Source organism: Notothenia coriiceps, unplaced genomic scaffold, assembly GCF_000735185.1.
Source record: "Notothenia coriiceps isolate Sejong01 unplaced genomic scaffold, NC01 NC01_scaffold00012411, whole genome shotgun sequence".
Classification (NCBI taxonomy): domain Eukaryota; kingdom Metazoa; phylum Chordata; class Actinopteri; order Perciformes; family Nototheniidae; genus Notothenia; species Notothenia coriiceps.
Window position 1 is genome coordinate 111,857 of NW_011345112.1, and position 63,195 is coordinate 175,051.

General features: G+C 39.1%; 5 protein-coding genes across 10 annotated transcripts in view; 2 read left to right on the forward strand and 3 right to left on the reverse strand.

Annotated features, from left to right (window-relative positions):
• LOC104947338 (potassium channel subfamily K member 2) overlaps window positions 1-11,855 on the forward strand; it is a 35,182-nt gene extending 23,327 nt beyond the window's left edge. The window contains exons 4-8 of one of the 3 annotated variants that reach the window (XM_010773324.1): window positions 12-172; window positions 3,515-3,710; window positions 4,999-5,141; window positions 7,626-8,062; window positions 9,159-11,855. In XM_010773324.1, the coding sequence (XP_010771626.1) occupies window positions 12-172; window positions 3,515-3,710; window positions 4,999-5,141; window positions 7,626-7,970 (845 nt within the window). In that variant the 3' untranslated portion in view covers window positions 7,971-8,062; window positions 9,159-11,855. Of the gene's footprint in view, window positions 1-11; window positions 173-3,514; window positions 3,711-4,995; window positions 5,142-7,625; window positions 8,712-9,158 lie in introns of those variants that run through there. The other 2 variants (XM_010773325.1, XM_010773323.1) reach the window with 2 other exon arrangements.
• A 13,798-nt stretch (window positions 11,856-25,653) lies between these two features.
• prkg3 (protein kinase cGMP-dependent 3) lies at window positions 25,654-34,266 on the forward strand. The gene is made up of 21 exons (XM_010773326.1): window positions 25,654-25,747; window positions 26,220-26,282; window positions 26,448-26,574; window positions 26,702-26,868; window positions 27,114-27,227; window positions 27,354-27,459; window positions 27,968-28,031; window positions 28,360-28,437; window positions 28,556-28,644; window positions 29,459-29,524; window positions 29,657-29,704; window positions 29,818-29,859; window positions 29,982-30,093; window positions 30,747-30,883; window positions 30,973-31,062; window positions 31,434-31,575; window positions 31,815-31,978; window positions 32,220-32,336; window positions 32,603-32,665; window positions 32,963-33,038; window positions 33,511-34,266. The coding sequence occupies exons 1-21, from the start codon at window positions 25,660-25,662 to the stop codon at window positions 33,595-33,597; spliced, it is 2,040 nt and encodes a 679-aa protein (XP_010771628.1). The 5' UTR covers window positions 25,654-25,659; the 3' UTR covers window positions 33,598-34,266.
• Window positions 34,267-39,900: 5,634 nt separating this feature from the next.
• On the reverse strand, window positions 39,901-45,834 carry LOC104947340 (abhydrolase domain-containing protein 3-like). 3 transcript variants are annotated; one of them, XM_010773329.1, is made up of 9 exons: window positions 45,614-45,834; window positions 43,976-44,136; window positions 43,654-43,836; window positions 43,514-43,559; window positions 42,796-42,908; window positions 42,511-42,684; window positions 42,378-42,426; window positions 42,114-42,279; window positions 39,901-41,575 (listed from the first exon to the last, which is right to left on the reverse strand). In XM_010773329.1, the coding sequence occupies exons 1-9, from the start codon at window positions 45,614-45,616 to the stop codon at window positions 41,370-41,372; spliced, it is 1,101 nt and encodes a 366-aa protein (XP_010771631.1). In that variant the 5' UTR covers window positions 45,617-45,834; the 3' UTR covers window positions 39,901-41,369. The 3 variants fall into 3 exon arrangements, with proteins under 3 accessions (XP_010771631.1, XP_010771630.1, XP_010771629.1); XM_010773328.1 differs by having other exon boundaries at window positions 45,605-45,834; XM_010773327.1 differs by having other exon boundaries at window positions 45,344-45,834.
• A 909-nt stretch (window positions 45,835-46,743) lies between these two features.
• On the reverse strand, window positions 46,744-49,548 carry LOC104947341 (cathepsin B-like). Its single transcript, XM_010773330.1, has 9 exons — window positions 49,404-49,548; window positions 49,201-49,286; window positions 48,960-49,074; window positions 48,694-48,809; window positions 48,512-48,597; window positions 47,956-48,099; window positions 47,755-47,871; window positions 47,014-47,142; window positions 46,744-46,890 (listed from the first exon to the last, which is right to left on the reverse strand). Exons 1-9 carry the CDS (start codon window positions 49,524-49,526, stop codon window positions 46,814-46,816), a joined length of 993 nt encoding a protein of 330 aa, XP_010771632.1. The 5' UTR covers window positions 49,527-49,548; the 3' UTR covers window positions 46,744-46,813.
• Window positions 49,549-50,448: 900 nt separating this feature from the next.
• fdft1 (farnesyl-diphosphate farnesyltransferase 1) lies at window positions 50,449-58,134 on the reverse strand. Of its 2 annotated transcripts, XM_010773332.1 has the most exons (8): window positions 57,941-58,134; window positions 55,833-55,930; window positions 54,392-54,575; window positions 54,099-54,227; window positions 53,434-53,625; window positions 52,971-53,147; window positions 52,360-52,512; window positions 50,449-51,653 (listed from the first exon to the last, which is right to left on the reverse strand). In XM_010773332.1, exons 1-8 carry the CDS (start codon window positions 58,037-58,039, stop codon window positions 51,426-51,428), a joined length of 1,260 nt encoding a protein of 419 aa, XP_010771634.1. In that variant the 5' UTR covers window positions 58,040-58,134; the 3' UTR covers window positions 50,449-51,425. The 2 variants fall into 2 exon arrangements, with proteins under 2 accessions (XP_010771634.1, XP_010771633.1); XM_010773331.1 differs by lacking the exon at window positions 57,941-58,134 and having other exon boundaries at window positions 55,833-56,677.
• Window positions 58,135-63,195: the final 5,061 nt, after the last annotated feature.

Genomic DNA, 63,195 nt, shown 5'->3' on the forward strand with positions numbered 1-63,195 from the left:
TTCTCTGTTAGGATTTGGGAACATCTCTCCTCACACAGAAGGTGGGCGGATCTTCTGTATTATTTACGCTCTGCTTGGGATTCCCCTGTTTGGATTCTTATTGGCTGGTGTCGGGGACCAGTTGGGGACCATTTTTGGGAAGGGCATCGCCAAAGTAGAGAAGATGATTGTGGTGAGCTCCTTCGTATATATACGAGCTTGTGTTTGTCTCTGAATCACCTCGCTGTGTGTTTTTCTGGGTACAGTTAGCCATTTAAATACAGACAACACCATCACATGTAATTATCCAGGTGATGCCAATGCAGCTGTAAAGTCATATTGCCTGCGCTGCTATAAACAGCAGCTAAATAATACAGCTGAAGATTCACATTCAATATTGTACACTTTGCTACAGCAGTCAGTGATTAAAGTTGGATGCAGGTTCTGGGTTGCCATGTCAACGAACCTGGAAACCACTCATAAGTGCAGACGGTTTGTTGCAGTACTGAAAGCCTAGAGCAGTAAATAAACGGTTGTTTTCAAGCAATATAAGATCGGTAAAGATAAGTGTTGCTTTGCTTGCACTTTGTGCTGAACTCACTGCCCTTTTCTTACCTTATTTCTTTTTTGTGGCTGTGGAATAAACTAGCTGCACAAAGATGTATCACTTCTGTCCCTATACAACCAAAAACAGTATACATTCACATGATTTTTTTTCAGCCATAGAAGTTAGAAGGGACCATTTGTCATGGTAGACAGAATGGAAATAGACTCTGCCTGACAGTTGGGTTGATGCTTAGTCATTAAGGTTTTCATGGAAAATGTTCCTAGTGAAAAATGAAAGAGGTGGAACAGCTGCCCCATGTGCAAGCCAATTAGGATTGCATCTGGCAACAGTGAGTGTATTTCATCTTCACAAATTAAATACTTTCCTATTTTGCTTGTTCTTGTACCAGAATTACTGTAGAGGTGCTTTTTATACTGTTTTTTTTAAATTGAATGTTCAGTCAACAAAAAGACTGGAAGGGTAATAATAAATCGTAATTACAAAAATCTATATTACATTTAATCCCACAGATGCAATAAAAAGCAGTTAAGATAATAAGAAACACTTTATGCCACATGGGACATTTTGATTTGCCAATAGTGGTACACAAAGTTGCAATGATCTTCAAACAATATGTAGAAAAACAAGGCACTCAAGTGATAAAATGAAGACAAACAGATTTGAAAAAAGTATATGTGTAATACAATGCAGATGCCTTGTGAAGTTAAATAAATAATAACATTCGCAGTATAAAAAGGAGACAATAAAAGCAGGCAAAGAATCATAGATTTTAAACCAATTATAGTAAAATGGCTTGGTTACTATGATAAAATATAAGACCCTAAGTAGAAGTAAGTAAAGGATGCAGTGAAGCTGATTAGTATATTCATGTGAATCGTTAAAATGAAGGCGAGAATGTTGCCGTGTGTGGTGGCGTATGATACATTGGATCATAAAGTGAGGCTTTTGTCCTGAAGTGAGCGACGGTTACATTAATGTAGAAGTCGTCAGAACGCAGAGGAGTGAAAACAATTCCACATGCGTGTGTCATGAAGAAAAAACAGCACAGATGTTTGCAGTTACACATCAATTTGTTTAGAGCGAAGAATATATTAGAGGATGAGATAACATCAGTGCGTCTGGGTGTCACAGCACTGTGAATGGAGACATGTGCAGTGTGTTGGCTGAAGAGTCAAAACCGGCTAATATCAGGGATCAATTGGATCAATTCAGATGGAAATAGTTTTTCCGTTTTTTACCCTGAGGGATTGAACCAGTTCAGACTGCCTTCGGGTGGTGTTATTAACCCAATCAGCCGTCTTTACGTCCGGGATGACGGAGTTCCCCAATGACTGCAATCAGAGCCAGGGATACAGAGAGTTCGATTTATGTAACAGAGCCACTTTGGTTTTGGTAAGGAAAAGATTGAGGTTTTGTATTAATGTTAATAAAGTGCACACACCCTTTCTTGTGCCTCAAGGCAATGCTAGTTTATTTATTTATTTAGCGCCATTTAGACATAAGGGAATTTAAAGTGGTTTATAGGGGCATATAAATACATTGCACATAAGACATTTAAGAAAACATTCAAATGATATCAAACAAGCAATTAAAAAGTTAGTCAGTGTTGATATTTTCAATATTTATCCAAAAACAATCCGTCCCTATCCTTAACCAAGTGCTGTGAGTGCCTAAACAAAACCATAAAAGATTTGAGTAAGGCATTTATTGCTATTAAAGGACAATGTATCTGGAAAAAAAAATCTAAAATGGAAATGCTGTCATGTAACATTTAACTAGTGTAAACACTGTGACTTCCCCGATACTTTAATAAACATTGCCTCATAATTATGTTTAGAAATACATAACCTGAGTGGCATTTTTTATTTACTCTTGCAAATACATCATTACATAATTCAAAGGAAACACTATTTTGCAAATAACCTATGCAGTAGCAGTAGTAGAGAGTCCTTTATAATATCGTTTTTCTACCAGAGCTCATCTAAATAGGATGTCACTTTGTACCTGCGTGCAGTCATCAAACACCTGTAATGCTGTGATAAAAGACAGACCAAAACAGTCTCTAATTTCAAGGTAAGAGCCTCGTTTGTCGATATAAAATCCCTTACACTAGCAATATAAATTCAAGTATCAGGTTAATTAAGATCCTTTTGATTTATCCCTGGCTATGTGGCTTCCCTCCCTGAAGAGGAGGAGGGATGAAGGCAGCTGGCTGGAAACAATGGGAATATATGGACTGTAGCAGCTGCTTTGCAACTGAAGATACTGGCTGGAAAACCAACTCGGCTTCTCCCTTTGGAATACATTAATGCGTGGTCTTCAGCTAATTGGGTTTTATAGGACTCACTGTTGGTCTTCAAACTGTATACTACTGTACTTTTCTGTGTGCAGCGGGTACATTAGACATCACAGACTCAGTGAAGTGAGGCCTGTCTGCTCTGTATGCTTCCCCTCAGAGACTCTGTGCTTTGGTCTTACATAACGGGAAGGGAAAAGGGCACGATGCATGGGGAACCAGCTAAAAGCAGTCACCTCAAGTGAAAAAGAAGCACAGAGAAAGACTGGATTTAGAAACCACTCCTATGTTGAGTACCAAAGAGGGTTTTCATGGACCCTGTCTTTCAAAGAATCTCTGCTGACAGCACAGGCTGTAACTGCAATGCATCCATTTATGATCGCTCGGGTGGGCGTGCCATCTGACCGAGAAAATGATGTCACATGAACTTGGCAGACTGAGGTTTGAGATGTTACAAAATAGCAACTGTATTCCTGGAAAGATGGTGAAGGAAGTGATTCCCAATGTGAGAGGGAGAAAAAAGAAATCACTGTGAAATGATGTAGTGTTAAATATGCCACATGTTGATTTCCTTTAATGTCTTATGCTACAAATCTGCCTTAAACTATATAGTGTTAAATGTTTTTGTATCATCTATTCTTTGTATCAGCTATTCCTCTCTTTCCAACCAGAAGTGGAAGGTCAGCCAGACGAAGATCCGTGTTATCTCCACTCTGATCTTCATCCTGTTCGGGTGCCTCATCTTCGTGGCGCTGCCAGTCATCATCTTCAAGCACATTGAGGGCTGGAGCACTCTGGAGTCCATCTACTTTGTTGTCATCACCCTCACCACGATCGGCTTCGGGGACTTTGTCGCTGGGGAAAAAGGTTTTTAGATTTTCCTTTTGATTTATTGAGTTATTCCCTCAGATAGTGTGACTCGACAGATTTGCGCCACATGTGTTCTGACATTTTTGTAATGCATCTAAATCCCTGCAATATGTTTAACTATCCCATCTGTCAAACAAGGAGTCTACTCTCATTACTACATCAATACAAAATAAAACAGTTTTCACATAACATGACGTAACTTCAAGTAATAGGAATCTCAGGCTATGAAATACGTGATATACAAAAGATTAAACACAATATTTCTCTTTTGGAGCATTTATCAAAGCCATCCCAATACCTGTAACATCTAAAAGAATAGTTTGACAGGCGGTATCAGCTTGATTCCTCCTGCTTGACTACCAAACCGGTACAGGCAGAGGGGAAAAATCCCAACCACTTAGCTGCTAGATTAAATCTCCCTCAATGGGCCTAATGATTATAGATTAGACCAGTGTTACTGGAGCTGGCCCAGGTGGTGTAAAGTGAGCCTGGACCAATGTCACTGAAGCTGGAGCTGTAATGGCTGTTTATTTAACTGCACAGCGAGCGGGCTGTCTGTGCAGCATCATACCAGTTGATTTATGGAAGGCTCTTCCATAAATACAGAAGAGTGACTGATGACTGATTTTATTTTTATTATTGGAGGACAGCGTCAGTTTATGCAACTGGCAAGATGCATCCAGTACTACATAAAGTGTCGTATCAGACATGTTTCATATATAGTATTCCTTTAATACCCAATTTACTCTTTTATTTATTTTTTACAAGTCTTTTTATTTCATCATAGAGTACAGTAATCCATGCCATTTCATTTATATTGTAATATCACAGTACACTCACTACACTCCCCCCTCCCTCCACACGGGCGAAACCAAAAAAAAAATTACTCTTTTTAAAGACCTTTTCTTATGTCACTGAACAAAATATCCCCACTTAAGAAGAAAAGAAAATACTCATATACTTTGACTTGGATTTGAATGAAGTGGCACATGGAGCAAATCCACCATATTGTATTTTTAACAATGCACTTTAACCTATTTTATAAATAACAATGTTAAACATGTGATTGTCAGATTAAATATTTACAATATTGATCTAGGAATAATAGTGGTGGTCATTTTAATTCTAGATCATCTCAATTTGACCCCCCTCTTTATATTATATATTCCTACACAGTGGACTTGCTCAGGACTCAAGCCTGCTTGGTTTTTGTTTTTAATTGGTAAGTAACACATGTAACCCAGGAAAATCTAACTTCTATAACCCACTTGTCGTGTCACAGCAGGTGGGTCAGATAATCCAGAGTTTCTGAACTACTACAAGCCCGTGGTGTGGTTCTGGATCCTGGTGGGCCTGGCCTACTTTGCTGCTGTGCTTAGTATGATTGGAGATTGGTTCCGGGTCATATCCAAGAAAACTAAAGAGGAGGTACGTACCGATGTGCTACACGTTATGTCACACCAGAGGTTAAGCAGTTAATGAATTGCTTAATAAATCAAGATGCAGCTGTCCACACTAAAACAACTCAAAGTCTTGCCCAGTATATTGATCTAATATCTAGTCAGAATATGTCTTTACACTTGAAATTATAACTTCAGAAGTAACAATGCAGTGAGATATCAGGTCTTATTATTAGACAATGCTTCATCTTGTTAAATCAAATAATCTTATTTTGAGTTGTATCTCAGATGAAGCACTGGAAAATCTGAAAACAGAAGACTTTTGAGCATTTGCGGTTTATTTTGTAATTTCTCTGATTCTGGTGAAATATAGTTCAAAATAAGTTCTGCCAGCTAATTACAAGATCTGATTTATCTAAATATCCCTTCTTATTTCAAGGAATCTTTCCAAGCAAATGTTCACTTGTTCTATTGGCAGATGTTTTTACTTATTTCAAGTGAAAACACCTTGTTTTCATTATTGTTTAACTTGTTTTTGGAGCAGCATTTTTGTCCAGTTCAGATAAAGCTTCATTACTGAAGATATTACCTAGATGTGTTTCCTGAGTTCTAAAAATGTACTTGATGTAAAAAAAAATGTAAAAATGTACTTATTAGGGACTCATAACACAATTAAAATACATGTCATGTAAGTTGGCTATTAACCTGCATTACACCACTTTATGTTGCTGCTGTTTTATGTTAAACCCTAACTAACTGGATAAATGATCAATTGTTGGTAGAGAGACATTTGCAGTAAGTTCAGGTGTGATTACATCCATCTTCCCTTACAATGCAGAGTCACACTGTTGTACAGATCACTCTTTCATCTGAAGTGATTCATCTCTTTGGCTGCGCCTTGTGAAGTAAATGCCATCTCGTGCATGTGGAGGATTAAATATCTGATGTGTTTCCAGTTGCTGCTGAGTAATAACAAAACCCCCCCGTTCTGACAGATTAATTATTTACATGAGAAACGGATGGAGAGACACTCACTTCAAGATACTCACCCAATCTCCTGGATAAACAAGACACATTCAAATGCTATTTCTTTAATCTTTAGAACATAAGATCATACTGCGATCTGGAGTGTAAATCCTGCCCAGGCATTATTAGGAGTGTGATTTGTTAGGCTGTGAGCTGAGGATGAGGTTTCAGTGGGAGATTATTAGGGAAGTAGGAGGGGGGAGAAGGATTTGGCAGAGTAAGTGATAACAAGGAGGAGAAAGCACTTACTCAAGTTTTTGTGCTGTAGTGTTATTGTGTGTCTTGTGTGCGCACACGGACAAAACCCATACCTCATAAATGTTAATATTAGTACTCAAAAGTGGCTTTACAAGCAGCACACCTCAGAGCCTCATAGATAATTAAACAGCCTAAAGAAAGAGGCCTAATGCAATATGAAGGCAAGATCAATTATGTGGTTGTTGCTCTCTCCTGCATTGCTACTTCAGGACTAGAAATAAATCAACTCACAGCCTCCACAAACCTGGGCCATTAGATCGTACACACAGGGCGTTCCGTTTATTTATTGATGTCCTGCAGTTCAGAAATAACTAACTGTGGAGAGGTGGGTGGGTAATGTGCGAACATATCTACACTTCTCACCAACTGCCTACAAATGTGTAGAAAAAGAGGAAATTACATCTTGACCACCCTACTTCGTAGACTTATTCACAAAGAAAATAAATCCTCTTCGTCTATATGATTACAATTCTAACTTCTTATGCCAATACCAGACATGTTGCGAAATTTGCCAAGGTGTCAGGGGTTCGATTCCCAGCCCCAGCAGTCAACATGTCAACGTGTTGTTGGGCAAGATAGCTCGCAAACTGCTCCCGTATGTCTATGGTGATTGAGCTGTACTGTATGCAAGTAGCTCTGGATTAAAGCGTCAGATAACTGACATTTAATATAATGCCTAATTGGTTTCCTGCCTAGAGTTAGATTAGAAGATTGATACCACTTCAGTATCTGTTCGGTAAATTCATGGCTACAGCCAGCAGCCATTTAGCTAAGAGGATAATGTGTTTGTAAGCTTCACAGGTGATTATTGGTGGATCTTATATGATCACCATAATAATGTGTTGACAATCTACTTACCTTGCTGTTAGGAAAATACTGAATGTACTCTTCCAATATCAGAGTAGCACATGATAACAAAGGCCCAACTGTAACTGTGTACATGACAGGGTGTATGATTATAGAAGAGCGTCAGGACACACAGTTTGAGGCATAATAGCTATGTGACAACGATTAACATGATGATTCAGCCTCTATGGAGATAAACATATGACAAGCATGATCATTTCTGACGTGGGTCTGATGACTACTTCCATTCTTGCAAGGATTAATAAATACATGTATCCTGTTATTGAAGCTCAAGCCGGCGATGAGTGATATTTTTCTAACACTTGCACTAACCTTGAGGTATATTTATCTACAGACAATAATCCTAAATCTCTTTCTGCAGGTTGGGGAGTTTCGGGCTCATGCAGCCGAGTGGACAGCAAACGTGTCGGCTGAGTTTAAAGAGACACGGCGGCGACTCAGCGTTGACATCCACGACAAGTTCCAACGCGCTGCTTCCATCAAGCGCAGGCTGTCCTCCGAGCTAGGGATCAACCAGGAGATGACCCCTGGCAAGAGGTCGCTGTCCACCACGCTGTGTGAGGACAGGGAGGCCTACCCCAACTTGACTCTCTCCCTCAGTCCCGCCACAGGGTCCTTGGCCAGGAACGGCAGCCTGTACCTGAACGGCCTCAGCCCGGACTACGCTGACAGGCGGGAGTGCACCTTCATCGAAAGTCTCAATTAAGGAGCGGCGTGAATATGAGATTTAGGGACAGCGGACAGGAGTTACAAACACAAAGGCCCTCTTGTGCTAATTGAATGAGCATCTGTGATACGGTAAGAGTGCGCATTCATTGATTGGATCGTGCTCCGATCATTGCTTGAGAACCTTGAAAGTGACTTCAACGCAGATTAATCGCCCGGCTGCGCACTCTTATGTGCGTGTTTTGAAAAATCAAACTAAACCTCATGATGTGCCAGCTACAGCCTCCATTGTTTCAATGCAGGACGCCGACTTGCTTTCATTGTGTCTGTACCAACATGATCGACAGCTGTGCTAGCGATCGAGCCAAATTAGAAGCGAGGTCCAGACTGGAACTAATGATTGTATCAGCGGCTTGAGTTTGCAAACTTATCTCACGAGCAGGAAGGAAATGAAAGCCCATATTGAAGTAGCAACATACTGGACATCTTTTTCTCATATACTCAGAAACAAGCCTGTGAAAATACAGTAATAAATACATCCAACAAACTTAGAAAGCAAGCATGTATCTGTGCTCGTCTCTTGTTACATTTCCTGAGGCCCTGAAATCTGCATCAGATAAAGAGGATCCTCACTGCTAAAAAACACTCCGTAATTAACAATGAACTATGTTCTCCACCAGGCAGCAGTCCTGTGCTTACACTAAGGGCCCCTACACATGGCGGCGTGCGTTGACACTTCAACGCTTCTGCCCATTCACTTTGAATGGGGTGACGTCACGCTTCGCCAAACTGCATTGTGGGAGCAAAGCATAGATTTGGTCGCTTCAAAAGTAGAGCAATGTTCAACTTTTGAAGCTTCGACGGAAGCGTCAGCCAATCAAATCATAGCCAGTACAAGCTCTAGCCAATCCAAGAAGGGCCAGACATGTGTTGTTCATTACATAGGTATGCTGCAGAATGGGAAGAAGTTTGACACGCTGCTTGTGTGTCCGGGGCGGGAGATTCAGGTGATTGGTTGTTGGTCTAGTTTCAGACATGCCCGCCGGCAAGCGTCAACGCACGCCGCCGTGGGTAGGGGCCGTAAGGAACTTGGCTTTTTTTCTTTATAGTTTACACTTCTTCCAGTATGACTTTGTATGCCTTGCATCTGATCAATCTGTCCTCGCTTAAGATATGAATGTTGACATTTGTGTCGCTCCATTACTAACATTCAGCTTCTCACCCTAAGGAATAATCCACTTGTGCCTTACGAAGAACGAAGCTGAACATGTGAAGATGATGCATGACGGACTGAGCTACACTTGTTTGTCCACTCACACTTGTTATTTATGAGCACAGTAGTAAAAAAGGCATATTCATGAGGCTTCTTTGAATAAAGACAAACGCAACATTTTCATTTAGGAATTTAAAGTATGCAGTAAAGGAACTGTTTCTTAACAACTGGGGAAATGTCACCTCACTGTCTGCCAGTGCCATTAGCCATTTCACAGCAGTCCTAATGTGTTAAAGGAGTTACATTTACCACACAGAGCCCGGCTCACTGATCACAACCCATCTCCCTTATACCAAAGTAATGATCCTATTTCTCTGAAAGAGAATCAGAGATGCTGCGTTCAAAGGGTCGGGAGTGCTTCCAGTTATTTCTTGAAATTGAATCCTATGTTATGTTTTTTTTTTCATGAAACTGATACAGAGAGCTTGGTGCATCATCACTGTCTGATTTTTCCCCAGGAGGAAACAAACCATAGCATGTATGTAACTGTGGCTTATTCACGCTTTTCACATATTCTTTATGCTTTGCCAAAACTGAATGTACATCATCAGTGAGCTGTTTGCTGTCTCACTGCGGTCACTAAATATCCAGGCTCTGTTAGGTCTATCAGTCGCATCACGTTTAATTAGAAGTGTTGATTTAAATAAACTCCTCTCTGCGGCTGATTTATAGTGCGTTGATTAGAGATGATGTAAATGGTAGGAATGTCATGGTGCAGTTCATTTAAATTACTTTTGTTGCCCGACATACCACTGTTCGTGTTGCCAAAGCTTATTTACATTTAGAAAATTAATTATAATGCATTACAATTAATAAAATAAAATACAATTAAATTGACAAAGTCATTCAAGGTAAAGTTGGTGGAACACATCTTATTTTTATATTTAATACTGAAAATCAGGCAGAACATCTTATTTTAATATTTTATACAGGCTTTTTTTTTCAATTAGGATGGGAATTAACAGATTTGTATGACATTTAAGGCTCTGGTTTCTCCAAGTTGAAGGGTTTGAATTGTATCTTATGGAATGTTTTTCTTTTTTTAATCCAGTATAATATGTCATATTCTCAATATGTTTGCTAGTGCTATAGACATTTTGTAGCATTACAGTAAACAGTAAATACAATATAGCGTGACTTACAAGACAGTATGCTGTATGTGGCCTATCTGCTATACCAAATGTCTATAATGTATGGGTTATCAGGTGAAAAAGAGAATATGTTTTGCATAAAAGTGTGGCAGGACAGAGGACCAGTTGCACCAGCTCTTCATAGGTTAAAAAATGTAACCTAATTGTAACTTTAAATGGAGATTTATTTTGTTGTAGTCTGTGACCAATTGCCCAAAAGAGACCAAGTCTTACATGGAGATATATGTGTTGGTCAAATCACACAAACGTAGCAATGGATTTAAGAATGGCTGGTGGAACCCAGGTCACAAGTTTGCTCTCTTTCTCTGTTCTAATTGTCCTGGTTTTCTTGAAAAGGTTGTCCTAAGGCTGAGTATTGACTGTAAGATCATGAGCTGTCATATGTAATCAAGTCAAAGAGGATCCACAAATTGTGAACAAAATAAGGAAGATATACTCTATCCAACATGGTTGGCTTTCTAAAAATACCATTATGCTATTTCCTTGTGTTTCTCAGACGCAATCAATAGTATCAAAACACACACAATATGTTACAGTGAGTTGCAACAGACTACTAGTACATTTATGCCTGGGGGAAAGCACTCCCAGCCTTAGTGCAGCTTCAAAGCGGAGCCCTCAGAAGTCGTCCCGTTGCTTTCTCCCAGCCGGCCGTGTGATTGACAGCCACTGAAAGGCGAGCTGTCAGTGCTGCAGAGAGTCAAAGAGTGCTGTCGATGGAGCGTTATGTAATATGTCAGGCTATTCTAGGCCATATATAAGGATACCCATGCATGATAGGGTTTATAGTAGAGTGTGTGTGCAAAAATGAACGTGTGAGTGCGCAAGCCCATGGGGTTTATCAAAACTCATTTAATTTCCTCCCACAGTATTTTCACGGGCATCGTCTCCTTCTCCCAGGGTGACAGTTTTTAATCAAGTCTTTGGCTGCATCAAAATCCCAGTTCAAGCATGCTGAATGTACCTATCCATTCATGACGGCACAAATGAGCTTTCTTATTAATGTAAACACATTCATGATTTAACGCTGTGATTTATGCTGTGATATCAGCGGAAGGCTTTTTTAAGCCACTGCCCTCATTTTAATAAAAAGACCTGAGGCCATAACAATTATGATAACGGTGTTATTTCAGACAGTTGTAATTAAAATGTGCATCAGTGAGATCCATTAAATCTTTGGTTTGAATTTGGTTAACTTTCTAAAATGTATGCTTAAAAATATTTTCTAAATGTGACGCAATATGTATAGGTAAACAAAATTAACAGTTTACTCAGTTTTTAATTGCCAATAACCCATTTGTAGAAATGCGCAAATATACATGTAATGGGTTATGAACGCACATGCACATTTTATAAATCAACATGATTTCAGTGTTGCATGCCACTCTAAATGTTAGTTCCAGTTATAGCTCAGGTGCGTCAATAATTGCTGGCTTTGCTTTTGGCAACCATATGTTTCAAGTATGTCCATATGTAAATGTCGGTGTGTCGACTCAAATCATGACAAACTTTTCAGAAGGTTTAGAATAAAATATTTTATATGCAAAAAAGCTCTGAAGTCCACTGTTTTATTTAAACTCTTTGACATGTATGGCATCATTTTATATTGTCATTATTGTCAGCAAATGTATGTAGCACATGCTATTCAAACATTTGTTGGGGACTACGGTCAGTGACAGATTAATACACATTTAGTAATAACTACAGTGCTCATGATGATGGTAGTGTTTAGTTTTTGTACTGTCATATTGCATTCCCAGGTTAGACATTTGTCATAGTGAATTTCCACTCTCCATTTTTTCAAAACAATTATACTGCACTTGTCCCAGAACAACCTGCAGCAGGCTGTTCTGTGCCGCTCAATTATACAAAACACAAAGTTGTTGTAATCACATAAACACAACGGCAGGCACTGGCTGATAATGGATCAGGGTGACAAAATGTTCTGAGTCATAAGCTACAAAATGTTCTTCATGGCTCACAAGCGCGGTGTGTGGACTCAGGAAACTGCCACGCAGTACCTCTGCATCGACACCTTCACTTAAATTGTCTTTACTTTATATGCTTTGTTTGAAATGTTGCCTTTGTACTCTCTGTACGGAGGGAAGAATTCACTCAGGCTGTCTTCCACCTTCCTTTACGAAATACATTTATTCTCCCACACAACGACAGAACCCCCTTTGATTATTGTCTTTGACGATTTATCTTCATGCAAACTGACAGGTAGAAGATATGGTGTGACATTGTGCCCCACTTCACAGCATCTGTCTTGTCCACAAATAAGACCCCAAGCACATTCACAGATGCTGCATTTCACCGAGAGGACACGACCCTATACTCTGTGTCCTTCAAGCAGAAGCAGTATGATTCATTGCTTATAGACCTGCTTTATAGAGAACCAAACACAAAACATGCAAGCTCTTTCTTAGCTCAGGAGAGGTCTTTTGTAAGGGTTTAAACATGCAGAATCAATAGATGTATTTCATTTGGTAAATTGGAAATGCACAGAGTATATTTTGAATTTTGAGATACCCTTTAAAAGTTTTGTTGTAAGCAGTTTGAATAGCAGGGAGTAGACTGTGTTTAAGTGTATTAGTGAACCCATGCAGTCCCATTAAAGCACTGAAATGGCTGCTGATAAACCTGAATGCAATGAGGGATTTTGTTTTCATCCTCAGACAGGCAGACAGCCCGGTCGGAGGTGAGTTGGGTCATTAGCCATTCTGTCTGCAGTGACATCAGAGAAAAACGGTGACTCAGCCATCAACGAATACCGACTCTAGCTGAAGAGGAACATGGAGAGAGCAGCAGTTACCTCACAACAAGAGTCAAGAGGTGTGTGTGTGTGTGTGTGTGTGTGTGTGTGTGTGTGTGTGTGTGTGTGTGTGTGTGTGTGTGTACGTGCGTGTGACAGGTCTTTCACAGACTGTCAAATTCAACAGATTTATTCATCTTATAATTGGCCTCATTATGTTTTTTCTCTTCTTTTTTTTTAATGCACCTGTTATGGTGTCCATCTATTAGACTCTAGCTAGCTCATGTGTGACCACAAAACTAACTGTTGAATGAATGAGAGAGATTTTCTTTTTTTTCCGACCCACACATTTACTTTATTAGCATGTGCTCTGATTCTGAACTGAAACACACCTGAATGGGATCATCAGTGCAGGCACATAACAAAGTGTGCCAGGATCTTTGTATCCCATCAAATAGGAAATATCTTTCTTGTGTCGAAAATAAAGCTTTTAGGGAACAGTGCGACATTTTGAAAAATGTTGGACTGAAAGAACTATTTCAGTGATGTCAATTAGCATAGCATAAACATTGGAAAAGGGGGCAACATATTGCATGTCTACTGGTACGGGTCTTATTTGTTACTTTGGACAGTGTCTGGTTAACTGTTTTGCCTTTCTTCCTTAGATATTGCTATGCTAAGACAAGCTAATTGCGTCCAGGCTTCAGCTCCACTCTCAATACATGGACGTTTTTATATGTATTATTGTAAAACAAAATCTACAAACCAAATGTAATCCTAATCAGTTAATGTCACAAATCTGTATTCTTCTTTGATTTCTCTTAAAGATGTAAAACCTGTAAGCCCCTAGTTATGTTGGATCTTAACAATCAAATAATCACAAAAACCAAACAAATCAACCCGACACGAAACACCAACTTTCAGCTCCAGATGGGTAATGATTTAAACTTTGACCTCCCTGAATATAACAGTATTTTCCTGCCGGGTCCAGGGTGTTCAGAGGATATCCTCTCTTGCTGAGAGGATGAATGACATGCTGACCTTTACTGCATCTTTACTCCCTGAGCAGCATATAGTTAGAGAAGTTGTCCATGATAAAGAGAAATAACAGCAACCCCACATAACTTTTGGCATACATTATTATAATTTGTTTTCCATGCAGGTATGCTTTACGAGACAAAAAAGGTCCCAAAATAACTCCTGACATAAAGAACAAGATAAAGTATTGCCACAATCCATCACTACAGACTCATTTCAAGGCTAACTGTGCATTTTCAGTCATAAAGCATGTGTGTATGTTGGATTATCATATCCATTTCACCTCAATATATTCATATTTGATGAGAAGTTGAAGCATTTCTAGGAGGCTGTGCAGAAGGAACAATTTTTTCAAGACATTAAAGTTAACAAGCTCAGGTCTGAACGGATTTTCAATCCATTAGACTCATTTTTGAATTGATAGCACAGATGTCGGTTTCCTCGAAATGGGAATTTGCTAATCTCACTCTCTTTGAAATCAGTTGAAGGAAAAGATTGTCCATCTTTGAACAATTCACAAAAGTGCCCTCGAGGTGGATTTTTCAGATATTAAGACTATTTTTACAAAGATCTTAAATTGATTGCATCTTAAGGTAAGTTTGGGTCCAAATGATAAGTGAAATGAGCTCTAATATTGAAATTGAAAGTGCCCTAAACACCATTATAAAATGTGATAGTGTCAGTGGCCCTAAAGCAACCAAGACAAATCTAAAAATATACTAGGGCAGAGTTAACTAATATAATCTATAAACAGCAATATTCCATGTTGTGTAATGTTTAGTAGGTACATATTGGGTAGTTTAAATTCCCAAATCTGCATTGTTCCCTGAGCAGAGAGATGTCATGGTTGTTCGGTATAGGTCAGTGTGTCACTGGGGTCATGACAGTTTTTTTGTTTTTAATCCATTTTGCACCTGCAAATTCTTTCTGAGAAAATACCTGATTGCTCTCTGTACCTCTTAAGTCGGACACTTCCCTTTAAACGTTGTCTCAAAGCGCACACGACTGCTGTGCCCTCGCTGTTAGCAACTTGTAGCTAACTAGCTATCAATTATCGTGTGCCGTACCAAATGGTTATAGGTTGCTCAATTAACCCAACAAACAGTGGGTTCTTTTTAAAATCAGTATAATGTTACGTTTGTTAGATATAGAAAAAAATGTGTTTAGTGCTGTTTTCAACCCAGCAACCCATGGATGTATAAAAAGAACAACAATGGAGTGGTCCCTCCACTTCCGCTAGCCTAGATGGCTATCGTTGGGTATGGGAAGAGCGCAGTGCTCCAAACTCAACTTTTTCACCGTTAAGAGTGCTCATCATTCAAAGTACATTTTGCCATAGGGCCTACTTCACATTGGATGCACTTATGCACCCACAATAGGACATGTAACTTAGTAGGGGAGAGTGAGGTAAGTTGAGACATTTTTTAGTTATGCTTTCCTCTAAGCAAGGAGAAATGATAGTAAAAATGAAAACACACACCTATAATTCAGGATGTCTCCTATCAAGGGCAATGATAATAATTAATATTCGATCAAGGGCAGTGAAAATATTACTTCTAAAACAAAAAGTCATGTGACTCAACTTGCCCCAGTGTAGGGATAAGTTGATCCAGGTCAGGGGGTAAATTGAACCAGGTCAGGGGGTAAATTGAACCACTGTTCAAACCAGGGCATAACTACAACAAATCTTAAAGGTAACTATAAACAATAAATAACAAACCAAATACAAGCTTAGTTTTTCAAATATTCTTAATATAAATTTCGATTGAATTGATAGATTTTTTTTTAACATGTTAAAAGGGAAAGTAATCATACAAATGGTGATACAATTTCATACATCTTACCAATCAAACACAGGGTAAATTCAACTTTAAATGTAGCCTACAATGAGCTCTTATTATCAACTTGGCCTACTTTCATTAATTTCTCCATTGAAAAACTGGCTCAACTTACCCCAAGGCCCATGGTTCACTTTACCCCATAGCCACCATTTTAGAAAAAATAGCCTTGCATTAAAATTCTGAGTCATCTTTAGCTTAATGATTCACATGGTTTAATACGCTGCCAACACATCAACATATACAATATATGTGTTTAAACCTGGATACTTTTTTTTTACATGACAGCCGATATAGCTGACATCTAGAAAATGTACTTTGACAAGCAAAAAAGGTTTTTTTCTTGCATAATTTCTGGTCACTTGATTACAACTATAAGGCATTGCCTGGTTACAGGGGTTGGTTCAACTTACCCACTGGCTCAACTTACCCCCTTCTCCCCTATAGAAGTACCTTAAACAGCATCCCAAGTTTTTCCTGTTATAGGGATTATAGAGATATCATTCCTCAATGTAGACGATAAGGTGGGGAAAAAAATATGTATTTTAATTTATTAGATATGGAAGTTACCACTACATGATTCAGGAGTAAACTAATTAGAACATCATTGAAATGATTCTGAATGTCATTGTAGCTGCGTATATGTTCAAAGGGACTTCAAAGAGTGAAACGCCTGAAATAAGGTTCCAGTTTTCTCTCAAAAGCCCAAAGAAATAAAAACTCAAAACTGTCTGCAGGTGTTAATATGCTGGTGAAGGCTCCAGATCCCCTCTAGTCTGAAGACTAAGCTAGAAAAAGAAGATAGGAAGAGGAAAAAAGTATATCTCTAGAGGTAGAATATCTTTAAATGATAAATGACTCCTGGGGATCAACGTACCCGTCCACTTTTCAGAAGTATAGCTACAGAACATTTGTATTTTTGAAAAATGGGCAAAGCCAGGATAGCCAGTTCTACCCACTTAAATTTTTCTGAGAAAATTATTTGTTAAAGTCATGTAACTCCTGTGCATTTGCCCTGTATAGAGGATGATTAAAAAAAGCTATTGTATCCTTTCCCCCTTCACAGCACATTTAATTGTAAGCAATTTAGACATAGCAATTAACACCTCGCAAGCCCCCATATGTATAATGATTTTGTTTGTGCTGAAGAATAGAAATACGACATTGAAAGCACCCATAATTCCAGAGGGATTTAAAGGCATTCATGCACACGAGGAACCCAATCACTGAGGCCAAATGAGGAAGCAGCTTTAGATTCATGTTCCTTCACAGAGAATCCAAGCACGAACAAACTCCTGTAACTTCTGGTGTGCAGAAAGGTTTGGCCTGTTGGGAAATGTGATATTTGCCTCTTGGTTAACAGCAGCAAGCAGGACACTATCACACGCACAACAAAATCAATGTTTTAATGTGCATAGATTCAGCAAAGGTGAGAAGTCTTACATTTCATTTTCCATGAAGTTGGAGATTGGAGGTGAATGTGAGGTTAATTTATACAACAATCAAGTAATAGTATTAAGACTGCAATCAAGCGTGAGACTTCCTCAATTAAATGATATTCAACAATGTAGCACATGGCTAATGGCAGGAAAGAAAAGCATGTAGAGGGTTCATGCTCTGCATACAAAAAATTTATGGTGCAGGTACATTATACTGTGCATACACAAACATCTTAAGGCAGGGCTGTAAATTATAAACTGCAACAACCATCCGGTTCCCGCATTGTAACCCCTGATCGTGATTTAACAACGGATATTTGGGAAAAGGCTTTTCTTATGGAGCAAAGAGTTTATAAGGACATAAAATCTCGGGAAATTACACTATTTTAGGGCCATTGAAACAGATGGAGGAAAAAGCTTTTAAATATTATTTGCCAACGATTTGTGCAACATAAGCTCAGGGGAGGGAGACATGTGATAAGTCAGGAAAAACGGAGGGAAGGAAATCTCAAAGGAAATCTCACACATGAATTGACACAAGATGAGAGTCCTAACTGTAAACAGGAACAAGTGTTTGTCACAGTAAAACACAGGAGGGAAGTGAAAGGAGAGAAAGAGCTTCCACAGATGGCAACACATTTTTCCTTTCAAATAATGTTTTTTTTAATGTTTCCCAGAGATAATATGTGCACTTGTAAAGACGAATGGCATTTACCATTAGAGAATTATTACCCAAATGTCTATTTTCTCTCCTCTCTCAAATATGTTAGCTTCTATTAGCTATTTGCTTTGGTTTTACAGCCCATACGCTTAATGTTTGGGTTCTCTCTAATTCATTTGATATAACGATTTGCTGTGACATACTCTTTTTGCAACCTTTGTATTTTAATCTTTTCCTCCTTTATTAGTGAACATTATATTTGCCAAAAAAACACAACTCAATGGGTTTTGGTTTGAAAAAACATGAACAGTGTTCTCCATGGCATTTGTTTTCCCATCCCTCTTCGTGCACTAACTTCAGCAGACTTTGAATGCAAACACATTTGCAATACGTAAAAAAACTAAACTGAATTGCACAAGGAGACACATTTAAGAGGGATGTAAAATGTGCAGAGTATTTGAAGTCTCGCTTCTTGAAAAAGGGTTGTTTCAGAAGTTGTCTAACATGGTACAAACAAAACATATTTAGTCATGCTTGAGTCAGTTTTGGATTGATAAATCCACAAAACAAATGTGCAATCTACCGTGCAGTCTCAGGTTATAAAATGCCAATGCAGAGATTTTAAAGATTGTGAGAAACATGAAGGGAGTTGGTGTGATACTGTGTTGATGCAGAAATGATGTGTGGTATCATGGTATTTCTGAGGGGAACCTGAGCCAAAACATAAGAAATATTTATGCAACATCTTTGCAGATCAGTAGGCAAGCTAATCATTTAAAAGGACTGCGCTGCACCAGACACCCACCTCTCCAACATTGAAGGCAAACAGAGCAGAGCAAACAGCAGAGCCTAAGTAGACTGCACACATCAATACAGGTGTAAACACTGAGTCTAATTACCTGGAGACTGCTCAGCAGAGGGAGCTCAACCAGAAAAGAACACCACTTGTTACAAAACAAATAGGAAAACAACAAAAACGAAGCCCCCCCCCCCCCGGTCACAAGTGATCCAAGACAATATTCTCACACTGAGCTCAGCAGACACCTCCCGCACAGAGAGAGAAAGACCCAAAGATATTGACAGAGGAAGTCAATAGGAGACACCATTTAACTCCTGATGGTACCTTTCTGCAAAAAAAGTGTTATTTTAATCCAGCACCAACCCTAACCCTAACACATTCACTGTTAGGTTTGTTCCATGAGGCTTTTACACGGATTATATACTGTATAACAGTAGATAAAAGCTATTAGTGATAACAGCTTACATGATACATATTGTATACTCTATGATGATGTACATAATGGCATCATAGGGCTATTTTAAATTCAGAAAATAATAATAATATGAGAGGGAGGTGAGGGGGATAACGAAGACAAAACATACTTGTTCAGAGTTTTCTTCCTTTACATTTTAAGTAAGTCAAATCCCTCATTCTTTGTTTGCAACAGCAAGCTACTGCACACGTGGGTCTGACTGTCTACAAATTTAAGATATACAGTATGCTTTACTGTTGCTTAAATGTGATCGCTGACTGTTGATGAAACAATGGAAAAGATAAGTTAACATTTCTTTATCTTTGCCTTCTTTTTCTTTTACTCCAACCACATTTTAAGAAAGCTAAAAATAGGATTGTACACATTTCAAAACATTTTGCGAGTCAATGTAATGCTGATCTGAAAACATTTGCCAGTGGAAACATTCACAAGGAATTTGGCAAGTCTAATTTGGCTATTCATTTTGCACAAGTCTGTATATCCTTTTTTTGGCTTTATTAAAGGGTAAATGCACACAGTTGTGTTAATGTTTAACATTACAACTTTATCAGATATGAATAGCCGTACCACTAGTACCTGTACAAATTAAATACTGTATGGTGAATTTAAAAATGTTGTTGAAGTTTCTGTATTTAAATCATCCAAATAGTTTGTTCTTGCCATTGTTAGACTTTGAAGGATGCCCTTGTGTGTATTGAGAACAACAACCCTCAAATGTAACATTGTTTAACTGGGTTAAATTATCCAAATCATACTGTGACCTGTTGCAATAATTTATATTTTAATTTAGTTAGAAGCTAAAACCCAACTACCATTTGAGGCTGCCTAATGTTATTATGAATATCATTTCAGATATCAAATAGCCAGAGGTGTAGACCGACACAGAAACAAAGAAATGTGGTGGGCATCGCAGTCATTTCTGAGGCAAAGCGAAGCCAAATCTGAGAAGTAGCTTTCTAGTCTCATTCATCCAAATAGTTTGTACTTTGTTGCAATGGTTAGACTGTAAGGATGGCCTTGTTCATATTGAAAAAAGCCAACTAACAATGTAGGCTGCATAACGACAAATAAATATAATTTCAGATATAAAACAGCATTTATTTTAATAATATTTTCCTTTGATGATCACTATTATATACCGTTCTGGATACATTTTTGTTTCTCATAGCTTGGCTTAACAGTAAATAAGTGTTTTTTCTTTCAATTCCAAGGTTTCTTCCCAATTTCAAAACAAAACCTGGCCCCCATACTTGCAGGTTGAAGTATTTGGTAGGTGGGGCTGTCCACTTTGGCTGATTGTGAGCACCTTGGTCCAAGCTACTATAAGTCCTCACAGAAAGACTGGCTCTGTTTTGTTTGACCCTGCTATCATTTCTCCCCGCAACACTTTTCACTTTTCACTTTACTTCCACCACATCCATTGCAACAACCAACTCTGATATTGTCATTGATGGACGGTGTATTTGCAGCTTCACACAAAACACTGTCTTTAATATCTTATCTTAAATTGATGGCCATTTCTACTATCTTTGTGGAGTTTGTTAAATGTAAAACAAAAGAAAGATGTTTGTCCTGCAACATTATTTGTTTTTGTTCAGCCCTGAATTGTACTTTCAGCTTGAACAACTCCCACTAATCAGAAGGGAAGACAGCCAGTACAAAGCCTACAAGCTGCAAAGGCAAACCTTGAGGCATGTCAGTACACAAAGCTCATTTGCTAAAAAACATTTTGCTGTGAGTGCAAAGTAATACTTAACCCTTTAACTGCCGGACCAAGAAAAAAGATATGGAAAAATTATTTGTTCGCATTTTCTTATCAAATGGGCCACAAATAAGCACAAACACATTTTTTTTTTTGACTGACCACACAGTTTTGTTTTTATGAGCCTCTACCAAATGGTCGAGCTGGTAAAAGTAATCATCATATACAGTACATTATTTGTATGCATCAAACTCAAATAAAACACAAACTCAAATACATTTGTTTCTTTTATGGAAAATGAGCAATATATACAACCAGATATATCCATAAAAGATAATAAATTATAATTGTAAAAAAAAAAAATGGAAAAAAGTCATGTAAAGTGTTTTTCATGATAAAAAAAATACTTGCTCATCTTACTGTATATGCTGAATTGGCCTAACAGGAAACCACTGGCCTAACAGCAAATGTCTATATCCTGTGTTGGCCTAACTTGCTCATCTGTGTGCAATTTTGGGCTGAATGCCATGCATGAAAGGTGCTATATAAATTATTATCACTCTTTCACTCTGAGACTCATAAGGCAGTACTAGATTTAGTAATATTACCATGAATCTAGCCATTTATTTACCATATTTTATTGGAAAACATCTCTGAAACTCTGAAAAAGTCATATTGCTAGCTTACCATAAAAGGCCCATTCGACCGATTGGTTGAGCATTTTGTCTCCAAAAAAAATTACACCCCTGTTAAAACTTTTGTGCATCAAGTTATCTAATTATGTTCAGTCAGTGCCCTGACACTAAAATATGTCAAAAAGGATATGTTTACCTTCCAAAAGTTGACCAAAAAGAGTGATTTCTTCAGCAGTGATTTTTAGCATTGCCAACTTTCTCAGTTGAAGCTAGCTGAAGGGCATTCTGTTTGAACCACAGTGACATCTAGAGGTTGTTTTGNGAGTCCTCTCCTGCTGATGTTCAGGTGTATATCAGTATGTAGTGTCTCTACTTTAAAGAGTCCTCTCCTGCTGATGTTCAGGTGTATATCAGTATGTAGTGTCTCTACTTTAAAGAGTCCTCTCCTGCTGATGTTCAGGTGTATATCAGTATGTAGTGTCTCTACTTTAAAGAGTCCTCTCCTGCTGATGTTCAGGTGTATATCAGTATGTAGTGACTCTACTTTAAAGAGTCCTCTCCTGCTGATGTTCAGGTGTATATCAGTATGTAGTGTCTCTACTTTAAAGAGTCCTCTCCTGCTGATGTTCAGGTGTATATCAGTATGTAGTGTCTCTACTTTAAAGAGTCCTCTCCTGCTGATGTTCAGGTGTATATCAGTATGTAGTGTCTCTACTTTAAAGAGTCCTCTCCTGCTGATGTTCAGGTGTATATCAGTATGTAGTGACTCTACTTTAAAGAGTCCTCTCCTGTAACTGTGTCCTCTCAGTATTATAGCTTATATAGCCTACAGCCCAAAAGGAATAATAAAAGATGGAAATAAGGAGAACTGGATGACTTGTTTTTCTCACTAAATGTCTGGAAGGACTCTCACTGTGACGTTAACTGTTCTTTGTAAATGCCACAGTCTCTTCATTCGCTGGCTAATTACAGATAACTATAACCACAAAAAGATCAAATTGCGCTCCGACAGAGCCAGACACGGACAGGTCGTATCGGGTAAGTTAACCCTCTGATCTCTGTAAAGCTGTCTGACAGAAATAACCTGAGTTCAGACATCAGGACTTTAACCAGAACATTAGATCAGATCAGATAATATCGGAGAGGACTTTATTTATCCTGAAGGAAATGGTTGTGCCAGAGTTACAAAAACACAATAAACACAGCAGCATAATAACAACTGTGCACTAACAGGGCCGTAAAAAGAGCAATTAAATATCTACAGGAGACTCAGACGGTCACATCGTTAAGTAAATATTAACAGTATTTAGTAGTGCAAAGAACGTAGTGGCAGATACGTGACTGCACGTTAAAAATACTGCCTTCAAACATCTATCCCTGGAGCGGGTTTCATTACCTGGACAGATCTCACGCTGCATCATCTTGATAATCTCCCTCGACGCGAGACGGATGATATTTCAAGATTTCAAGATTCAAAGGTTTTAATGTCGTGTGTGTGTGTGTGTGTGTGTGTGTGTGTGTGTGTGTGTGTGTGTGTGTGTGTGTGTGTGTGTGTGTGTGTGTGTGTGTGTGTGTGTGTGTGTGTGTGTGTGTGTGTGTGTGTGTGTGTGTGTGTGTGTGTGTGTGTGTGTGTGTGTGTGTGTGTGTGTGTGTGTGTCAGCAGGAAGACAGGTTTGTGCACAAAGAAGGAGGAAGAGAAGAAGAAGCTACGACTGGAAACCAAAACAACTACGACACACTGAGACAACACAGGTAACACGCACACACACACACACACACACACACGCACACACACACACACCAGATATATTCATAAAAGATAATAAATTATAATTGAAAAAAAAAAAAAATGGAAAAAAGTAATGTATTTATGAATATATCTGGTGTGTGTGTGTGTGCGTGTGTGTGTGTGTGTGTNGCCTGGACATGTACTGGCTTAAGCAGGGGGACACGTCTGGCACTGCAGGATTTGAGTCCCTGGCGGCGTAGTGTGTTACTGATGGTAGCCTTTGTTACTTTGGTCCCAGCTCTCTTCAGGTCATTGACTGGGTCCCCCCGTGTGGTTCTGGGATTTTTGCTCACCGTTCTTGTGATCATTTTGACCCCACGGGGTGAGATCTTGCGTGGAGCCCCAGATCGAGGGAGATTATCAGTGGTCTTGTATGTCTTCCATTTTCTAATAATTGCTCCCACAGTTGATTTCTTCACACCAAGCTGCTTACCTATTGCAAATTCAGTCTTCCCAGCCTGGTGCAGGTCTACAATTTTGTTTCTGGTGTCCTTTGACAGCTCTTTGGTCTTGGCCATAGTGGAGTTTGGAGTGTGACTGTTTGAGGTTGTGGACAGGTGTCTTTTATACTGATAATGAGTTCAAACAGGTGCCATTAATACAGTTAACAAGTGGAGGACAGAGGAGGCTCTTAAAGAAGAAGTTACAGGTGTGTGAGAGCCAGAAATCTTGTTTGTTTGTAGGTGACCAAATACTTATTTTCCACCATAATTTGCAAATAAATTCTTTAAAAATCAGATGTGATTTTCTGGATTTTTTTTTCTCATTTTGTCTCTCATAGTTGAGGTTTACCTAGGATGAAAATTACAGGCCTCTCTCATCTTTTTAAGTCGGAGAACTTGCACAATTGGTGGCTGACTAAATACTTTTTTGCCCCGCTGGATGTTATGGTTAATTCCATTCTTAAACTTAAACAATGAACCATAAGGAGCAGGTTGGTAATGTCACCAGTGGTGTAAAGTAACTAAGCACTTTTAATCTAGTTCTATACTTATGTACAATTTTGACATTTCCATGTGATGTTACTTTGTACTTCTGGTCCAATACAATTCAGAGGTAAATCATGTCATTTGACTCCATTACATTTATTTTGTGCCTTTAGTTACTTTGCAATTTTTAATTAATGATGTGAAATATAATCAACACTTGAATAATACTTTAGTTACACCTGCAGTACCTTGCAGTATACAACGTCATTAAAACTAGCTGCTCCTTTACCAGCTTTGATAAACACATTAATGCATTAACAATAATAATAAAACATATAATATATATTATTCTGAAATTGGCTAATCTGCATAATGAGTAATGTTACTTTTGGTCCTGTAATTATATTCTGATTTTTGATATACTTTATTAATCCCTGTGGGGAAATTGTTTCTCTGCATTTGACCCATGGAGCAGTGGGCTGCCATTATGTATGGCGCCCGGGGACTAGTGTAGGGAACGGTGCCTTGCTCAGGGACACATCGGTAGCACTTGGTCTTGCCGGGACTTGAACTGGTGACCTTCCAGTTGCCAAGTCAAGTCCCTATCAACTTCGCCACCACCGCCCCAAATGCTGATGCTTATACTTTAGTACTTTTACTTGAGTTACATTTTGAATGCAGGACTTTTACTTGTAACAGATTATTCCTTCACTCTGGTACTTCTACTTTTACTCAAGTACAAGATCTGAGTACTTCGCCCACCTCGGAATATCACACACTAGCAGAGAGAATACATAAAACCTAAGCATATATAAATTCTAAGCATACAGCGTGTAATAAATGGGCTAATAAGGAGTTTCTTTGCCATATTGTGACTATTCTGTGCTGCCTAACTGGAACAGTCACATACCCGTAGCAGAAGCTGGCAGGGTGTGAAAGCACCCTGTTGACTGTCCATCATTAGCGTGCATTATTCAGCGGGGCTCTTGCTGTGTGCAGGAGGTGGAGAGGAGTTCAGTGCCGTGTGAAAAAAGGCATCAGTATAGTTACATACAGTGGAAATATGATATCTGGAGCTGCGTGTGTGAGTCTCCGCACATACGAGCATGTCTGCTACTGTAGTTTATATCTGTGCTCAGATGCATTATTTAAATGTACCAGCCCACCATTGATTGTGCCGCATTTAATCTTCACTCTATTGAATCCTCTCATATATCTCTATTTCTTTGGGTTTTTCCCCCTGTAGTCATGGAGAAGCAACTAGAGGAGCTGAAACAGCAGCTAGAGAAACAATGTATGATCAACCAGGAGCTGCAGAGGCAAAACAAAGACCTGGGTGAGTAAATCATAAATATATCACATTGAAAAGTAACTTTACATCAGACCACATCAACACTGGCAAATTCAGCTTTGATATAGTAATGTAAACCATAGTGCATCGTAATGAGCATAAAGTCACCACTAGTAAGCAGGATGAAGGTGTGTTTGACAGGGCACAGTTACCCTTTATGCATGTTTTTAAGAAATTGAAACAATACCAACTTTAAAGACACTTTACACGCCATACACATCTCCACTCATATAATGTTCTATATTTCTATTGTTTTGGTATAAATTTGGCACCAGAGAAGACTGTCAAATGTATTTTTCAACGCAAAAATGACCAGTTTATGAAATATCTTGGTCTACGATTTTTTGAAATTGTTACGCTAAAAATGGTATGTTAAGATAATGAACATAAATCCACAATGGCATTCTGTTTCTTGGGATTCTTTGTGCATTCATTGTTTCTGTTTTTTTCATTATAGAGCAACGACTACAGGAAAAAGAAAAACTTTTGCAAGAGCTCGACAGTCAATATCATGATCTGGGTAAGACGCCGACATGGGCACCAAGGACACACACTCAAACACGCACGCACGCACGCACGCACTCACGCACGCACACACACACACAGTTGACCTTTGATTCAACATTCAGCTGCAGTGATTTACAGTATACCCCTCCCTTTACTTTTACTCTGTTTGTCCATATAGACTTTCCCTCTCAGAGCGGTCATGACATCGATCCGGAGGTCAGGAAGAGCCGTGCGGCTGTCATCGCCTCCGAACCAATCCCAGAGACCCTTGAGATCAAACACATGAGGGTCAAGAAAAACGCCAGGTTGGTAATGAGTCTTTTGGAGCGCAGAATATCCTGTTAGATTACACATCTGATTAGCTCTTCTGCACACCTCCAACATCTTAACAATTTCCTTATCTAAAGATTTTCTCTCACTTCCCAATATCAGCGAGACCAATCTCATTGTCAAAGCCATCCAGAAAAATGACTTCCTGAGCCGCCTCGACGATGAGCAAACAGCCATGATGGTGGATCTTTTGGCTGTGTCCAGCTTCAAACCAGGGGAGGATGTCATTAAAGAGGGAACTGAAGGAGACAGCATGTACATAGTCGCAGGTGGGGACTACACAGTGTTTCAAATTGTGTTGCTATGACGTTGGTATTTTGTTTTTGTCTTTGCTTTTGTTTGATTTGTACAGCCCTTTGAGGCATTTCTTGTGATTTGGAGCTATAATACATTTGATTTGATTCAAGGTTTTGGAATGATAACCCTATATTACAAATGAACTAAATGTAATATGAAATGTTATAAATACAATGCAATTCTCTATAATGCCACTATCTTTTCTTTCCGCCTCTAGCTGGTGAGCTTGTTGTCACCCAGGCAGGCCGTAACCTCCGCAGCCTCACCACTGGTGATGTGTTTGGGGAGCTGGCCATCTTGTATAATTGCAAACGAACAGCAACAGTCAAAGGTCAGCCCCTGTAATGATGCCTCTTGAGAGTACATGATAATGGCAATGGGAGTTTTTATATTTATTTGATACCATAATGGCCCCTTCCTCATAGAGTCATCTTTTCATCACTTTCACTTGTTGCAGCAAAGACAGCAGTGCGTCTGTGGAGCATGGAGCGACAAACCTACAGGACGATCATCACCAACAAGTCCAAGAAGAAACGAGAGCAGCTCATGGGCTTCCTGAAGACGTGAGTTTATAAACGCTGGAACAAGTACACCTTTAAAGAACCAGTGTGTACGATTCGGGGGGAACTATATTGGCAGAAATTGAATTTAATATGCATTACATGTTTGCGTTAATGCATTATCACTTCAAACTAAGAATTGTGGTGTTTGTATAAGGTAAGAATGGGCACTTCATACCTACATAGGGAGTAGGTTGTCATCCACAGTCAGCCATGTTGCACTGCCATGTTTCTACAGTAAGAACCAACAAAAGAAACACATTCTAGATAAAGCCATCTTTATCTTAGCTGCCACCCCCAAAGGTTCTCCATACACTTGGAATGGGGTGGGTGTGAGGAGGAGTATTTAGTTGGTTGCAATATGCAGCATCACCACTAGATGCCACTACATCCTGTTCAATTTGGGGATTTCCTGTAATCCCACGCTGCCATAACAGTGCTTTTTCATGGCTTGATTTACCATTTACAACTATTTTTTAACTCTGCTGCTGTTTCCTGTTTTCTGTTACAGGTCTCATACTCTGAAAGACCTGAATGATGTCCAGTTGTCCAAAATCATTGACTCTATGGAGGAGGTGTGTACTAACAAGTCCCATTGGGAACTTTGTTTTCACATAAGTAACCATCACTTGTAATACTCAGAGTAGAAATCGTGCTTTGGTGAGTTAATTAATATATATATTTCTTGAATCATCTGTTTTTACAGATAAAGTCAAAAATGTATGGTGATTTGGAGGATGCTATTTTAAATTCTGAGATGAAGCATTTTCAAGGCACTTTGTGTAATACTTGTGGTTTTGTTGTCCTGTAAATCACATATTTTATTGTTTGTGTGATAAGAAATATGTGTTAGTAAACGGAATTAATCCTTATTGTCTGAATGTGTTTTCTTCTGTTCTTCAGGTGAAGTACCAGGACAAAGATGTTATAGTTCGAGAAGGAGCAGAAGCCAACACCTTCTACATCATCCTCAAAGGAGAGGTATGTGTTGTCATGTTGTGTGCATGTACATTCATATATAAATGTTTCAGCCGGTTTGTATTTGGTAGCCATCCGTCTGATTATCTCCCCCTCCCCCCCTTGTGTGTTTCCCCTTCAGGTCCTGGTGACTAAGAACGTGAACGGGCATCAGAAGCAGATTCGCCGGATGGGAAAAGGGGAGCACTTCGGGGAACAGGCCCTGATACGGTAACCATGGCAACACAACCCATGCCTCAGGGCATTCGTTGAAGCCTTACGCAACACCCACTGCTCGGTGTGTGCTCCTTGTTTTAGCTGCTGGCATTTCTGACAGTGTTGTTGTACAACCTGGCGTCTGTCTTGTGAACGTGAGAATCAGTGAGTAAAATCTCAGCAAAGTTCTCTGCACACACATTATGGGTGTGAGAGCTGCTGTGTTAGTTAATTGGGAGGTTGTTCAGATGCAGATTTGTGCAGCATAAAGAACATTAAAGTGATAAATATGCACCATCTCTTTGATTCTTTTGAAATTGCCATGTGCGTTCCACAGGCAATAAGACTATTAAACACTTGAACTCTTTAAAGAACATCCATAAACATTCATCTGTTTGCATCTTGCAAATTATTTGTCTAACTAATATTCCATTTACTTGTATAAAGACTCTTCTTGCACTATTTCTATTTTATTTGTATTTACTTGCACATCTCAAAACATTCTCTTGCACTATTTTATCTGTTTTATTTGTTCTATGTCCTATATATGTTCATGTTGCACTGTTTCATTGCCATATCTACACTCTAGCTAATGTGCACATGACAATAAAGCCTTGAATCTTGAATAATGAACACATTATCTGCCATAGTCTATTCATTTATGATGACAGTCCTGCAGCACACACATCCTTAAACATATAAGTCATGTCATCAATTTCAGGTGCAAATTCAAAGTTATATCAAAATTCACACTGAGGCATTGACAAACACAGTAATGAAAATGCATTTTTTTCGTACGTTCACATGAGAAATGTTTCTCCTCTTGCAGGGAAGTCTTGAGAACAGCCACCTGCAGTGCGGACGGCCCTGTTACCTGCTTCTCCATCGACAAGGAGTGAGTCTATATTGTGCAGTCATTCTCTCTGAGAGAAAGATGAATGAAAGAGTTCCTTGGAGTGTGTTTGCTTTCTGTAGTTGACTTTTCTGTCTGATGCTGTCTGTCTATGTAACAATGCTGTTTCTTCAGGGTATTTGAAGAGACGATTCCCATCGAACACCTGGAGCTGTTTGACGAGTATGTACAAGATTTTCGTTTGACTCCTTTTCCCATCATCATTCAGAATAATGTGATATGTAAATGGGTAAATACCAACATATTAATTTGTATTGTTTTCTTTTTAATCCAAGCTCCAAAGTCCTGCAGGAGGCACAAGCTCCAGAGAAGACGAGGTGAGTAGAAGTGAAGGATGATGAGATTTGGTGGATGCAGTGGGATGAAGAGATATAACACAATCATTGAAATCAAATAAGTTCTTTGAGTTGAAATCATATTCTTTGTCTATCCTGGTCAGTCCCAGCTCCACGTTGAGGTTTAAGGACTTGGTCCCTGTGCAGTACCAGGAGGGACGCTATCAAGGAGATCCTGTCACGCTTGGAGTCGGAGGGTTCGGCCGTGTTGAGCTGGTTAGTGTATTTTTGTTTGTTTGTCATTATAAAGCACTATTTCAACTTTTTTCTTGAATGTACAATACATTACTCGTCTAATACAAATCCGTGTTGGGATTATTGTCATTTCAGTGAGAAGAAAGTATTTTTATATAGTTCCTTTCTGGGTTAATACACTACAGTAACTAGAACTAGAAAATTAAGAGAAAAGTATCAAGATGGGAAAAGGGCTGAATCACATACTTCTCATGTTATCAGCTTGATTAAATGGCGTTATTAACGATAATCTGCCATAAAGATGTTGGTCAGAAGCAACTTTCAGAAAAACACTTTTTACATAAAAGTTCCATATAAGAAGAATAACATTTGAGAAACAATTAAGGATGAGCAAAACACCCTCTCCTGCTTCAAAAAGATACAATATTCCCTCCCAAAAAGAAGAAAAAACGATATTATTGGCCCTCTCTTCCCTTATCATGTTTAAAGTCAGAGTATGCAGGACATTTAAGGAAGCGATATAATCTATTCCTTCAAACTGCCAACCAAACACCAGTCTATCACACAAACCCATAATTGTGTTACTATTGGAATGTCTATTGTATAAAGATATATACCCTGGAGAGTTAGCATTACATGTTCAGAGGTGATCATTGTTTTGTTGTCATTATTAGGTGACCACATTGAATCATGGGAAATATTATGCCATGAAGCGAGTCAGCAAGAAGCACATTGTGGCCAAGAGACAGGAGGAGCACATGTTGTTTGAGAAGAAGATCCTTAAAGCCACGCAGTGTGACTTCATCGTCGGGTAACGGCAGTCACAGACACACATTTGGTTTGATTTACAGAGAATTTCAACGTGTTCTTTAATCTCGCTTTCCTATTCTCTCTCTGCAGGCTTCATGCATCTTTCAAAGACTCGCGATACATCTACATGGTCATGGAGTTCTGTGTTGGAGGAGAAATCTGGACCAAACTCAAAGAAGTGTGAGAAAACACACAACTAATTTCCTTAGATAGATGTTGAATAATTCCTCAGTGTTATTTGAGCATCTCTGCAACATCTGTGAGGAAATGGCATTCATTGCTATTTTTACATCTTGAGATCAACACTGAAGTTTCTCCAGTAGCTGCCAGTATCTGAATTACAGAAATATAGCTGATGCCGTTTCCCATAGCAACCAATAGTTCCAACAATGAAATGAAACTTCAGTTATTTAGAGCTGTTGATACCCAAATACATACGAATATCAGCGCTAGAAAGTCATGGAATATAATACATTTATTTGAAAGCAAACGAGCAGAGGAGGACGTTTTTGGAGAACTCGTTGAACCTTTTGTGTTTCTGTGATTTTTAGAGGGCGTTTTGATGAACCCATTGCCGTGTTCTGCACCTCCTGTGTGGTGGAGGCCTACGCCTACCTGCATAAGAAGAACATCATGTACAGAGACCTGAAACCTGAGAACCTGATGCTGGACGTTAAGGGCTACGTCAAACTGGTGAGTACTCATCTGTGTATTTGTCCATTTCTGTACCCTTTAAGGCACTGGTTGCTTTAACGCTGTTATTCCTATATTAATGTCTCTCTTGCTTTTCAAATGTATATTTGATCATGGAAAGCATATAAGATGTCATGTGCCATTTCTACAAACATCCCTTTGTTTTCTCGTGTAGGATGACGCACCTAGCCGCTAGTAGGAAAATGATAATGTGTGTGTGTGTGTGTGTCTCTCTTCAGGTTGACTTTGGTTTTGCTAAGGAGTTGGTACGCGGTGAGAAAACCTACTCATTTGTGGGCACTCCTGAGTACATGGCCCCAGAGATCATCAAGAACCAGGGACATGACTTTGCAGTTGACTTTTGGTCCCTTGGCGTCCTGATCTATGAGCTATTGGTGGGAAGGTAATACTAATACACGTGCAATTATTTGAACTGATGAGGATGATGATTCATTTTTAAGCAAAGAAATGTCACCAGAGAGTCACACAGATATTAACCAGTAGATGGCAGCAGGGAAATATGGCATACATTTTCACAATTCAGTGTCTGCAGGTTCTCTTCAGCACTTGTAACAGCAGCTGACTTTCTGGTGGGTTTTTATGACAGATCGTTCAAACATTAAACTCTCTTTTCAACTTTTCAGCCCTCCCTTTTCAAGTTCAGAGCCTCAGAAGATTTACGCTAAGATTTTGGACGGGGTGCCCAAGTATCCACCTTACATGAGTGAGGCAGCCAAGTCCATCATCAGCAAAATGTGCAGGTGAGAATGTTGATTAAATGATTTCACATACTGATGTCGCTCTGGTATTTTGTAGAAAATCAACCAAATGAATAATGTTGATATATGGATTATTTCATATGTTAATGTTGTAATATTAGCATTTATACAATAACACCCAGTGAAGAGCATGAATATTAGATTATACTGTATCTGCAAAATAATATATATTTTGTAGTGGTTATTTATGATTAAAACTAGTTTGTAAAGTGGTCTGTCTGAATGATGTCTCATGTTTTTGTTTGCAGACCTCGGCCGGGTCAGAGGTTAGGAAACACCAAGAATGGAATCAAAGATGTCCGGAATCACAGGTAACCATGGCAACATGCTATTGGGTAAAAAGATACAGGAAATTATTTCATTAAAAGAATAGTTTTTTGTCTTATCTTGTTGTTTTTAAAGTTCCTCAACTGCTGACTAACATTTGCAATTTCAGTTATTTCTCACTCTCCAAGGATTGCCAAACCTGAACAGAAAAATTATAAAAAATTCTCAAACAAACTGCAAACATCTGCAAAACTTGATAGCTGTGTTTTGCCGTATTGTCATTAGAGCCATATTTTTTGATGGTGTGTCCGACCTGTTTATCCCCCTCATCTTTCCCTCAGGTGGTTTGGCAGTATGAACTGGCACAAACTGCGTGTCGGTCAGCTCGACGCCCCCACAGTCCGGCTCATACGCAAGGCAAGACTAACCACTATCTGAGATTTTTTGTTGCTTTTATGTGAACATACTACCTTTGTTTGACTTAAGAAAAAACAGAACCAAAGAACAAAGCAGGTTCAATTCTAAAAATAAGAAGTATTATTAAGACTTTTAAAGCCTTAAAATGTGGTTCAACAAGATTTTGCAAAACCAAGCAAACACATATGGATATTATTTAAAACTTCCAATCCCTGCTAATGCCCTTACCAGAAACAATACTCTTAAAAGAATGATGTCATGTCAAACAATCCAAAATGATCAGACTTTGGCAGAAAAGTGTGTTCCAGTAGGACTAAATTATTCATTGTAAGAAGCCGAACAGGTGTTCAGGGCTTTAGACTTTAACATTCTAGTAAGAAACAGGCTGGGAGCAACAGACTGTTTTAAAATAACGCAAGGTTTGACGGTACTGCATATTAAATAAATCAACTATTCATTGTTCCTCTTTCAGGGACCCTGCTATATCAACTTCGATCGTTTCCCTCTTGATCAGACGAAGGCTGAAGAGGAATTTTCTGGATGGGACCGTGAATTCTGAGTTTCCTCTGTCACCCAAATGTGGAGCCAAATCAGAATAACCTCAGTTTAAGGGGAACCACGTTTGGAATTGAAATACAGACTTCATTTCATAATCATTTGATTTTCAGTTGAAGTGGAACTCCAGAGAATCACCTTTCCCAAAATAGTTGTTTTAAAGCTTCTCTGTTGCCGTAGAGAGACAACCGTCTAGGTGGCAAAGTGCCAAAAATAAGAGGTGTCAGGACAAGATGTTAGGACATTGTGTTTCTACATTCAGTGCAGGGAGATTTGATGCCCTTTGAGGAAGTGTTACCAACATCATCGTATAACACACATCACTGATGAGAATAACACACCCATCCATGTGCTGACTAACTGAGAAAAAAGGCTTGAGTCATATTGTACTGAAGGCCAGCTCTTACCAAGCCTGACAATGAAATCCATACTTTAATATTTTGGATATGTTAGTTTTAGAGATAAAACATGCTTAAATTGCAAAGCTGGTAAATGCTTATATTGTTGTTTTTTAATGTGAACTGTCACTTTCTTAAGGAGCATTTCCTTACTTTTGAATAATCTCTTGCCTTTTTATGTGCAGATTATTTCTCAAGCACCTTGATTGTATTTTAAAAAGATAATTGAACATCCTAATGAAACTTTCTACTTGACTCAAGTTTAGTAAATAAAAGTGCCCTTATCTGCTTGAGCTGCCTTTGTTTTTTCTCTACTTTCCACCATTGTGCTGTAATGAAATCCCAAGTGTAAAACGGTACACATTTGTTTTTGCTGTTGTAGCCGACTCCCACATGGCATACAGTAAGCAATTAAGGAGTGAACATAAGGGAAAACATAATGCTGATAAAGATGTTATCAGAGAGAGTAATTATCTGGGCACACTGCTATGTTTATATTCTCATTTGTTGCAGCTGATTGTTAGGCCCCGGAGAGGTACAGCTGTCTGTCATGGCAGCAGATTTGAAGACAGGAGGAAGAGGTCTACTTTTCCCTTCCTGCCAATGCCTGTGAATTAAACTACTGACACTATTTTCCCACATCAGAAAAAAACCTCACATAGAAACAATAATATTTTCCAAAGGGGAAGAATACACTGAATACACTACCAGATGTTTCCCTCCTGCAGAAAAAAAGAAAGCACCTTGATGTGGCGAATGTTTTGATCCATTGACAGCGATGACAGCAGAGGCTCAGGGGATGAACTGTATAGTACAAAGTGATTTCTGTACAGAAGCAAACCCTGGTTTCCTGCTGTGCTGTATGTAGGATTAAAAATGTGTTAGCAACAGGGGCGGTTCTAGGGGGGGGGGCACAGGGGGGTCCCCGCAACACTGACCTGGGAGCCCCCTGTGGCCCCCCTCCAAAAGAAAAGTGTATAATATTCAGATTTATTGGCTATAGTGCTGGCGCGATAGGCGGAACTAATGTAACTCAGCATTTTAGTCGGACCCCTTACAGCGGTACACCGCCACGGGCTGTCTGAGGCATCCAGGAAAAAAACAACACGTGTCATCTCCCACCAGAGGCTGTTCTCTTTACTTGAGAGACTAAACATCCCAGGAACCGCAGGATATTGTTGCTGTAATGGGACATTCTAGAAGAGAAAACTTCAGCTTGGGATGCAGAGACCCTGATAAAACAATTAAAACAACCCAGCCTGGCCCCCACCAGTAAAATTGGTCTAGAATCGCCACTGGTTAGCAGACAACCTTGTTATACCTGCAATGTGACATGAGGGAAAAAGGAAATAGGATTAAAGGATGAACCCTGTGTCATTCCATAGATTTCCCGCTGTTAACAAATCCCATTAAACACCCATGTGTTATTCCTTCTCTCATATGTCTCCCCTGCACTGTTTATTACATTGTAGGAAAGACTTATTCGGGCTCAAGCAGGTGTGGGTGAAAACAAATTCAGCTAAATATAATGTAGAAACATTTCATTCATATGTGGGCACACAAGTATAAGACATGCTACAGAGACAATGCTAGAGACAATCCATTGTTGTTTTTTGATTGGATTTTGGGCAATAAGAAAAACATTTGTTATCTACCTTGCTGAATACAAACAATACATATGTTTGTATTATGCATTTTTTCAGGTAAACAGATATCACAAATCATCTCTCCATAAATAGGACAACATAAACACAAGTATTTAGGGGTCCCAGAACACATTTTTATGTATTAATCTATAAATCCCATTGGTGTTTAATGTTAATACATCCAGGTAAGTCAACCCTTTAACTGCCAGCACCACCATTTGGTAGAGCACATTTCGTGTCTTGATATCTTGTTGAAAAAGTTGAACTCCATCTGATTCAGCCAGCTCTACCCTTTGGTTGACATGTTATGCGCAAAACAACCTCTAGATGTCACTGTGGTTCAAATAGAATGCCCTTCAGCTAGCTTAAACTGAGAAAGTTGGCAATGCTAAAAATCCCTGCTGAAGAAATCACTCTTTTTGGTCAACTTTTGGAAGGTAAACATATCCTTTTTGACATATTTTAGTGTCAGGGCACTGACTGAACATAATTAGATAACTTGATGCACAAAAAAGGTTTTAACAAGGGTGTACTTATTTTTTTGACAAAATGCTCAACCAATCGGTCGAATGGGCCTTTTATGGTAAGCTAGCAATATGACTTTTTCAGAGTTTCAGAGATGTTTTCCAATAAAATATGGTAAATAAATGGCTAGATTCATGGTAATATTACTAAATCTAGTACTGCCTTATGAGTCTCAGAGTGAAAGAGTGATAATAATTTATATAGCACCTTTCATGAATGGCATTCAGCCCAAAATTGCACACAGATGAGCAAGTTAGGCCAACACAGGATATGGACATGTGTTGTTAGGCCAGTGGTTTCCTGTTAGGCCAATTCAGCATATACAGTAAGATGAGCAAGTATTTTTTTTATCATGAAAAACACTTTACATTACTTTTTTCCATTTTTTTTTTTTCAATTATAATTTATTATCTTTTATGAATATATCTGGTTGTATATATTGCTCATTTTCCATAAAAGAAACAAATGTATTTGAGTTTGTGTTTTATTTGAGTTTGATGCATACAAATACTGTACTGTATATGATGATTACTTTTACCATAGCAGGCCAGCTCGACCATTTGGTAGAGGCTCATAAAAACAAAACTGTGTGGTCAGTCAAAAAAAAAAATGTGTTTGTGCTTATTTGTGGCCCATTTGATAAGAAAATGCGAACAAATAATTTTTCCATAGCTTTTTTCTTGGTCCGGCAGTTAAAGGGTTAAATAATGCTGAAATCAGGGAAATAATTTGTTTCAGTACTTTTGCCTCTAGTTATAGGAAAAAATATATAATTNAACAGTGTGTGAAAACCTTGTGAAGACTTACAGAAAACGTTTGACCTCTGTCATTGCCAACAAAGGGTATATAACAAAGTATTGAGATTAACTTTTGTCATTAACCAAATACTTATTTTCCACCATAATTTGCAAATACATTATTTAAAAATCAGACAATGTGATTTTTCCTCATTTTTTGTGATTTTTCTCATTCTGTCTCTCATAGTTGAGGTATACCAAGGATGAAAATGACAGGCCTCTCTCATCTTTTTAAGTGGGAGAACTTGCACAATTGGTGGCTGACAAAATACTTTTTTGCCCCACTGTATACATGCATGCTAATGAATACACACTGATTTGTTAGCACTGCTGCTTGAGATAAGCTAACCATACACCAGATCTAACTTTCTTTTTGTCATGCATGAGATCTGTATATAAAAGCCCTGATAAGTGTGCCCCTTTATTTCCATATAGTGGAACAATGGAAACTATTTTCTGTCTATATTGACAGGCCAAACATTACAATCATGAGGTTACGGGACTAATATCCTGAACACACAAACATTGCTTTCAGTAAAGCTTCACTGTGCTCATCACGTGACCACCCCCCCCCTCCCCCGCTGCCTCACCCTGAACATTGGACAGTTCTGAGATTAGACATGATGTTAAAGCAAATCATAAAGTCACTGAGCAATAGCTCCTGGCTACTGTTCCACTTTTTGAGTTGTTTTATATGCAAGTTTGGACACAGTTTATAGTGACAAGGAGCTGGTTCAGGAACATTCGGCACTCACCTAGATTGGATTGGATATTTTACATGACAACAATGATTCACTATCAACAACAATGTGCAAATCTAGTCCAGTAAACAACACAATGCAGCGGCAGGGCCACAAGTTAATAGTCCTGTGTTGATGGTCCTAAAGTGTTTACACGGAACACAATGGCAACAAAATAAACATCTGTAGCTACATACTTGTAAATCAAATTTCTTCAAGGGAGTTTCATTAACCTGACAAACACACACACACACACACACACACACACACACACACACACACACACACACACACACACACACACACACAGCCGTGGGCAAACATCATAAGCTTTCTAGGAACTTGCCGCTATAAAGGAAGGATGATAACCTTTGCTCAACATTAACTAAAAGAAAAACACTCACTCTTAGTTTAACTCATTCAGTCCAGGGAGACTTAAAGCTGCTTGTTGCTGGTCCTCTGAATTGGCTGTGTAATTATTTAAGTATAAAAGCAGTGATTTGCCTTCTTAAATATTCTTAGAGACAATGGGAAGTTAGAAGAGACACCAAAAACTAAAAGGCTATATTTCTGTCTGCTCGTCATCTGCACAGGAACATTACGCTGGACCCATTATATCTACAGCTCACTGTACACTTCCTTCTGTCTCATTATTAATTCATGGCAAAGTGTAACTACAGCAGGATTCTCGTAAGATGCTCAGTAATAGAAACCTGGAAAGAGCATGTGTCTAGTCTGGTGGTGTGTTTAAGGCTGGATATAAGTGCTCTCTGGGACATACAGATCATCACCTTTCCACTTAATGAAATTGTGATGCAAACAACTTTAGTGCATCTATGAGAGAAGCCATGAAATAAAGGTGTATTTCACTGTTGTACTGTACAAGCCTTTTCAACTTAATAAGACACTTGACAAATTCAACTCTTAAAGTCACAGTGACATTTAGAAGGAGTCCCACTCACCTGCAGGCAGTTTGTGGATCAGGAGAGTAGATGAAAGTCTGTCCAGCCTATAAAGGCCGCATGGACCATAGGAGCCAAGTAATCACAGTGAACTGCTGATAGGCTCCACTTTCAGCTATAATGAAGTATTCACACACCTGAGAAGATTCAAACATGCAGTCTGCAAAACCCTGTAGCAAAACTTCCACATTGCCATGTGTGCTCCTCACTATTGTTACTTATTCCCGTGTCTCTCTTTCTCACTCTCAGACTTTCTCTATCTGTCGATCTCAGCAGCTCTGGTGTTGAATCATTAACAGTAACCTGAGGCTCCTCCCACCGCAGCAGGTAGAGGTATACAGGCAGGAGGAGGAGGAGGATGGACTGGAAATATAAAGCAATAATGGGGTTGGAAAAATCACAGTCAGCTGCTAGAATCACATTTAAACCAGATTCTATTACATGACTTTATTGTTAATTGATCTGCAGTCTTGTTTCTTCTTACTTTTACAACATAAATGCAAACCCATTTGTGTGACATTGAGAAGTGATATATTATTTTCTTCTGACGTAGAATACAACTACCTGCATGGAGGCACACAAATAAAAAATGTCAAAGCAATTGGAAAATATGACGTGAAAGGGGAAGTCAAATGAAAAACTTAGGTTAACCTTCTTGATACTTTTGCAAATCGATAAAAATGTCCACAAAAGCCACATTTTTTACAATATGAGCCGTTTCCTTTGAGAGTCACATTCCTATAGCTTGATTTGAGGGAAACGATGAAAGCGGAGTGCAACCAGGACAACGCTGATTACATCTGCCCGAGTAAGAAGTGTGAACTCCATCAGGCTCCTTATTTTCCACAGGGGGAATGACGCTGGATGTTTTCCAGGCTGCAGCGTCATTAAATGAATCTAAATGAGGCTGAAGGGTTAGCATTGTGACAGAGGGCGTGGGCCTTTATTGTTCCGAGTTAATTATTGATACTCTGTCTGGTTAATCAACAACATTAACGACCCCACTGATCCCAGATAAAAGCTCCTCTGGTTTCAGCTGTGGGACCCGAGGGACCTCTGAGAGGCAGTGAGTTTGACATTTTTCCAATAGGACCAACATGGTGATTGTGTTATTTAAAACAGACCATTGTTGGGTTGTGTGTTGCTGTTGACCACAACCACTAATGAGAATAAGTTCATTTAATCTTCATCACTCCTAAAACCAAGAAGATACAACACCAAAAGAGATCAACACATGTACTATTAACATTGTTTAATTCAAATTGAATTCAATAAACACAAATGTATTGTTCATAATGCCCACAGTTCCTTCAGGAAACAATCTTTATCAATATGCAAACAAAATGCTTGTAGTTACAGCTCATAGAAAACACATTCGTCCATTAAAAATAAAATGCACAGCAATTAAAAGGCAAGTGAATGTGGAGAACATCATATTGAGCAAATAACCACAAAATAACAGCAATAGGAACAAATTCTGCTATAATCTTTAGTCACATGTTGATCTAAAGAACGGGTAAAAATAACATGAATCATAAATAAATAATACCTTAATATTGGTATTATGAAATAATGTTGGTATTACTGTACACACAGATAATAAATTAAAACCCTATACATGTTTCTACACACACGCATCATGTACAAAATATTCAAATTAGTGATTCAATTCCGAACTAATTACCTCCTGTAAGTCTAACTTCACATCAGATCGTGTGGACTCAAAGTGTCCGACATGATAAGACATTCTGTGAACTATCGCCCGAACAACAAGGTGCGTTTGTGAGAAAAAGGCAGATTACAGCACACACAACTTCAAAAGCACTCGCTAGTACATTTCTGATAACCGGTACATTTATCTCAATTACTATTTACACGGTGTCAGCTCATTCACTTCTGGTATACTGCATCATTTACATTGCAACCAAGCACACTGCAGAAGCGTACACAACACTTCTACACTTTCACATTTCGTTTTCAAATCAAAAAGTCTTTCCATCATGGCAGATGTAAACTCCTGCTGTGTTTTCAGGTTGAGACAGTTCTTAAAACTAGGATGCTAGCTGAATTAACTAGCACGTTTGTTTGTATGCACTGCAATGAAAAATGGTATGGAAAGTGTCCATGGAGGTGTGGGGTAGTAAACATTTAAAGAATGTTTCACACTTCAAAAATAACAAGTCTTGCAAAACAAAAGTAGTAATTGCAGAAAAACAACTACATAGTTTCAGATTCATTTCATTTAAATAACATCTAGTTCCTAAAATCAAAGCTTTAAATGTCTAATTGTGCGATTCGTTTTTGACACTAACTACAGTGCGCCATGTGAAGTTGGGACGGCAAACAAATGTTTTAAGAGCTTACATTCTTATATATTTTTTAACTAATATATATAGTTGTTTGGGTGTTATTATAAAAGTAGGCATTACCCAGCTCAGGACTTTTTTTACTTTCTTAGAATGCTAATTGAAAGAAAACCTGAGAGGGCGAGGAGGTAGTTGAGCATGATTGTACAATACCGTTGGTCATTTTCTGTGCAAACATGGAGGAGACGCAACATTTACGTGGTAACAGCATGCAAAGCTGAGCCATGATTTTTTTGTGAATTGCAGTTGCAGGATGTTAGTGGCTTCATATTGTGCTCAGCCAGCAGGCGTCCTGGGATTGAGTCGGGTTCAGAGCGTACAGAGAGACGGGGTGAACGTTGATCAGCTGCTCGGCTTCTCTTTGATGCCACAGGCTTTCTTAATATCTTTAGGGTGTTCAAAGGCGGCTTGGACAAACTGACCGAACAGGCGCTCCATGTAACTCTCGCCGCGGGGAAAGAAACCCTGCAGGAATGCAATGTGTCCGCCGTGGGCCGTTAGCAGCATGGCAACATTAGGCAGGCTCTGGATAGTGGTCAACGGGAAGGCTGTGTGAGCAGGAAATACAAAATTAGTGATTTTGTATTCCCTGATGATTAGTTAGCTTTTCTGAAACATTAGATGCTTGGCATTATTTGTAGCAGGAGGATTGAAAAATGAACTACGGCAGGGAAAAACTTAAAGTGCAACTCCACAACTTTTGTAGCAGGAAAAACACCCCCTTTATAAATTGAAAAATGCAACCTACACACTTTTGTAGATACTGTGTGTAATGCTTAGATATAACATCTGGTGGAATTCATAAAAACTTAAGTTACACATGTTGATGAATACATCCATAATGATGTTACACATGTAATATTTAAAACTGACTTGTTAATTAGCTACGATTTATAACACTTACTGCATGTCAATTTGTAAACATAATCTATGGACATTTTACATGTACACATATCTATACATTCTTGTATTAGTGCTTAGTATTGAAACTTGAAGAATCATACAATCTTGATTTTTAAGTATTTACGTGAAAAGTTGCATCAAAGTAAAAAACACATAGTCCCTCTTCTCCTGTTTCACACTCACCGCCTTGGGGAGAGAAGGGGTCATCGGCAGCGTTGAGACACATGATGGGTACCGCTGTATTTGGGAGTTTATGGTCTGGGCTGGCATCGTGGTAATAGTCCGTACAAGATTTATAACCAAACAGCAAAGAGGTGAAGCGTTCGTCAAACTCACGGATAGTCTGCGCCTAGAAGAGAAGGATGAACAGACATGAATATGAGGAGGAATTGCCATCACACATTAACAGCATTGAGAAACTGGCGCTGTGTTTGAAGCGGGTCTTACCTTCAACACATGGTCAATGTCCACCACTTTCTCCAGAACCTTCCTGTGCCTGTGAGAAACAGGTTTTTTTTTGTTTTAACACAGAGTTATTTAAACTACACCGAGGAATGGATGAAACTGCACCGTATCTGACCTGGTGACAGCCTGGCACAGACCGTTGGTGAGGTACTTATTGAAGAGCAGCCAGTTTAGTGGTTCCTCCATCGAGGCGGCGGACTTCAGTGCATTCCAGGGGACGGAGATGGTGAAACCCGCCACCATCCCTGACTCTGTGCGCTTTCGGGCCAGGTAGTTCAATAATAACATGCTGTACAGGGTGAGAGAAGGGAAGTATACAATTAAAGCATTTAGACAAAGAAAGGTAGGATCAATTTGACCATAACGTTTTGGACAATTATTACAGCATGCACCAACTCACCCTCCCAAAGACACACCAGCTCCAAGCACAGGGGCATGTGGGTAGAGTCCATTGACATGAAGCACCACGCGCTCAAGATCCGATGTATTGGCTGCACAGTAGGTGACAGGCGTCTGAAGAGAGCAAGAGGAGGAGGGTTACATGCTTTGTTCAAGTGCTAGATTTGAAAACAGCTGGCATTATTTTATATTTGTCTAATTGTCAACAAGAATTCTGTGAGTCGGGCCTCTCAATCATTTCCAACTTCCATGTCTTGATGGAGCATTTGGAAGTTCCACTGTGTGTGAACTGATTTAACGATATATATTTCAAATTTTAAAACTAAAATAATAAAAATGAGTTTTCCTACTTTTTTTGGGACATTGCAGATCGTACATTGTTAATGAAACAGAAGTTAATACTGCCTTTATTAGGGAGTGTTTGTACACACAATTTGTGCTTGATTGAGAATTTACAGCAGCAGGATAGCATATGTTTGACAAAAAAAATAAACATTAGTGCCCATGTTCAACAGGGTGGTTCATTGTATAGTTTAAAGACAGAAACTATTAGACAACAATGGAGGTTTATGGCATAGAAGTACTGTCAAAGCTTGTTCAGGCTTTGCTTTGGGTACACTTCAATACTTTGTTGGTTTTTCATTGGATCTGTTGATATGGGTCTTTTTTGAAATAGCAGCAGGATTAAATGAGTGTTCTTTAAGTAGTCAGGTACTTACCAACAACTCTTCCCCTCCCAGCCCTCTGTTGTTGAAGACCACAACTCTAAGAAAGAAAATGTCTTTAGGGTGTTTATATTTCACTTAGATTTTGGTTCACAGGTGTAATCAATAGGGCAGGAGACAGTAGAGGAGCTGACCTGTAGCCGCGCCGGGTGGCCTGGTTAATAGCATGGCGCACATAGGACACCTTGCTGTTTCCTGTCAGGCCCGGGAGGATCAGTACTGTGGGGCGGATGGAGGATTCTGGGTACTCCGCACTGTCCCGATTGTCCACCCAGTCCAGAGAAATCTGACCACCATCGACTGTACGGATCAGCTCACTGAGGGAGGAAGGGAGGATTACTATTTCACATAGAAACACTGTATATAGATGTGGAAGAAAGATAACCAGACGACTACGTCGATCAGGTAAAAGTAACATATTAAAAATAGGGGACCCGTGCAGGTGGTTGGTCCTACTTGCGATAGCAGACAGTTGGTTTGGACTTGAGGATGGCACAGACCAGGGTTTGAATGCGGCCCCCCCAGCACCAAGGAGTGGGGATGAAAGGCTCGGACACCACAGGACAGTGCTTGTGGAGGAAAGCACTGAAAGCCTTGCTAGACACCAAGGCAGGAGTCTGAGAGGAAAATGAGTGAAGGAGTAGAAAACAGGTGTATTTCAATTAGTACTTGTGACAAACAAGAGTGCATGCAAAACAGGGGGGGGGGGATTAGAGAAATGTGCAGCTTCAAGAAAAGTAAATATTTGGTGTTTTCCTCAATTCTGCATCATTTTAAATTAAATATATATTTGGGTTTGGGGAGTAATATTGTACCAAGGGATCACCTTGGGCTCAGAGTTTTTTCGATCATGTAAAAGTTAATTATCAGATTAATCAAAAATGTATAGAACCGGCAAAAAGATTTGTAATGATGTAGTTTTCAACTACTTACACTATTTCTTTTTTAAATCCATAACTCGCATAATTAAATTTGAACAAACATTATTAAATGGTTAATAGATATGTTGAAAGACGTGTTTTATATATGTTACTACTATGTTAAATGTTGTTTCTCAATTTCGCATTTATTACCATGTTTTTCACCAGTAATGAATGCTTCAAATGACAGTTCTATTAAATGATAACTACAATATAGAGTTCCAGATGTTGTTAAATCTCCTTACCATTAATTTAAAGTGCTTTTTATATAATATATTCATTTTTGAATATGCTAGTTATAATGCCAAATAGGTTATATTTAGTTATAATCTGGAGTGATGGTAAATAATCATTAGTTGCAGACCGAAACATAGGGCTTCATAAATTACATAACTTACATCTACATTTAAGTGCAATCAATTAAAAAAAACACAGTTAGCTAATGTACTACTGTACTATTATGTAACATTATATTCATAGGAAGTCACATTAGGATGTGGCTGGGGTCTTTAAGGTGACTTTTTGTGGAAAGTTATGTCACCTTATAGACACTCAACTGTGTATTGCCTAATCAACAAAAACGTTTAAAAGAGAAAAAACTAGATAAATAAAATAACATTAAATAAGAAAAATAAGAATATTAATAACAAAGAAAAATTAAAACAGAATAATATAATACAAACATGTAATAATTATATAAGAAACAAAATAAATAAAACAGAGTAAACTGAAAGTTAAATATAGAAAATAAAGGAATATGCAATAAACTAAAATAAAGTATAAAAAGCATTTAATAAATAAATATAAACAATATATTGAAATAGGAAAAGGGATGAGGGAAAATCCAAAAGAAAAGGTGTATTTAGTGCAGTCATAACCGCTAACCTTTACCCCAGTGACTGACCTGACACTTGCGGCCCCACAGATAGTATAGTGCGGCCGTAATGGAGCAGATGAGGACCGTGTGAGGTCTGGAAAGACAATCCCAATATGTTCTCCATAGGTCGAAATGAGATAAAAACATGGCTATTGTCTTAAGTAGTTAGCTTCAGAAGAGAGCTAACTTGCTAGCTAACGGTATGGACCGGTAAATGACTCTTAAGCCGACACAGCGGAAAGACAGAGATACGTGTAACGTTGGTTACACTAATGCCCGACAACATGCCTTCATCACCATCAGCTAACGGTATAGATGTGTTACAGCCGAGGACGTCCCATCACCTCTGACGCTAATGGGTGGGAAATAGCGGGTATCCACCTATGGTATCCACCTGCAGCCTTTTATTCAGCGGTGTTTCCTACAGCAGTTGCCGCTTCCTGGTTCTCAGACCATAACAGGAGATCGTATGTTAAGCTAAAGCGACTCCTCCAATGTCGGCGACCGCACAACGCTAAGGTCCGCCTTCACCAGACGGACCACAAACCCCACAATGCAGTTCTGCTGCCAATTCTTCTTCTTCTCTTTAGGATTTTCGGCGTCTGCTCTATGACAATTTGGTGAACTACCTGGATTGCTGGTGTTGAGCAGGAAAATAACTGGAAAAATAATAATACTACAACAGAATTATAGAAATGCAACTAAAATGTATCTCAGAAGAAGGTTAACTAAATGATAAGGTTCATTTAACACATGTGCCCTTGTTTTACTTGTTATTACTTCCTGTCTGTCTACGTCCGTAGAATGTTAAAAAGTCAAAAAACAATCCTTATCATAAAAGGTTGTGTAGCTGCTACTTTGTAGCAGTTTGACTGACAATTTCTTTTTTAAAGATAATGTTCATAGGTATCGATATGTTTGGCTATCTGACACTCAGTACGTATACAATTCTGTAGGTCAGGGGCCGTTGCTGATGAGCATTTCCCCGTTTTTCCTTTTTAATGAGGCTACTTATTGTTCTTAATCTTAAATCACCATTATCACACTGGTGGTATAAACTAAGTTAATTATTTTGTAAGTACGTAAGAGTAAGAATTATTTTCTATGCTGCAGGCCTCCGACTCTTTATACCCATGGCAGGAAAAAAATCCTTTAATCCTCTATGTTTCAGTCCACAGTGGCTATGCTGAAACAAAGGCCATAACAAATAATAACATCTCAATATGTCATGCATACTCTTAACTGCTTAATTGCTGAAAAAGTACTGTATAGTTCGTAGAGAAAAAAACTTGGAGATAATCATAATCATTTATTCATGACAATAACAAAGCAAGCACAACAGTTATTATTTATATATTTATTTTTATTTGATCACATAAATATCTAAATATTTGGCTTTAAATGCAATACACCAGTCTCTCACAAAACAAGGTCTTTATTTTAATCTTTCTTGAATGACTTAATTTGATAATTGTCTTTACAACCAGCACATAACATCTAGTTGAGTGGGATTCCTGCAACCACCTCTGACTCAATGCCACACTCATCATTTCCACGCTTGATCTTGAAGAAACCTGAAACAAGAAGACATAACAACATGTTTAACACCATTCACTCTCAACATTGCATGATTATATGACAATGAAAGACTGTGTGACCAAGAAACAAGACGTCCTTAAACCCTGGTCCTGTGGTACCTTTATCTCCCCAGTCACTGTTCCAGGAGTTTGCAGCGAGCCAATAGGGTATCCCATTCTCCTCCCCCCAGCCGAGGATCTTAATGGCATGACCGCCGAGCATCTCTCCTGTCACATGCTGGTACACACCTACAGTAGAGGAACATTCATTGCAATAACACAGCAGTTATAAGACAGTAGTGATTGTCTTTCTACTTTTTAACATATACTACAGATTTTATAGAGAATAAACTATGCTCTTAATCACGTTTATATGTTGTAGGACAGTTACATACACTAATCTGTTTTGTTTTTTTGTGAAATACTGAATATTTGTTCTCAACACATAATGTGCAAATACTTCAAATATAACAATCTGAGAAGGAAAAAACATTCTTTATTTCGATTTCTCACCACACATGTCCACATTATGGCCTTAAATGATGATGAGTGGTCACATAATGATTCGTTTTAAGGGGTCATGAGACAAAAAGGTAGGGAAATCCTATAGTATGATTATAATATGGAACTCAAAAAGCAAAAAGAGATTGCATGACAGTTATGTGTCTGACTAAATATGAAATACGCAAAATAAACCAGGTTTAAAGTTGATTTTCATTCTGAGATTTAGTCAAACTGCTTTAAATATAAATACTGAGGTTACTTGTCCTGCTTGTTTGCTGCTGTGTGTAGAGGTGAGGTTTGTGTGCATGCAGTTTGTTGTAGCTAACGTAGCGGAAAAGTCAAATCAGTCTCACTCACCAGTCTTGTACAGCAGAAAATCTGCATACACAGAGAAAGCTGCCTCCACAGGCCCGTTCTTGTACAGCTCGGTCATGATCTGCTCCTGTTTGGACGGGACGCTGTATGCGTGCTTACCTGAAGCGGGAGACACAGTTAACAAAATCATGTAGAAAGAGAAGCTACTGGGAGTGGGAAAGTTGATTGTTTGGGGGTCTGTACCAAAGTTTTTGTCCTTCTGATAGGATGGAGAGTATCCATCAGCGCACAGCTCCACACACTTGGGAGTCTCCTGTTCTCCCTGACACGGAGGACGGGTCCCGTTCACATGATGCTCACAGGCAGGGATGCTGTAGGGTCGGCAGCCTGTCAAACACACCGTCAATTTAATTATGATTTTCTTTAAACCCATTTGCAGCTGAATTTTTTTTATTTCTCATTTGTTCTCCGGGATGTAAAGTTCAAAATCCGTCAAACTGGTCTTAATTACTTAGTCAGGGCACATGAGTATATTCACCATATTTTGGGAACAATTATCCCATGGGCCCATAAATAATTGAGTATTTGATTTTTCAAATAATTTTCAAAAGATTTGTCATGAATTTGCCACAATAATCAAAGTGTGATTTGTCATGTGATCAAAACATTTCAAAGTTGTTCCATTAGATGCTTGCTAAACGTTTTTTCATAGTAGATTTCAAAACGTAAGACAAATCAGAACTAATGCTGTGGCATATTTTCTAATAATACTTAATATCCATTTCAGTTCACAGCTTACCAACGTTGGAGTTATACAGGCCTCCTGTCACAAGCCCTTTTTTCACCCAGAACATCCACGCAGCAGCTGGATAACCACCGAAACAGCTGCATCCAAAGGAGGATAAAAACTCCATGAGTGTTGTTGTTTAATATCCTCTAAAAAGACCTGGAATTAATTCGTTTTGCTACTCATATACTCACCCCATGCCACATTCATCACAGCAGGAGAGCAGATCTTCAGCGGAGATCTCCAAAGAAACCTGACCACTGCTGTGGATACACAACCTGTCGGATATCGCTTCAACTGCCCCGAAGGCCTGTGGGGAAAGAACATTTGATTACTGGTTTAAGAATATGCTAGTTGGCTCTTAAATGCACTTTAATTGTCTTTTAATTCCCTTTAACCTGCAGCATTACAGCTTGACCTGTCTAGTACACTGTTGTGTCCTTTTGTTGGCCTGTCTTACCCAGCAGGACCCGCAGGATCCCTGGTCCCTGATCTGTTTGATTGTGGGACAGTTAGGCCACTGCTGGCGCGGGTCGAAGCTGTCGGGAAGCCTTATGCCTTCAGTATTGTGAACCCTGAAGAAGAGAGGACAATCACTGATCTCTGCAGATAAGATGAACCTGCTGACTGTCACCTGTTTCAGCATGTGAGAGACTGCACGCACACATAAATCTGTGCCCTCTCACACTCATTAAACTTACACCTCTGGCAGCCTGGGTCCGTTCAGTATTGTCCCACACAGTCCCTTCACATAGCTGATGTCAATGTTGTAGAAGTTCTGCCCAGCCTGGACATAAAGAGATTAAGTTAAATGAGAGATTAAAGAAATCACAGCAATCTTGGACAGCAGGTTTTTTTGTGCTGAAAAGACAGTTATCAGAAAAAATAACCCGAATTGACTTACTGTCCAGGTGGTGTTGGCTTTGTTAATAAGGTCCACCATCTCTGAGGAGGCATGAGGGCGTTGAGGTCGTGCCAAGGTGACAGAGACCGTCACAACGACACAAAGGAGAGCAAGAGGATGCATCCTTCAAACCAGATGACAGTCTGAAAAATCTCCTAGAAGGAAAAATGTTGTATTGTACTTGAACATGAACATCACAAGGAAAGACAGTTTCACTTAGATCAGGATTTTCCTGTAATACCCCTGGAACCTCATGTTGTTTCTTCTCAAAATATGAATTCAACAACTCAACAAATATTGAGTAGAAGAATTTGAAGATGACGAAGCGGTACCTGTACAAGTCCAGCGCAACTACAGAATGCAAGATAGTTGCACATAATGTTTTTATATTATTATTATTAGCATCTATCTCTGTTCTTTTCAGAAGCATTAATGAATTGCCACATATTGCAGTGCTGACATTTGAAACCAAATTGTTGTTTTTGATCAATTAAAAAAGAAATTACAAGGATGGAAATGGAGTCACAGAAGCAAGTGAATCTACATACCAATATCAGAGAAAAAATATAAGCTACATATAATATAAGCTGATTCAACATTCACTCAAAAGTGAAGATGGTATGAAAGTCTAGCAGCTTTAAAGAGAACAATTTAACACAATATAACACAAGAAAGACGATCTCTCAAATATACTGTAGGTCTTGAACATTTACCTGCAGTTGTTTTTGATCATCAACGTCCTCCTGCAAATCCCTTCTGAAACTGAACTGAAGTACTTTCACTTTTTACCAGCAGTAAGTCATTCAATCACATGTCTCTGTGATAAATGCATTGTCAGTAAACATGTGACTGAAATAAAAGTCTTTCCAAAGCTTGACAGGTGATCTTAAAATGATGACCTGGCAACAATACAGAGAACATTTATGACTTAACATTATTGTTGACTCATATTTACCTTTGAACAATTCTGTACAATTGTAGAGTCTAGGCTCTATTAAAATATTCACCCACTTCGTGTTGTTTGCACAATAACAATTCAGGCTGATTAGATTATTTAACTTCTTTATTTGTCTCATATATGTACAAATCAAAATGTCACATTACATAGAAATGTTTGTAGCTCTCCTTTGGTTCTGTACAAGGTAGCTCTGTGCAAGCCTTTCTACTCACCAAAGCTGCGTTAAGGACACTTTAGCTAGCAGTCACGATATGGTTTTTTTTCAGATATGAAATGTATCAGAAATTACATTTGTTCTTCCTCATTCATTTAAAAAGTTCATGTCAAAACTACATAGGAATAGCTTCTTTTTCCTCCTATTTCTAAAGCCATAGAAATGTAACACAAAGACGTATAAGTGGTGAAATAAAGTTATAGTGTTGGAGGATGCAGATGCAACAGATTAACTGTAAAGTGCATGATTGTAACTTATATTTACTTTGAGTGTTTCTCCTGAAGAAACATAGTGAGATGGATATTAAACTTGCTTTAAATTTGACCTGAAAAATATAAGAGTTGACACAGAATCAAACAAAAACCTAATGGAATTAGTGACTGCCTTCTCTTAGATCCTTGAAAAAAGCAGTGTCATGTCATTTGCATTTACCAATTAATGGGAAAAATTACTACCTTCTGTCTTTAAATGTTAAATATGCTGAATAACTTTATTCCAGGGGTCAAAATGTTACAAATGAAACAAAAAAAGAACAGAATCAACATAAACAAACAAGAAAACACCCTGAATTGTTTTAATGTGTGATTTATGCTGGTGAATATGACCACACAACATGTTGTGTAATTAATGTATCCAGATGCAGGATGGACCACTATAAATCACTGTCAAACAACCTAAAGAGACCGGCCTGCTACCAGAAACCCTCCATAGTTTAAATATGTCCATGTTCCTCTGAAGGCTGTAGGAGGGCAGTGTTTCAGATTCCAGATAGAAAGGAACTGGACATCCAGAGTGGGCAAAAAGGGGCTTTCTGAGTCTGTGGGCCCCGGTGAGGTTAGGATCAATGGGTTCACTGTCCCTTCATGTCCCCGGTGCCCTGTGCCTGTGCTGCGGTGGTGCTGAGGTACTGCCAGCTGAGAGCGGCCAGCAGCATGGCAGCAGACAAGTACATGGGCGACAGGTGGGCGGTCCTGGAGGGCAGGTTGCTCTGTGACACGGCCGACTTCTCCCGTATTAGAGCCAGGATGCGCAGGGTCTTGTCCCGGGTCGGGTCCGTGTGGGAGACCTTCTGTAGAATCTGCAGAGAGGGAGAATGGGATGTTAAGTGTCACTCAGTACAATCATGTGAAATACTTTAGATGGGAAGTTGGATTAAGAAAAACATACACTAGAGTAGAAAGACATACAAAATAAAACAATACATATTACTTACAAAACATAAGAAGAAATAATAAAATAATATCCATACAAAATTGCACTCAGTGTGGGTACGTTATGTCTGTGTGAGAAAACACTTTTAAACTTTTACCACAGGGTGTCACCAAAGCACAGTTTGCATTAAAACTGAGAAGTTTTATTATTGCAGCAAGACTTGTTTTGCAGAACACCAGAACTAACTGACTGGGTTTAACGTTTGACTGAAACTGTGTTTCCTGTAAAAACGAAAGAAGTAGAAAGAACAGAACGAAATGGAAATTTAAGCGGGGTAAACATTTTTTTACTTAATTAAAATCTTGGGAGAAAAGCAGAAGCTAAATATTATCATGGCTGGAGCTGTATGATGTATGAAAGTGCATTCGTAAAATATTTGTGTTTAGTCTTTTTGGGGTTATTTGTGTTGTTTGGTTTTGTTTTCCCTCTCTTTTCTGGTTGAGTAATATGTATCGACATTTATGAGTCATGTGGTTGTTAAATTGCTGCTTGAAAAGATAACAAATAAAGACTTAAATGATTTTTTTAAAAGGGCACCAATATGGTGAAAGCCAACACGACGACACACCCACCTCCTGGTTGTACTGGGCCATGATGGTCTGCACGGCTCTCATGTTGGTGGCCTCCATCATGAGCGTGACCGCCTGCCCCTTCCTGATCTTCACCACTCCCTTGAACAACATGGGGTTGTTGTAGCAAGTCGACAGAGTAGCTATTGCCATCACCTGATCAGGAGAGAATAAACATGTAGTTGAAGGAAAGGACTTAAAGAAATAATGACATTTATACAATATTGTTGCCTCCTTTTTTCTCATCAACAATATTGCATGTTGGTCAAGTAGCAGTTAGCATTTAATGATGCGATGCTGTTTTATCTCGTCTTAGTCATGGAAAAGGAAGTACACTGAAAGGTAGTAAATGTAAAATGGACAGTATTTATATAGCATTTTCATAAGCATTTAACCATTCTTTGCGACTTCTCAAAGTCACTATTCACGAATCCAAACTTTGACATGCTAAGTGCAATCACCTCAGGCAAGCTAACATTCAACCACTTCTATAGGAAACAACTTTGGGTTAAGTATCTTGCCCAAGGATTCATCGAAATGTTGTTTGCAGGAGCAGGGATCGAACCCATAACCTACCTCACAGCCACAGTAATAAGACATAAGTCAGTGTGTACCTGTGGAATGGCGCAGAAGTTGAAGACGCTCTGGTTTTGCAGGCGGGACAGGTAGGCGATAACATCGGGGACGTGTCGCAGAGCGTCAGTGACCAGAAAGTTGAGACAGGAGAGAGCCGAGTCCAGCTTCTCAGGCTGAGCAAAGTCCTCCAGACGACCTGCAAACTGACTCCAAGCCTGCACGGGGACACGAGATATTAACACATCACATATGGTACTGTTTTTTTTTTTTTAAATCAATATTCAGTAAACCTCATCAAGCAGTCAAAAGGAATCATGTCAGTTTTTATATTTAGTAAGAGACACAATATACATAAAACGTGTTTGAGACACTAGCTGACTTAAAAATGTTGGTTTTTGTTTTTAAAATCTGTATATTCTGCATTTCTGTTACTATCGAATTGCAAAAATGTGGTGATCAGGCAAACAAACACTCAAACCAGGACAGAGGACAGGTTCTTACCTCTTGAGGCCAGAAGGCACGTCCCACCTGAATGTCCTCTAGATAATCTCGGATGATGTTCGTCTTCTGGAGAAACAGGCCCATGGAGTTAGCCATCTCGGTGTCACGCCCCACCTCGGGGTCCTCCAGCTGGGACGCAGAGAACAGCTGAGACAGGCCAATACCAACCAGCCCCGCCACGTAATGGCAATACTGAGGATAACAGAAGACCACATGGGATCAGATTTCATTGTCCAAGCATGATATGTATTCTGGTTTATGATTAAGCAAACACAGTTATTCTAACATCCAAAGATTTTAAAACATTTATTCAATATTGTCAAAGTCATAGACAAATAGTTGGTTTTATAGAAGGTTTTACGTGGTGTATTGTAAGACTGCATCAAAATCAAGTTACCATAATGACTAACATATTTTTAACATAACACATCGGTAAGACAGAATGAAGCTGCAGAGCTACAAGTCAATATTTCATATAGAAAAATAAAATAGCATATATCTTTTCATATCTTATGTTACGGAAAGTGCAGGGTATTATAAACTGTGTTAGATATCTGTTTGTGTTGTAAGGATATGCACTTTTGCCATTTAGTACAAGTCATTGTTCTACTCCTGTCATTTATCTAACATTTTTGCTGTTATTTTAAGATAAGGTTGATATTTACCAGGTCCCACTCCTTCATGGATCCCACTTTCTTATCCAGGAACTCAGCCATTCCTACTCCCATACGGTGGCAGATATCTGAGATGACGTCTCGGTATTCCTTAGCGAGGTTTCTGAACTCCACTGATATCTGGAATGCAAGTATATATAAAGATTGTAGTAACAGATACAAGTGACAAAGATTTCATTTCAGATTTTTCTATCGAATACCAGCCTAGACATTTATAAAAGGAACTACATCAGTAAATGACACTCTTGAGGCCGTTCCAAGTAAAACCATGCCGAGCTACTGACCGTGGGGAAATCTGCCAGAACCTGTCGGTCTTTCTCCTGGCTCTCGGTGAAGCGCCACTCATCCTGGTACAGGAAGGTGTGGAAATCATTCAGCATGGGGACCTTCTTGTCCATAGGAATCGTCATGTCGTCCTCCACCGTGTCCAGCGCTCGCAGCACCAGGTAGAAAATACAAACTGCATGCCTGGATCAGAAAGATAGGAGAAGGCTTTTAGTGTCTTTTCACATGCTGACTGAAAAGATGCATATCCTTGAATCAAAAGACAAAAATAGCAGGCGTGTCAAAGAGGTCGTCACAGGTCAGGGTAGTCTACATGTAGAGGATTCTTTCCGACCGAGGATATATAAAGTGGACAACCACACACTTAGGATGTGTATTTTATGTTTAATAACTTACTCATTAAATGTCCATCTGTGTTTGTTTGATTAAGTGTGACATTGAGACATGAGCAGATAAGCTGATCAATCATTCTGTTGATCTGTTGAGGTAGATCAACAGAAAAAATGAATGTACTGTATAAAGTGCTTTGTCATACTGAATCTAAATACATCCTTACAGATATGTAGCCTTATTTCCTTGGTAAATTACAGCAAACTATTGCCAACTGTGCGTTTGTATTGGTACAAGAAATTACTTAAATCATTAAGTCCTGCAGTGGACTTTGGTTTGTTGAGGCTGATACCTGTTGAATTGATAAGCTATCATGTGCAAAATGTCTTCAAAAATAATGACTTATACATTCTGAGTGCCTGACACAAACACAGTCTGCATGGAGCTGTGTCTTGTGTCAAACACGGTTGCAACCCCACAGGTGATACCGTCATTTGTGGGTACTTTTGGTAGAATATCAAAGACGCGCCACATAACATAATGGATGCAATCCGAGTATTATGTTTAAACTGCTGATAGTGGTGTTGACGATGTTAATCACTTTAATGTGTCTTTTGCACATTATGCACATGTGTTACTCAGAGAACTAGTGCAGAAAATAGAAGTACCCCAGCCAACGCCCATTAGCCCTTCACGAAGAAAACATGCCCGCGGACACACCCCTCCACCTGGAGCCAAGGCTGCAGTGGAATAGTCCAAAAGCCAGCTATATCGTCTATTCCTATCGTCTATTGCTTAACCTCTGTGTGAAAGGTCACGGGTTTAAGGAATAGTGGATAGGAGAATTCAAAAGGATTTAGGAGAAGAGACTGCGGTGCCTTGAGAATCGACTGCAATTTCACTATCCGACGTATTTATGATGCGCCAGCGGACGTCATGAATACGCGTCTGCTGTGGGGAAACTACAGTTTTCTATACAGCAGACTACATGGATGTTTCATAAGAACGGATGACTGTAAACTCATCTAGAGACTCTGCACCGTGCTCTGATGGTGTTGTTTTATGCTTTATGAACGTAGACAACAGAGAAACATATTATGCATGACTCACCTCAACTCCCCGTCCAGCGCTTGAATGACAGCTGCAAAACTGCGACTGGTTTGGTTCAGATACAGATAGCAGGTCCGCAGACTCTCACTCATGGATTCCTGGCAAGAGAGACAGGAGAAGGTCGAGTGTCGGTAAAAACATGCGGGTCTGAGGGCGCTGGAGGGTCGGGCGGCCTCCTGCAGGGCCCGCTCCCCCAGTCTCCAGCACGAGAGGAGGGACCGAGGAGCGGACCCGCAGCCACGCGGCGCCACCGACAGAGAGCGCTTGAACACGGACAGAGAGAAGGTACACTTGCAGCAAGCTCCGGCCATACGGACAGCCTGCGCGACCGACCCTGCAACTATGAAACGACTCTGTGCATGTCGACGCTACGGCTGGTGGGGAAGCTTGAAACATGTATCCTAGAGGACAAGTGAGCGGAGGGTCGGGTGAGGCGAGGAACGCCACTGACTTCCAAGCAGTTTTCCCCACTGCGTAGCATGCTGCGTAGAGGAGCGGATCTGCGCAGAGCGTTTGTAGATCTGCTGTTATGATTTTACTGCTCCTCCCACCTTTACCCAACAACAACACCAGTTGCGTGTTTCACAACTTGCTGCAGTTTACAGCTAGGAAATAAGGCTAACACTCAACATGCACTTCTGTTTTAAGCCCTTCTGAATCACAGCAGACGGTTACATTAAAGCATAGAGGGTTTTGTGAGTGGAAAACGCATAATATTAAAAATAGCACTCGACTGCAGTTGCTTCTGCGTATGTTGACAATTTTTTTCTCAACTTTATTTATAAGAGGTACGCTGACAAACTATGCTCTACAAGTAAAGTAACGACTCGTGTATCATGTTTCACATTGAAATACATTATAAATCAATTACCTATTACCTTACGTAATATTAATAATCAAACACATTTATTTTTGCAATATTGAAAAAAATATTAAAGATATAAGTGTTAATCCTACTGGGGCAAATTTGCTTGGTGAGAATAAACTGTTTTATTTGTGTCTGATAACGACAAGTTTGCTGCGAAAAATACATGGATAGCAGTGTATGGTGTGGACACCTGGTGGCAGACAGTGGGAAGTACAGTAGGATGTATGAGTGGAGTCAGGTGTTGAAGTCAAATCTGTGACCTGTCAGATTCTGTGAAGCTGGAGGGTTAACTTAACAGTGGTTAAGAAATATAAACAGCTGAAATGACTGACTATTACTATAACTAAAATGAATGATAATCTAAATGTTATAGGGTCACAACTTTTGCAACAGCCTCATTGACCCAAAATGAATTGCTGGTGGTCAGAGGTTAGTAAACCTTTGCATGCAAATGTTAGCATATTACAAGTCATAAATCTGGCAGATCACAGAAAACTGGACAAACAGCTGGTACTAATACATCTGGCTGATGGAAACTAAATGCACATCTAGATGTCTGGGTTGGATTTGGCACTGTAGTAGCATCTATAATAAGTATTACTTACTGAACAAAGACACAATTTGTACTACAGGAAAGTGAGGGCTTGTGTTGCTACTGTCAACGCGCTTGTTTCCAGCACTATCTTTGTATTCCTATTATTAGGTTAACTTCACTTTGCAGGGATATGCTTTTGTTAACCTTTTGTCTGGGTCATTTAATAATACGCCCAACCAGGATAAACTAACTGTTAACTTAAAACCATGGTACAGTATTTGCAGACTCTCTCTCTCTCTCTCTGGGTCACATTCGTGTTAAAACATTGGGATTAGCCGGTAAACATGCGCACATCATCTCTCCCTGCTGTTGAACCCTCCAAGCTCCTTATGTAACGTAAATCCCAAATCAATGGTCATATCAACCTGTGCACACCTGAGCCAACAAAGAGTGAGAGATCTCATTAGTGCATCTAGCAGAGTCTAACCGAGCATGCCTCTGTGGGTTTCTGTTTCACTACCTACAACCTGTTTTTGGTGATGCTGTTAAATGAGGAACATCATGTGCTATAGGCTATGATCCGAAAGGCACGTTTGAAAATGAAATCCTGTAGGCAATACAACCTGCACACTGTCTTCATATGACTGTAGTATTATGTAGATATTAAAGTTATTCTCAGTATGTTCAATAAGAGGGTTTACTCACATAATCCAACTTTCGCATCACAGTACTGCATCCCCCCATTTTAAATTTGAATAGGTTGAATATCTCTTCCGGGTGCCCCAGTGACTTCAGGATGTCCATGTTGCTTCAGGTTTTCTGCTGTTACTCTAACAAACTGATGTGTAAGTCTGCAGAGATGTTCACCCATCAAAGCGAAGCGTCCCGAGATGCAGTTGCACCAAGGAAAAAATGCGGCTCTCAGTACCAAACGTCGTCTGATCGACCGACGCCTCTGATTGGCTGGCGAGTCATGGGCATAGCGGCCAGTGCCCAATGAGCGAGCAGAGTGGCTGGTGTGATGCCCCGCCTCAGCGGAGTGACAGTGGAGCACGGCTTCTGATTGGTCCGTATTCTTCCGAATGGGAAACCATACCTGCTCATTTAAATGATGTAATACTAGACTATAACACCCCTTGCTGCTAAATACAAACCAACTTTGTGCAATATGTGCTATATGTGCAATATATATATGCCATTAATAACTGTGTAATTTATACCTGGCCGCAAAATCAATATATATATATATATAGCCTATATATGCCATTAATAACTGTAATTTATACCTGGCCGCAAAATCAATATATATATATGCCATTAATAACTGTGTAATTTATACCTGGCCGCTAAATCCTAAGAACTGCTACAGGATTTAATTTGTAGATTTGATTTGTTTTTGATCGGTATTTTTGAAAATTATGTAACTTTTTTAGTTTTTATATATTTTTTTAGCATATTGTTTATTGTTTATTATATTATAACTTAGTACTTTTTTTAACGCATTTAAGATATGCAACACTAAGCTGTTTTCTGTTTTCCTGCTGTAATGCTGCAAATTTCCCCTCTGGGACTAATAGAGGTATTCTGATTCTGATACCTGTTGGTTGTGATCTAACTCTTTGACACAGCGTGTTAGCCATCATCTAATATATAACTCTAAGCTTTGTCTATTTGAAAACGTTTGTTCTATTGATTCGAATAGAAAACCTTTTATTTGTATGTTTTGTCTGGTAGGCTTTTATGCCTTTTGGTCTGACTGTGATGCGATGTTTTTTTTGTTTTTTTTTACAGATATAATAATAATAATAATAATAATAATAATAAAGCTTTATTTATAACACATGCAGCTCAAAGTGTTTTACAAAATGACACATCACAAGTTAAAAACAAACAACAAGAAATTCCCCTCAGATTATTTATTAAGAACTTTAAAAGGTATACATGCAGCAAATATATACCATTGTATCAGGTTTATCGACACAAGGAGGTAAAATCTATGATAATATAAATATAAAGTTTATTATTTTTTTAGTCAGGTAATAAAAGGAGCTGAGGATTGTTCTAAGGGAGCTGAGGAGGAATATTAAGGAGGCTCAAGGCTCCTCAAATCTGTGTGGGATTGTAAAGTTCCTCTTTAACCTGAGCCTGAAGCAAGGAAGGGTACCACTGCTGTGGAAAACATCTGTATGGTACCAGTGCCTACAGTTTGTCTATCAATCTGGCATAGTTGTGGATGACACTGTCCTCTACACAGAGATTCCTTTCCCACCTGGAAAAAACAGGAATAACTATAAGAATCTTGTTTTTTTTTGTATTTCTCCAGTGCCTTTAATTCATGCTTCTGGGGGACAAGCTGGAGCACTGGGGGGAAATCACCACTGCACCTACTTTATTCATTTATCTTTCAATGCTTCATGATTACCATTGTCCCTTTTTAAGATATTCAACTGTTTTGATCACACAAGAAATGTAAGTTCCACAGCAGCAGAAAACTACAAGAACCTAGCAACATATAAATAAGCAACTCAATCAAACTTGATTATTATTATTATGTATTATGACCCTCTTAATAAAACAAAAAGTTAAAGATGAATATACATCAGTGAAGAGACGAGGAAATTGTGATTTAAAAACATCTATGCATGAATTTGCCTGCTGAGTTATAGTTAAGCTGAGCTGCTTCATTACAATGCTGCTTCATCATTGATTGACCAGAGGACATTTAGGTTTATCCAACGTGGAACACATACCATAACCTGACAGCTTACTAGCAATTTCACATTATATGCAGAAAAAACAAAGAAGGAGGAAGAGAGAGACAACTGCCAAAATAGGTTGAACGTACGAGGTCAGCTTAAAATAATTAAATGGGACTCAGTGCTTTTCTAGGTAACAAAGATTCTTTCATAAATAAATAAAATCCCATGGGGTAAATACTAGGCTACTAATACAGCTTGTTAGAGATGTTTGTATAGTAGCTTATAGTAAAAACAAAGGTGCAACTAATTACACTGGTTCTGTATTTATTTTTATTTTATAACATTGATGTGGGAAAAGAAAAAAGCAATTTGTCCACAAAAATCGAAAGAGGGCATAATCAGTGCAATTCATTTACATGGGACACAACTGCGTTATATTTTATACGCTTATGAAAATAATGTTGAGTAACAAATATGATATAATTTGTATTTAAAGCACCCTTCATTTGCAACATTGTAACGGAGGGGATCTAGGTGTTATGTTTGTGTAGAGTTTCATTAGGCTAAAGGCGAAGCATTGTTTGCACCATTAGGTTGTGTGTTGCCTACAGTTATAATAGCATTTTTAGCACAAACACATATTGGAACACAAACAGACAAGCAAGTGTGGCGTTTAAAAACTTTTATTTGATGGCTTTATAATATCAGCAAGCAAGCAAACGTAACTCATGTTAATTTCTTATAGCCCAACCTATAATAAATAATAAATATGATATATAAAGGATTATGTTGTAGAACGTTTTCGGTGGCTTAATCAAAGTATTCATGAATAACAACGTAAGGGTCTTAAATTAAGTGATATACAGCGTAAGCCATAAGGTAGCCTACATCTTACCTGAGCGCTCTAACACTAATTGTCCGCGGTTAAAACGGTCCCAGTGGAAAGAAGACCTTTTTGCAAAGTAAAAACAGTTTCACAGAGTAAGCTACAGTAGGGGGTGATATAGTTGTTGGTAGCTTTTTCTGTATTGTTTTTAAATGTATTAATTATACATAGCTTCATAAATGTGTGCTTAGTATTGTGGATTTCATGTTTGATATAGTTTGACTTGTGTTTCACTATATGTGTAACAGGTGTGACTGTAAGTAACAGGCCTGTTTTTTGGTAGCACCTAATGGTGGGGGGCTATATAAGACTGCTCATACCGATTTGGGTTGTTACTGTGGGCAATGCAGCAGGCCTTACTGTTGCAGAGCATGATGCTAGCCATGTACGGACTTGTGAATAGTTTTCAAGAAATGCCCACATTTTGAGTTTTCTTTATTTTCTTCCTCCTTACTTCTGGACTGGTCCGCTCTCAGGTCAGTCAAACATATATTCCTTAAAGTAGAGAGGAGGGAAAGCTGCAGTATGCTAGCTATTTTTGTGAAGGCCTGCAGGTAAGTTCATTGACTGAATAAAGAAAGAGGATTTGTCAATATCTCTCTGTATTGCACGCAGGCATAAAGATCTAGGTTTCTTAACTCCATGAAATTTCCCTCCAAACTATAAATGCCATCTCGTCTCTACGTGGCAAAAACTCCTGGACTATTTTTCTATAAATCAAATCACCCCAGGGTTCACATACATCGACAAACCTCGCACACAAGGGCGGGGTGGTGGCATAGCTGCTAACAGAAAAGACATCAAAACGATAATAATCTCCATCCCCGATGTTTTTTCATTTGAACACCTGGTCTTCAAACTCTCTGGTCCCACTCCCCTGATCACAGCCATCATCTACCATCCCCCGAAGCCAAACCCCTCCTTTCTCTCCGACCTCTCTGACATTCTCACTCAGCTTTCTGCCATATCCCCATCCGTTCTCCTCTTAGGGGATTTTAACATTCATATTGACCTGCAAATATGCCTCTGAATTTAAGGAAACCCTTCATTGCTGCAACTTCTCTCAACACATCAACTTCCCAACACACAGCCGTGGTCACATCCTGGACTTGGTCTGCTCCACTGGTCTCCACCATCCATCATCTGTCCAGCCTCAATCTCCACATCTCTGATCACCTGGCCATCATCATGGATATCAACATCCCCATCCCCGCCCAAAAGCAAAAACACACAATAACCTACAGAAACCTCAAATCCATCTCACCTTCAGCAATCACTGCCTCCATTACCTGCAAGATGTCTGTCTCCCCCCCCCAACTTTCTGAAAACCCATCTGAACTTGTGGACGATTTGCTTTCATGGCTCCAAAAGGGTGGAATGAGCTCCCCATTGAAATCAGGACAGCAGATAGCTTGCACATCTTCCGGCGCAGACTTAAAACCCATCTCTTTCGACTCCACTTCGAGCGATAGAATTACTAACAAAGAATTGCTAACAAAGCACGTATATACTAATAAAGGACTGGCTTATCTAAAGCCAGTTGAGTAGCACTTGAAATGTTTTAGCTATATGAAACCTGATGTACTTATATGATTCTGTTTTCTTCAAGTTTGTATCTTGTTGGTCGAATGCACTTATTGTAAGTCGCTTTGGATAAAAGTGTCAGCTAAATGCAATGTAATGTAATGTAATAATGGATTATAACAGCACCTTCTCCTTCTGTCTCAATGAACTGTACCCCACAAAAACAAAACATTTATTTTTCATACACCCCGCCCCCTGGTATACCCCGAACTCCGCCAAATGAAATCAAGGAAACGTGAACTTGAACGCCAACACGAAAAAACCACACTAACAGTCTACAAAGACTATCTCCAGCAGTACAGTAACGCACTCAAAGCAGCCCGGTCTAATTACTACTCACAACTCATTCAGTCTGGCTCCAGCGACCCCAAGCGTCTGTTCTCCACCATCAGCAAACTTCTCAAACCCTGTGACAACGCCACCTCGTCCTTCACCACCGAACAGTGCAACTCCTTCCTTTCGTTTTTCCAAACCAAAATCAACAATATTTACAGCAATCTGACACCCTCATCAGCACCCCCCACCTCCCTTCCTGGCTCCCCCCTTCACCGCACAGCCCCTGTCCCACTTCTCCCCTGTGACCCCCATGCAACTGTCCGACTTCATGACTGGAATTAACTCCACCTGCACACTTGACCCAATGCCCTCCAAATGTGTTAAAGAGAGCCTCCCTGCCATCTCCCAACTCATCGCCACCATAATTAACTCCTCCCTCAGATCTGGATCACTTCCCCCCTCTCTCAAACTGGCTGCTGTCAGACCCATTCTCAAAAGACCTGGGCCGTCCGTCT

What these genes read in the sequence shown, in the direction of transcription:
- fdft1 (XM_010773331.1), bottom strand. Translation starts at nt 56,143, where the DNA reads ATGGCCGGAGCTTGCTGCAAGTGTACCTTCTCTCTGTCCGTGTTCAAG. An exon ending in TTCTGGCAGATTTCCCCACG is followed by an intron (nt 54,228 to 54,391) that starts GTCAGTAGCTCG and finishes CTTGCATTCCAG; the next exon opens with ATATCAGTGGAGTTCAGAAA. An exon ending in TGGCCCAGTACAACCAGGAG is followed by an intron (nt 51,654 to 52,359) that starts GTGGGTGTGTCG and finishes CCCTCTCTGCAG; the next exon opens with ATTCTACAGAAGGTCTCCCA.
- LOC104947340 (XM_010773327.1), bottom strand. Translation starts at nt 45,463, where the DNA reads ATGTTTTTATCTCATTTCGACCTATGGAGAACATATTGGGATTGTCTT. An exon ending in TGGGAGGGGAAGAGTTGTTG is followed by an intron (nt 42,909 to 43,513) that starts GTAAGTACCTGA and finishes TGCTCTCTTCAG; the next exon opens with ACGCCTGTCACCTACTGTGC. An exon ending in GCTGGTGTGTCTTTGGGAGG is followed by an intron (nt 42,685 to 42,795) that starts GTGAGTTGGTGC and finishes CACCCTGTACAG; the next exon opens with CATGTTATTATTGAACTACC.
- LOC104947341 (XM_010773330.1), bottom strand. Translation starts at nt 49,526, where the DNA reads ATGCATCCTCTTGCTCTCCTTTGTGTCGTTGTGACGGTCTCTGTCACC. An exon ending in GATCCTGCGGGTCCTGCTGG is followed by an intron (nt 48,810 to 48,959) that starts GTAAGACAGGCC and finishes CTTTCCCCACAG; the next exon opens with GCCTTCGGGGCAGTTGAAGC. An exon ending in TGTGATGAATGTGGCATGGG is followed by an intron (nt 48,598 to 48,693) that starts GTGAGTATATGA and finishes CTTTGGATGCAG; the next exon opens with CTGTTTCGGTGGTTATCCAG.
- prkg3 (XM_010773326.1), top strand. Translation starts at nt 25,660, where the DNA reads ATGGAGAAGCAACTAGAGGAGCTGAAACAGCAGCTAGAGAAACAATGT. An exon ending in CAGCATGTACATAGTCGCAG is followed by an intron (nt 26,869 to 27,113) that starts GTGGGGACTACA and finishes TTCCGCCTCTAG; the next exon opens with CTGGTGAGCTTGTTGTCACC. An exon ending in TGCTTCTCCATCGACAAGGA is followed by an intron (nt 29,525 to 29,656) that starts GTGAGTCTATAT and finishes CTGTTTCTTCAG; the next exon opens with GGTATTTGAAGAGACGATTC.